Raw genomic sequence first — 70,909 nt, forward strand, 5'->3', positions numbered from 1 at the left:
GCTTCTGATGCAATATTACAGCGGAGGAATCAAACCTACGCGAACAGGACGGCGGAGCTTCGCCTTGTTGCCTGGATACGAACGCGGAGGGTGGCGCATACGGTCGTCCTTTCTCCGAGTGAAACTGGCCCTTCGTCAGTGGCCATTGTGGCGCTCTGTGTTATGGCTCGTCGAGGAACAGCGGCTCTCCCGTTTGAGCCCGAATGTCGCCGGTTGTCTTGACGTTGTTGAAGAAGCAGCGAATGTGAAAACAGCGCCATTTCTGTCGGCGTCCATGATACGCGATGCTACCGCAGCGGATTCCAGAGCTTGAGCTCGGAACGGCAGCGGGAGAGAACTAGCCGCTCCCCTTTCGCTGCTCCTCTCTACTTCAGACCACGGCAGGTAAGTCGGCCAGTGAGCCTACGGGCACTTTTAGTTCCATACTGTTTTGTATTCGTCTAATGTCCCGTGTTCGGCCAGTTTACTCTTTCGCTGTATGACGATATGGCGCACATTTTTGAAGGGAAAACGTCTGACAGTCCTCTGATAGTCTTACCGGGGCAGCCGCTCCCCCTCCCCTCTGGTCATAACAACAAGCGTACGTGAAAGCTAGCGTTTGTTCGATGTTGGATTAGTTTTTATTTGCTTTACCGTTTCCTACTTGTGGTCATTTCGTGTGCTTTGTGTCCGAATGAAACTTAAAACTTGGCCTAATGATAGCGCGTCGCTTTCTGCTACACTGGCTAACTCTTTTTAATGGAGAACCGTCGGGTTTTTAATGTCACCTGCCTGACACATAGCAAAGTAACGCAATTCTCAAGACTAGCAACGGGACAGCGGCGGTTAGCCCACCTAAACGGGAATATACGCCGTTTTACCCCGTGTAATGCATGCCAAGTTATGTTTTTAAAAGGAACGAAATGCATACTGAAAAGGGGACGAGGAGCTGTCAGTAGCTAACTTTGCTAACTTAGCTTTATAGTTAAAGGTCGGAGGTTTAGCTAACCTTGTCGTTAAATTGCAAAGAGACGCTAGCTACCGGCAGCTAACACCAACCGCCAACGGTTGACAGTCGACCTGTTCCGATATCACGGATTCTGTGGTGTATTCACCTAAGCGTGACATTAATACTTAATGTTAAATATCGCTTGTAGCTCAGCAGTGTTGCGTTAATGTCCGCTAACACCATCCGTGTCCACTGTGACTGCACACTCGTTGTTAACTTTGCAGTGAATGCACGGCGTTGTTCCTCTTCATAGTGGAGAAATGGTTATTTGTGCAATAGTGTAGTTACGAATAAAGTTGGAACGAGGACGGTGCACCCGGGAGTTGAGTTAGCAGCCGGGGCTAATGCTCGTACAAGAAACAGCTGGGCTGTCAGCCATATTTAGCCAATATCCACGAAGCTCTCTGCCGAGGTCCGCCTGCGTTTATTGGACTGACACAGTGTGATTCTGTGAAATGGTGTTAGATCGAGTCGTTGCACACGGCGAAAGCGTCTTATCTTGTCCTCTCGACAACCTCATGATCTGCCAGTGCAGACTGACGAGCCGCTCGGCCAATCGCATCGGCGCAGCCTCCATTTGCTCTTCGCGTCGCTTCCCTGTAATCCAGCGCTGCCATAAGAAACACACACACACATGCACCTGACGGAGAGCGAATCCCACACAGTTGCACTCAACTGCCTGTGATTGCTGGTCATGGGAACTAATGCAGGACATTTGTGTTGTGTTATTATTATTCGCCATTTTAACCACAGCACTGTGGTGTTTGTTGTTTAGGTAGCGTTAGAGAAAGCTAATAATAGGAAAAATTATCCCAGAATCACCATTGGTACATAATTTAGATGTGATTGTCTTGCATGTCTTGTGCTAAATTGCATTTTCTTATTTATAATAGGGCTGCAACAATTATTAATAATGAATGGATTACTTCATAAATCAGCTATTTTGATAATCGATTGATAATTTGATTTTTCAACTTCTTAAAAGTAAGTTTCTTTCTGGATTCATTAAAACTGAATCATTTTGGGACAAATCAAGACATTTGAGAACCTTATTTCCACATTTGGGAAACACTGATCAGCACCTTTTTTTTCCGACTGAACAAATACTTGATTAATCAAGAAAATAATATTTAATTGCAATTTATAATCGTATTTTTATTTTTGAAATGACAAGATACTCCACAACAAGGTGTCACACGAAAACGCTGCTAATACTAACTCAAAATAAGAGGAATATATTTTTATGAGGCGTGCAACTAGTAATTATTTTCATTATTGATACATCTCTCAAATAAAATGCTGGATTAATTTGTCCGTTACATGCAGAAAATGGTCGTGCAGAATTCAAATAACAGTAGCCTGAAAAATATCCTTTTTTTACTGAGCTTGCAGTATTTTAGGAAAGGTTGCATTGCTGTGAGTGGGGTACTGTTAAATGTCATTAAAGTATCTTATTTACTCATCTTTTTTAAATGTTTGTTTGCTCTGTTTCAGGTTGTGCCGTTGAAGTGAGACGTAACCCCAAAATGGACCCTTCTAACTAAGAAACAAACACATCTTGTGTTTAGCCCAGCAGCTGAGCTCTATCAGCAGCATAAGCCATGCCTGATGAGTAAAATGACCCTTTTTTGCTCAAAGCAATAAAAAAAAAAGCAAGAAAAAAAACAACCTTACTCCATGCCTCCCCATGTAGAACTCCTTCAGTGCACCCTCCTGGAGTGACTGTCCCCTCCACCATATAGATTCTGCCTCATCCTCTCTCCACACCCCTTTCCACCAACCACCCATAATTGCCCATCACAATGCTGCTCTGCCTGAGAATGGCCAACACCTGAGGTCCCATGCGTCCAGTGAGCACCGATTCAGACGGTCCAGCTCCTCCTGAGAACTTCTCTTGCCCCTACTCCTTCGTGGGCCCCCTGCCTTCCTCAGAGATGTCCCTGCTCCAGTCACTGGGTCCAGTACAAAGTTGGCTTGGCCAGGAGCTTGAGAAATGCGGGATCGATGCGATGATCTACACCCGCTATGTCCTCAGCCTCCTCCTGCACGACAGTTACGACTACGACCTGCAGGACCAGGTGGGCTCCCACAACTGTTCAGAAATATAAAATATATCAGTGTTTGTTTTGTAAACTGTCAAATATAAGGGCCGTTTGTGAAGATACCAATTTAACCAGGTGTTTTTGTTGATTACCTTTTCTTGATTTGTGTCTGGCAGGAAAATGACATCTTCTTGGGCTGGGAAAAGGGAACTGGGAAGAAATGGGGCAAGAGTAAGAAGAAAGGAGTGACGGACCTGAGTCTTGAGGAAATGAAGAAACAAGCCGCTGTGCAATGCCTCCGCTCCGCATCTGACGAAGTAAGTGTTGTTCTCGCAGATTTTTTGCAATCCTGTGATTCTCATTACATTACGTTTGAGGGGTGGTGAAATTATGCTTCATTTTCTGTGGTGTAAAAAAAAAAAGTATTTAAACTTTAGCGAAATGTGACACAGCTATTACTACTAAATTGACCTGTTCCGTTATTTTGTGAAACTTCTGAATGGAAAAAAAAACGTCTGAAAAGCTAATACATGTGGGTGTCGTTTGTCTAAATATATCCAGATTCTATTACTGTAGTATTGTTGAGGTGCAGTTCTGTAGATATTAAATGCATGATTCACAATGACTCGATGAATTAAGCCTCGTTTGTGTGGGAGGTTAAAGCATTGAAGAGAAGATCTTGACTGTAAATGCATCGTCAACTTATTTGGCTGGGTGGCCACACCTTCAACCTATCCTCTACTATGATCTCTGGTCAGTGATTGTGAGAATTTTTATCTGTACCTGCTCTAAATAGGCCCGTCTGTGAGGGATATTGGGTTGGTTTCAGTTTGCGGGGTCATCACTCGATGCCACTCTGAACTTGTTAACACGGGTTTGTTGACATAAAACAAACCTGTCCTCATTTAGGAGCAACCTTCAAATAATAGCTCTGGTGTTGAAGTGCCTGTTCCAGTCAGTTCAGACCGTGTTCTCTGCCTTTTTTCCTGTATGAAAAATCCACTGAGACGTTTGCTTACATTTCTGTGCAGCAGTAGTAAGGGAGGTGTGCTTCAGCTGAGAGTGACAGAGCTGGGAGGAGGGGAAGGGCGGGGGGGGTGCACAAGAGGAGTGTTGAGCTCTTTGGGGACTGGACTCTGCAGTCTATTTTTTAACCAGGATTGCAGCAGAGAGCAGCAGACTTGGTCGGCTGTCAGCAGACCGGCATTAGCACAATGATGCAAGAGGAAACAAAGGGCAGGAGAAAATCTTCCTCTACCTTTCATGAGTTGACATGGTGAGGGATTTTGTTTTAATGGAAGAATGATAAGGAAATGAGTGAGCCGAAAAGTGTGGCAGGTCCAGTACTTTGGAGCAGCTAAGTTGTGATTAGTTTAGCTATTTTTGTTGACAGTGCCTGCTTGGTTTACGCTAATACTTTTGTGTTTTTACTATTAGTTTGAGGAGGCACAAAGCCAAATTTGTAGTAAATGTCTTTTTATTTTTTGAAAAGCATTTCTGCACCTAAAAATAGCAAAGTCATCGGCAGACATGCCTTTGCTCTCATAAGTCAGCTGGTTTGACGTGGGTTAACAGAGTCAACAAGCGTCAGACTCTGTGCCTCAATTCTTTCTCTTTCGTCACACATGGGGTCGAAGTTGGACCTTTTAACCTTTTTCGTTGTAATTTGTGTTGTTTTAAAAGGAAATAATTCTGAAGTGTTTGTGTTGGGCTTGTCTTTTTAGGTGTGGTACTTGCTTAAAATAACGTATGCATCATTTTGTGAAGTCAGGTGATCACTACAGTCACCACACACTCACTACAGTGCAATACAAGTACTAGATGTCATTTTCTAAACTTTTAAGTTTTTTGTGAAATTCACAACTATTAACACGAGTTAATGAAATGTGGCTTCATTTGACTCAAAACTGTCTTGTCGTCCTGTGTAGAACTCTGGAATCGAGAGCCTGGTTGAAGAGCTTTGCTCTAAACTTAAGGACATCCAAAACAAACAGAAAGGTTTGTTTATACCTTTTAACTCATGCATCCATAAAGTTGAGTAATAACTGTTCCAAAAATAATGATTTGTTGCTCAATGTCTTTCGCAGAGGAAAAACAGATTCAAAAGAAATCTGATGGCTCTCAGTCTCCGGAACGAGCTGAGTCCCCCTCTTCAAAGGACCAGGTGGAAATGTGAGTTGTATATTTTTGGAAATAGTGCATGTGTTTTAGAAAAGTGGCTGCTGAATTTTTTCCTTTTAGTTTTTATTGACTTGTTCTGTTGCTTTTTATTACCTTTTCCTTTCATGTATTGGCTTGTACTTGCTTTTGTGTCATGTTTTCATCCAGATTTAATTTTGCTTTTGCTTACATTTATATTGGCATTTTGTGATGAGAATTTCTTCACTTTTACCTGTGTTTCTTGCATGTTTAACTTGTATATTAAAGGTGCAGCATAAATTATGATATTTTACAATATTCCCTTTTAATTTGAGCTGTCTTTTTTCTCTGCAGGTATTATGAAGCCTTTCCTCCTTTGTCAGAGAAACCTGTTTGTCTCCAAGAGATCATGACGGTGTGGAACAAGGCTAAAGCCTGCGCTTACTCGAGTTCATCATCCTCTGCTGCCCCACAGACCAGCACGGACACCTCTTCCCCAAAAGATTGCAACAGCGATGGCGAGGCTGCGAAGGAGAGAAATCTAGAGGCATACACTGTCACCAGTGAAAGAGGCCAGCAGCGACGGAGCAAGAAGGAGAAGGAAAACCGTTATCATGGCGGCGCGTCTGCAGAGGAGAAACCTACCATCCACTCCAAGAGACAGACCAGACACAGATCTGAGGGCAAATACAGACCCAGATCCTGGTCTTCGGGCTCCAGTGAGGCAGGCTCCAGTTCAAGTGGGAACCAAGGTGACACCAAGTCATCCAGAAGCAAGGCAGTTAGAATAAGGCACAAATCCAGAGAGGCTGCGAAGAATAAGAGAACACGCAACGGCGGACCAGTAAAGCTGCAGGTGAAGGTAATTGACAAAGAAGAGCGAAGAAATGCAGGAGGGAGCAGTAGCAGCGTCACGGCAGGCGCTGCCAAACAACCACAGCTTTATAAAAAGGGGAAAAGGCCGCTGAAGGAGATTCGTAAAGATCCGAGCTGGGTGGAAGCAAAGGAGTCCAGGGCTGAGGCCAGTAACAAACAGGAATATATGGAGGAGCCACTTTGGTACACTGAGCCCATCACGGAGTATTTTGTACCTTTCAGCAGCAAACAAAGCAAGCTGGAAACAAAATATCGCAGCAACATCGACTCTTCGGACGGCTTTGCCTTGTCAGCAGACATGGAGAGGCTGCCGGAGAGAATCCAGGGAATCTGCATTGCCAACGAGAGCTACCAGAGAGCATACCTCGCAGCGGGCTCGTTTGTGGACGGGCACTTTGTGGAAGGGCCTGGTGAAGCAGAAGATGAAACTGCTGAACTCACTGGGGCCTTAACCTGCCCTCAGCCAGAGGATGGAGATTTAGATGACAAGCATCTGTCTGAATTCACTCACTTCTATGAAGTTGATATTTATCAATCCATATTGGATACTAGTGCCTCAGACTCGATACAAGAGAGTCGGATCCTAAGCATGATCCGACAAAAAAGCAAAGAGCAAAGGGACATTGAGGCAGAATGTTGTTTAGTGTTAGATGGCCTTGAGCAGCAAGGGAAAAGTGCAATACGGGCAGACTCACAGGAAGCTTCGGGACCTGTTGGATTCTTAATGGAGGATCTAGAAAACATGGCTCATGTGTGGGGATGTTATTCACCGTCTACTTCAGAAGATATAGATGGAGAAAGCTTCATAGGAGACTCTCCCATTCGCCTCTCCCCCCTTCTTGATAGTGTTTCATTCACTCTGAGCAAACTATCTGGAAATGTGGAGGAGCCACCTGTTCCTGAAGCCGCCAGTGACCCATCTGGTTTCAACTCATCCTGCTTCTCTCTTTTCGAGCTGCAGTATGACAGTCCCACGTTTCCTTTTCCCTGTGACTCACTCAACGTTGGTCAGGAAAACAACACAGATTCTAGTAGCTGTCTCGACCCACATTCTAATAAACAGTCTCGTTTGCTAATATGGACCAAAAATAGTGCCTTTGATGAAACTGAACACTGTTCTAACCTTTCCACACGAACTTGCAGTCCGTGGTCGCATTCAGAGGAGACTCGTTCTGACAATGAACAAGGAAATGCTGCGACAGAGGATGCCGCTCAAATTGGCAACAAAGAGATTGACTGTATAATCCCTCCTCTCTCCGGTGAAATTTTGGATTTTTTTCAAGATGAGACTGGCGGCAAGTGTGAGGAGGTCAGTGTTAGCACAGCATCGAATCAGACCTTCACCAAAAAATCTAAATTGGAGTCCGTTTGTGGCATCGCACTGGAGGAGGATGAAAGTAAACAGTACAGCACTGGTATGTTTTCGGACAACACAAACCAACAGAGTGAGGATTACAGCTCAGGGATAATAAAGGACATTTGGACTGCAATTGGAGATGGCAAATCTGTAATGAAAAGGCAAGGAGCGGAGAAATCAAGCGAGGGGCTATTCTCAGATGAGTCCAGTGGTTACTGCTGTAGCTGCCTCGAGGTGCAGGCTAAAGGAGGTCCAATTCAGGGACCGCAGAAAAAAGCAGTGCAGCGCTCAGAGTATCACCTTTGGGAAGGCAAGAAAGACGAGCAGGAGTTGGCCAAAAACAAACTCTCAAAGGTAGATGGTGCCGGGGATTACACGACTCCGTCCAAGCCCTGGGAGCTGAGCTCTGACAAGGAGAGTACATCGTTCATTCTTGGAGGGGTGTACGGGGAGCTGAAGACACTAACTGGCGATAAGAATTGGGCCGTCGTGCCACCAAGTGACACCCAAGATAACCTGCTTCAGTGTGCTGCCGCAGCTGCATCCGCTTCTAGCTCAGACATGCTCACCATCACTGGCACAGATGTGTTCATGAACACGAGCAGCTGCTTCGCTCCTGGTCACAGGCCCCTGTGGAGGCCTCTCGTGTCGTTTGGGCAGAGTGACCAGGCCATCAGAGGAAGTGGAGATGGATTGAATAAGGGATTTTCTTTCATCTTCCATGAAGATTTGCTCGGACCGTACGGGGGCTTGCGTAGTGAGGAGCAAGGATTAGATTACCCGTTTGCATCCTTCAACTTAAACAATCCCTTCTCTCAAGTCCTCCACGTGGAGTGTTCTTTCGAGCCAGAGGACATGGCTTCTTTCAGTCCAGGGTTCAAGCCCAAATCGATTCTATGCTCAGACTCTGAGAATGAAGCCTTCCACCCACGATTATATGGCATCAACCGGACGCAGTACAGAGCCATTCGCATTTCCCCCAGGACTCATTTCCGGCCAATTTCGGCCTCAGAGTTGTCTCCTGGTGGAGTAAGCGATTCAGAGGCCGAGACTGACAAAGAGGAGAGTTTTCCCGTCCAGGCGCCGGTGGACGCTTTCGATGATCCTCAGGCAGACCTCAAACCTCTGGAGGAGGATGCAGAATGCGAGGGCCCTTATTACGGGAAGTCAGAACTGGAATCTGGTAAATTTTTACCCAGATTGAAGAAGTCTGGCATGGAGAAGAGTGCACAGACTTCTCTGGATTCACAGGAGGGTTCCAGTGCCCTCCTGCCAATCGCTGAGCAAGAGATTTGCTTGGACTGCAAAACGGCTGCATCAACTGCAGGTGAAGAGATGGACGTTTCTGTCGGCAAGATTCATAAAGAGGAATCTTCAGGGGAGAAACAATCCTGCTTATGTGCGCCAGCAGGTCAGATCCCAAAGTATGGGATCGCTTTTGACTTTGTTGGAGATGTGCCAGAGGTGAGTTTAAAAATAAATAAATATATAAATAAAAATAATAATTGAATGAGATCATCAATGTACAATACAGCTGTTGTTAGGTTCCACCTGTGATAACTTATGCCGTAGTTTTACCGACATACACTTCTCCTTTTTGTCTTATTTAGTTCCCTCTGTTAAATATAAGTGCACAAGGAGGAACTGGCAACCAGCAAGACGAGTGCTGGTGGCAGACCACGCTCTGCTCCTCGCTCTTCCCTGGATCTCATTGTACAGGTAAATTTGTTTGGAATCTTTTTTAAATGTATATCTTTAAACAAATGTTCAAAGAATGGCAAGATAATTTGTTTAAAGTTGTTGATTAGCAGTTACTTGTTGTGCTAACAGATTTAAGTAAATCAGAGGCTGTCCAAGAAATGATATAAGGTCCACATGCTTTGTTATAATGAAAATAGACTGCAATGCCACTGAGAAGTACAAGTTCCAGATTTTGACCCAATTACACAGTAACGTAGACCAGTTTGAGGAACGATTGCAAGATTTCGTTTGAGAAATTTTGACATTTGAAGCAGATGTATTACCGTAAATGTTGAACTTCCCCGTCTTGCGGCAATTTAACAATCACTCGAAAAGAAACTTGTATTCAGATCGCCACCAAAATGGAACAATTATGCTGTTCACAAATAAACGGACAAACATGGATTATCAATTGAGAAAAATAGTGTACACGGACTTTCACATATACACTTGGTAGCAGAGGAAGTGACAAAATATACAGATACATTCTAAGCAGTAAGGATAGTACGATCTAAATAGTATCACGTTTTGATTACAGTCTTAAAATCTTTGTTTTGTATTGGTAATCATCATCAGCAAACCAGCTCATAAACGCTAAGAACAACATCACCGGAGTTTCTCTGCCTTGGATTTGCTTTTATAGATGCTGTTCAACCACATGTGGCATTGATGTTATTTATTTTATCATCCATTTCCTTTTCTAGGGAGCAGCAACATTTGAATACTCCGGTTTTTGCAGAGGACGCCCCGTCTTGGAGAGGAAACCCCTTCCTCTCCTTTTGCGACTGGACCTCTACCAGCAAAGATTCAGGGTCATCTCAGAGCTGGAAAACCTAACGTAGGCTAATTTTCTGAGAACACCCCCTTCAAAAAAAAAACAAAAACAGAAAAAGAAACCCCACACATAACCCTGCTGGTTTTTCATTTACTAACTTAACTCCATGTGTAATCAACAATCCGATCGACGAGATGCGAGTGAAAATAGGAAAAACTCCAAAAAACATATGTTGGGTCTTTGAGTGATGCCAGTGATGTGTGAACATGCATTTTAGGATTTCTTTCAGTTCGTTCTTCTGTAAAATGTTCCTCCATCCAAGTCTCACGTGTAGTTGGTCGAGACGATCTTTAGTTCTATCCTTGTCGGTTTTTTGTTCCCATCGTTTTTTGTTTTTGCTTTTTGAACTAGGTTACTGGTAGTTTTGGTGGTGTCTGAATGGTTGTGCATGTGTGTGTTCGTCCAGCCAGTCTCACTCCTCTCTTTCCGAGTTAAACCTAAAAAAAAACGTTGTGTGAAACAGCTGCCGATCGCGTCCTCTACTTTCCATCCTGTGTTCAGAAAAGACGAGAGAGAGAGAGAGAACAAGCAAAAAAAAAGGATGGTTGAGGTTTTTTGAGTTGTTTAAAAAGAAAAAAAAAAGTTTTGCGAGTTTAACTGCAATAGTTTTGTTTGGAAGACTTTGTGAATGTGAAGTAGAGAATGTGTGCAGTGTTCTTTTTTTCAATAGCTGAAAATTCCCCGTGTGTGAAAAGTTGTCATAAATGAGTCCGATTTTTCTTTTGAATGGTGATAGTCTTTCCAAAGCCTAGTCGTAGACATAGTATGGTTTGTGAGGCTAAAATAATAATAATAAAAACACATAAAAACACATAAAAAACCAGGAAGAATTGGGGGAAAAAAAATGTTTGTTGTGGAGTTAAAAACCCATCATCGAAAAACAACTACAGCCATTTCTGCAGACGCCTGTTTTTGCAATTGAATGAAACTTTAGTTTTATTTTCTTGTGATTTCTACGGTACAGGCTATTGGTGCTATCAATATTTTTTTGGAAAGTTTCAGATCCATCATACGGCTGTGATGAGAGTAGATGCGACAGAGCTAAGTTTTGTTTGTAGTCCAAACAGCTGAGACTCCTCCAGTGAAATATAGTCTTTCTTTTGCAAAAAAAAAAAAATCTGTGAATAGAAGAAAAAGTTTTTGCCTGATCGCAGTTCTCTCTAAACGTGGCTTTCTTTCTTTTTGTTTTAATTTAAATTTAAGGTAAACCTCTGAGCAGGTGAAGCTGAATCAAACTATACAAGTCGTTTAAGTTTGTCGTCGTCGTCCAGACCGCGATGCAACTCGACAAATCTGGCGAGAAAAATGTTCAAACCAAAAAAAAACAACATACATAGCATATTTACACTAACGTACAAATGCTTTTTTTTTTTTGTTCATGTGAAGTGTTTATTTTTTTTTGGTTTACAATATATATCTTGTTGAAATAATGAGTTATGTCTCACAGTGTGTGTCGGCAGACGCACCGATCGCAACCATTGGAAATGAATCCGTGTCCCGTGAATTTGAACCCCCCCTCCCTCCTCCTTTACCCCTTTTTTAAAAAAATTAAACCCTTGGTGTGTGGTTTGCTAACCTTTCACGTGACCTGTGCTTTGAGGAAGACATTTGTTGACAACATCTACAGATACATTTTCTCCTAATTTAAACTAACAGGTTTTGAGGTTAGGTGAGGAAGCACAGGTCAGTATAGTTTCCACTCTTTCATTCATGGCTGATGAAATGACACGGGCGTCGTGAGCAGACTTGCTGTAATGCACTGTCGCAGGCTTGGTTTAAAATGCAAATATTGTCAAAGCCCATGAATTTTTTTTGTGTTCCCCGCTTGACTCGATAAATGCAAGGTACTCAAATCTTTAAAGGTCATACCCCCCCCCCCTCCTCCCCCTACTTTCCTTTGACCGTCATCAGACACTCAGGAATTTTTTATAAGCTTAACCGCGTAATCTACTACACTCAGACCTGTGACAGTGCATTTAACGTAAAAACCCTTTTGTTTGATTCTAGATAAATGACTGACCGTCGTTTCAAAGCAAAACCGCTGAAGTGACCATCGTTGATTTAACAGTAAATAATAATAATAATAAAAAAAATAAGAACTAAGCCATTGTAGGTTGCATAAGCAATGCAGAGGGGGAATTTGAAAAATATCCCTGTGTCCTATGCAATACCTTGGCGCATGTAAACTGTATGAAGAAGAGAAGTCACTGAGTTAATTTTCTTTCTTTTTTTGCATGGTGAATACTTGCGAGTGAGGCAACACATGAGAAAACAAACAAACCGTGGAATGTCTCTTTAAAAAAAAAAGAAGAAAAAAGCAGCATGCAAACGTCACACTCCATCTTTTGTTATGTTGGGTGAACAAAATATTTTAGTTCAAACTATTTTTCGATTGACAGAATGAGATGTGTGTGTGTGTGAGTGTGTGAATGTGTACGAGGTTAAAGCACTTAACGCGGGAGTCGAAAGGAACGCATCACACCTTTCTTCGTTTAGTTCTTCCATTTTTGATGGCTGTGTTTTTGAAGAAGAAAAAAAGAAAAGAGAATTTCAAAAAAAAAAAAAAAAAAAGTATGTTGGAAAAAAATTCAGTGAGCGTAAAAAAAGAAGAAGCATTTGGAGCAGCACTCGCTGACCGGGTGTCTGTGATTCATTTGCTCTGTGGTTTTGAACAACACATATCCAGCACTGAATACGTTTTGAGTTTTCCCCTCATCCTTTCATTCCCCCTCCCTTGATGATGATGATGATGATGATGCTCTTCCAACCTCCATCCTCTTCCTCTGTGTTCCCAAAGTCCATCTGTCCCGAGTAGGTGTGTTGTTCTAATTTCATGTACACCCTGAGTAAATTATTTTGTTTCATTGTGGATTTTCTTAACATCTAATAAAGGAATAAACCAAACTTCACCCCCTGAACCTGTCATTTTTTTTAATGCTTCTTATTGTGTAATTTATGCCTTGGTGGTGTTGGTTTCCTCAACCACATGGTGGCAGTAGAGGGCAGGGTGAACAATTTGACACTTCCTTTAGAAGTCAAACCACAAATTAGCTGTTTTATATTATTGTAGTCCTTAGTAAAAATCATCAAAACATTTCTGTTTAAGTTTGTTACTGAAAACATTAATTAATTTAACACTACTGTAAGTAAATTTTATATTTAATGACACATGCAGTACATGAGTAATATTAGAAATGCATAAACAGAGTCACTAATTAAACGAAAACCTTGACATTAAACGTTTTGCTTAATTAATTTTTAAATATATTTGAGATAATGTATCACTAACTGTATTAATTCGTACCATCACGATTCAAACTGGTGAGCAGGTGCATTAAAAAAATAAACATTATGCAAGTTATTGTAGTTTCTACAGTGTAAATACTCTTTGCGGTGCCTGAAATTATTAAAACAATCTTTATTCTATGGATGTGGAAGTATAAAAATGTATTTGTTTTACAAAAAACGAGTCGTATATCGTTAAAAATTCTTAAATGGACGTTGTAAGAGGTACTGCTTTTTGTGCGGTCGATTATTAATGCCTGAAGGTTCAGACAGGTGAATCCATCGAAGGGAACATTCTTGGCTCGATTACACCGCACTCTCGATACAAGTTTGTTTTAAAATGGCGGCGGAAGCTCTTGAGACAGGTATGAAATATTAACGATAGCGTATAAACTCACGAAATGAGTCGCGCCACTGGGTTCGTTACGCGCTAGGGACGCGTTTCTTCTCCGTGGTCGCGGCGGCGACGGCAAAAACAAAATGTCTGGCGTATTTTTAACTTAATTCGGAGCAGGAAGCGCAGCTCAAACATCGGTGAGTTGGCGTCACAGCGACAAGTGCTCCTGGCGAGCGAGTCCGGCTCGAACGAAACCGCTTTCCACTTCCTCCACCGTGGTTTTGTCCCGGCCGATGACCTGAGCCACTGACACCGGGCGCCGTCAGTGTGTGTCGAGGCAGGGAGAAGGAGGCGGAGGAGGAGGAGGTGATGGTGGTGGTGGTGGTGCAGCAGCTGTAGTCCCAGCATCACCATGGACTGCTCCGGCCGGAGTGGACCTGCCGCCCACCTGTAGCATCAGCCGGCAGCATGGAGAACATGAGCCCCGGCACCCAGGACCAGAGAGACAGCCACTGTGGTAAGTCATTGTGATGCTATCTCCACACACACTAACACACACACACACACACGCTCAGACTCACAAATCAGTCCTGATACTTTGCTAACATGCACATCAGGCCAAACTCCGTTCAAAAAATAAACAAAAGTTACCAAAAACCCTGATTATAGACGCTGTACACTGTTAATATACAGTACTAATTATTCTCTGTGAAAGGTTTAATATCAGGGTTGAATTCGGCATGCTTTAAAATTAACTCATTGCCACAGTTGTTGTTTTTTTAAACCTTAATCAATGAATGAGTTCTTTGAAAACCAGAAGTCAATCTAAATATTTGAAAAAGGATTTTCTGAGATAATATTGAAGTTTAACCGGTTTGTTAAAGCATGTATTTAACATACCAGCTTGTCACTTGTTGAGTGAAAATCTGAAGTTCTGTCTTCAAGGATTTTCCCATTACCTACTTATATCTTAAACATGTGATTAAAATGGCAATTATTAATTGAATCAACTCTTATCGCTAATCTGATTTTAAGTTGTCCTTTTGTTCATTTGAATTGCATAGAGCCACTATAAGCATTTGTGATGTTATCCAACCTGAAGGTGACATTTACCTTGTTGACTCCATGGATAACATTACTGTAACTCACAGGAGACCTGTGTGTGTGTGTGTGTGGACGTCCATTAAAGTTGACAATAACAGCAACTTTTTTTTTTTTTTTACTGCTTAACATTCAGTAATGAATGTGTTAATTTAACTCATAATGAGTGATGCTGGGTCTGTGTGAAAACATTACACGTCATGATCCTTTATGAATGAGGATGTGGGTTGTACAGCGCTGCCTAATAATGAGCGTATAAACAGCAGCCTAACAATTATTGATGAGCTTTGAGTTGTGCATTATTTCCACAGGGAAGAAACTGTCGCTGTGTTTTGGTGTAAAGTCTGCCAGCAGGCTCACATGACCACCTGTAGGTCAGGGTTTAGAGCGTGGCTAAGAGTCTGGCTTTGTGTGAGCTTTGCGAGCCTCTGTGTTTTTAGCCTTTCCACCAAGCTATTATTATTAGTGTTATTATTTTTGCTTTTGTGTACAAATAAACTGAAGTTCTGAACAAAGAGTGTGTGTGTGTGTGTGCTCAAAGCATCCACATTCTCTGCTGTTAAACAAAACACCTCCACGTAAACACACTCAGTTATTCATAAGCGAGATGAGAATGTATCTGTCGCTGAAAGTAAAGGAGGAGTTAATTTAATGCAGCTACAGTCAGAGAGAGCTTATAGACGCAGTAGCTTAAGCTTAACTCCCCCAGCTGGTGTTAAAAGCATGATGTCGCTCTGCTGGAGCCCTGTTCACATTACACAGCAGACTCCAGTTACGGCCTGATTGCTGTGGGATAGGTTTTCACCTCTGAAGCTTCACCACCACGTGCTTGTATCTAGTGACCTGACAACATAAATGTTTCATTTAGTACGATTGCTATTGATGGTAAAGTCAAGGAAATTGCAAATAAATCCTGACCAGGGCAGATTTAGTTTGTTACGGGGGCAGCAATTTGCTTTTTGACCACTGTTACCCCTGCTTACCTCTCCTGTGTTCTACCTTCTAAAAATCAACACAGTTGCCTTTGATCTGCTCTCCAGAGATATTTATTAGAAATATGTAAATATTTCCCAAAGTATAAAAAGCACAAACAAAATGTAACTGTCACTGGGAATTTCTCGGAACAAGTAGAACGGTTTTCTGATGTACAGATGTTTGAAATTGTCTCAAAAATGTTAGTAGAGATATTGATCCTCAAAGGTATGGTAAAATATAAAATATTGCAACTCAGGAATCTCTACTTCCTCTACATAATAATAACAAACAACAACAAACTTGAGCTGTGAAAAGGAGGCGTTGACGAGATGCATTCAATGACGCTCAATAAATTAACCCTTTAATTGCCATGCTTTTGTCATGATGCACCTTCATTTTATGGTTTATTAATTATTTGGAATATACTTCATGCAAAGTGCAGCCTTGTATATGTGAAAGATTAGCAAAAACAATTTTTTTTGCAGTGTCGTAATTTATAAAATACTCCCATTAACACACTTAGAGCACCAAAATGTGCTCATAACAAATGAATTTTAAAGTTTTTAACCCTTAAACTGCCATGTTTTTGTCTTGATTCAGCTTTATTTTATGGTCTAAAAAAACACAATAAATTAATTATTTTAATTATCTTATAGTATTGTAGCCTTGTATATGTGAAATATTAGCAGAAACACGTTTACATGCATTATTATTTTTTTGCAATGTTGAAATTTATAAAATGAACACACCTATAGCCCCGAAATGTGCTCATAAAAAATAAATGTGTAAGTTTTTCACCCTTAAATTGCTATGGTTTAGTCATGATGCATCAAAAATAGTGATTTGAACAGGTTTCAATGGGCACATTTTGGTGTGTAGGAGTGTTAGTGTGAGTATTTTAGTGAATGTTGTTTACAATAGACTAAAAATAAAAAAATTACAGGAAAAAAATGAAGAAAATTCAAAAATGCACAACCTGGTGTATAATTTTAACAATATGCATGAAAAATATGATAAAATATTCTAGAAAATGAAATGCCAAAAACACAAAAATGTGTTAAAGGGTTCAATTGAACTGGCTTGTTTTCTTTTTTTTGCAGGTTTGTCTGGCGGAACCCTCGTGGAGAACGGCTCCACAGTCAAAGATGTGACTGTGTCTGATCTTGACAATCATACCAACCACCACTGCCATGAAGCCAGCACAACAACCCCACACAGCGAAACCATCCTGCCCACGTACAAGCCATCCTGCTCCTCTACTCCCACCTACTACAGCAGCCCACGTAAGAGCTACTCAGACCCGGACCAGGACACCCACAGCCTGACGTCCCAGGACTCCGGTATCCCCACTCTGGAGATTAATCCTCCGGAGCCCATCGTCCACAGCCACCAACTCCCAGGCACCAGCCATGACACTCCCGCCACTTTACCCTTGGACAATGATACCTCAAACGAGAACATGGTCCACAAATCGTCCACCTTCCCCCGCAGCGGCTACGACTCCATTCGCCTCTTCAGCCCCGGCCTCAGATTGACCGCCGCCCCGGGGATGATGAGTGCCGCCGGCGGCGGGGGTTTGAACCGCAGCGACGACATCTCGGTGTGCAGCGTGTCCAGCATGAGCACCGAGCTGTCCGTCTCCAACGAAGACATCTTGGACTTCACCGTCACGTCCGACTCCAGCGCCATCGTCACCCTGGAGACGGACGACAGCGGCAACGCTCACTTCTCGGACGTGACGCTGTCGTCGTCTCCCGTACGCTCGTATCTGGACTCGGAGTTCCCGCAGCAGAATGAAGACGTCCGGCAGAAGAAACCTGGACCTCTAGCAAGCTTATTCAGCAGGTACGTTCATGTGACTCAGAATGTGTTTGTAACAGACATATATATAAGTATAAGTGTCTAGTTTGGTCAGTAGGGGGCCGATCAAGTGGGAAAAAAGTCCAAGTTTTTAAAGAAAAAGACATTGAAATAACAGTATTTATCATAACATTTCACATAATTTTCAAATAAAAGTGTTAGTTTTGGTATGGAACAATAAGTAGTTTAAAATATTAACATATTTATGATGCAAAATTAATCTTGAGTCATAAAAAAACCAAAAAACATACAGAAATAACTGATAACGTCATAAATATTAAGTGGCAGGCCATGTGAAATTGATTGATATAGACCTCCGCTCTATTGTCATATTAGCACACACACAAATGTATGTATTTAATGCATCTAAGTAGCAATGGCACTTGATTTAAACCCCAATTTCTTCTCTTATAAACTGTATATATAATTGTTTAATGTATGTTTATAACAAATAATAGCAAATTTAAGTTGAAATTGCCATTTTTGTTAGCATTGGGATGCTAAAACCCATTGCACAGGCTTTAGTCTTGTGTATTTTGGTCTCTTAAATTGTTGTTTTGACTGTTTTATATATTTTTGCCCTCCAGGACAGGGTTTTTGTGGAAAAAAAGACAAAAAGAATACACACACATTCAATATTTCAGTTTCATGAGACACAACAGCACGGAAAGCACCCGTGTCCTCATGGATGTTTTGCTGCTGCTGCTTTGACTCAATGACACTCACCGATCAGGAACCACCAGGGACAAAAGGCAAAACAATGATAGTACAATAACAGTAATGATAATAAAACATTTAATTGAGAGGCTCCTTTCAGAGCTCAAAGTTAAAGTTAATTAAAAACAGAGGAAAACAGATGGGTAATTTATAAACAACAAAATATGAGTGTGTTTTAAATGAACAGCCTTTCTTTTTTGCATGCCCAACAGCCGGAAAATTTAATAGAGTTTGCACTAAATGCAAATACAGTACTGAAAGTCTTCAGAATGATGTGAAAGTGTCACGTGACTTGGTTCCATTGTGGTGCTCCAGAGGGCTGATTAGGTTAGTCAGCCTCAGCGACAGTCTAATTATCGACGTACTCTCTGCTCCGTTTGTTGTCGTAGTCTTTACAGAAGCAGGTGTTGCTCTTACTCAACGTTGTTTCGCATGCTGACTGATTAGCCAAGACATCATCCTGTCTCTTCCCACCCACCGCCTCTCTCTTAAACTAAGTACAGCTTGCCCAGAAGGAGACCTTTGTGTCCTCAGCTCACCGTGACGCGTCGTTTAAGTTGGTTTAAAAACAGCCGCAGTAACAGCTCAGGTCTTCCTAACTACATAAGAAATACTAGAATTGAAAGAATTAGAAGGAAAACGCATAATTCCAAACATTAAAAGCACTTTTCTTCATTATTTATAAATATGTTTTGATATATATTTGGTTACCATACATGCTAGTAGGCTTAAGCCCAATGTATACTCCTGAGTAAAGTGCTCTACGTCGGTTACGAAGACCCCCCTACGTTGCTGGAGAGCCTGTCGGAGAGCTTCTCCGTTCTCCCCGGCTGCACGAAATATTTTCTAAGTGTCCGTCACTCCATCAAGGGACAACGGAGACGGCAAGAGCTGCAATTTGTCCTCAGAACAGGCCGAGACGACGCTGCTCTGTGCCGGCCACTGAGCGCACCGAGCGTCCACAGTGGCGGAGCTGATCACCGCCGACAACATCGCTGCCAAACTATAAATACGTCATATCTTAATACACACAGCACGTTTAGACTAAATGGCCAATTTCTCGCCTCGAATGATCTTAAAACTGCATTACGGTCTTTCTCTCGGACACCATTGCGTAGCGACCCCTACTGATTGGGTGGAAAATTGCAGTGCGTATCCGGCACCACGACGGAGAACTATGAAGGCTCGAGGGGTCTCCGTGGTTACGCAGTTGGATAATCGCATTACGCAGTTGTAGAAGTACACTGTGGCCTTTAGGTTGGAAACAAATTGGGCTCAAATCATGTTGAAAGTCTTACTTCCCTCTTCTCTGTTTGTCTGACTGAGGTGCGGTTACAGTCCTTCACAACTCGACAGGTCAGCCTATTGATCTTCTTGAACAAACAAAGGAGCGAAACGATCTGACGGTCCTTCATCGTCACTTTCTGTTCCTTTAGCAGTGATGTGAGGAATTAATTAACCGTTATTATTTGTGAATTGGTCCCGAACGAGGTTCCGTATTTCCCTCAAATGAGTAATGAGGATTTGAAAGCTCAGACAGACTCACTCCTGCTGTGTTGTTTAATGACATTTTGGGCTGCGTGTGATTTAGAAAATGTTTTTTTTTCCTGAAGGTTTAAAGAAAGACACCACAGTGCCAGTTAAAACCTGTAATTAAACATGTGGAATGTAGCTTTCACAGACCTCTGCAAAAGAAAGAAAATCAATAAAAACACAATTTGGAACAGTGATTTTATTATAAAATTCATTCATGTCGAGTGAAACGAGCAGGTCTAAGCTTGACCTACCTTCCTTAGTAGCTTGTTTCTCCAGCTTTGACAAACAAAACCGTCTTACAGAGTCATTGGCATCTTCCAATGAGGTCCACATGCCACTAAATCCTACTCTATACTGTATAAATCTATCTATAGGAGGTGCAAAATATGCTTTGTTTCTCACAGATCTGCATAAATATCACACCTTAATCATTTTAAATGTGTTTTATCAAATGAAAATGAGAATAATAATATTGTTATATAGATATTTATTCAAAACAGGAGCAGAGAAGGCTTTTTATTTTTCTAACGAAGCACTTTTGGTTTTCAACAATTGATTCCGCTGTGATTCTCCATCTCAATGTGTGTGACAGGTCATGTGTGTCGTCGCAGTGCTTTGTGCGTGACCTCCCCCTTTCTTCTTCTTCTTCTCCTCCTCCTCCTCCCCCTCTGCAGTTATCTCCCTCTCACACTCCTCTGTTTTCATGCCTCCCTTCCTCCCTCCTCCTCCCTCCTCCTCCTCCTCACATGGAGAAGTTAGTTACTCATTCCCTCAGTGCTCTCCAGATTCTCTCGCTCTCAGCTGGGTGTGTGCACCGGGAGCAGCAGTTTCTTCACGTCTCACGCTGGTTGTGATTTTGTCGAGTGAACTTTAACTTCATCGGGAGTTTTATTTATTTATTTATTTATTTATTTAAATGTCACTTCTTTAAAAGTGCACCGCTCTATTTTGTGTTGGATCTCTGTGGGTTTGGTGGAGACGACGCAGCGGGATGGCAACACCATCGCTTCTGTTGTACATTGACAGGTAGGACAACAGAAACAGGATTTGTGTACACGTGTATATACACATATATATATATGTTATTTGTCAGCACGTTCATTTGCATAGTTTTGTTTTCTTGTGGTTGAACACTGTGGCGTTTGTGCCTTGTTGGCCGACAGTTAGAAATAGAATCCCGCACACATTTTAATGACGAAGAAGAAGAAGAAAAATCTGTTTTCCTCTACTAGCTTATACAGGCTTTCTTTCTTTCTGCCGGGTGAAGCGTCTAATCACCTTAATTACACGCTAGAGTACAGTGAAGTCCTACAGATCCTTTGGTGACTCGACCGCTATAACCAGTGCGGTGTAAAGCTTTCACGTGAAACTTTACCAAGAAGCATCTCCGACAGTCATATTTCTGACAATAAACGCTTCTAAATGTGTGTTATTCTGCTGTTTAAAGGTGGCAGTCACCTGGCCTCTGCACTTCAAACTGTGCTGCATAGTTTTATGGTAGGAGTTATTCGAGTTCAACCCTCCCTGCAGCTCTAAGCTCACTCACAGTTGACTTATTCCACCCTGAGTTTGTGTGATGATATGAGGCGTGAGTCAATATTTGATCCATCACTGTTGCAGGATACAAATGAGCACCTTTTTTTAGTTGAATTGAGTTCATGTAGTTGAATGAATGAATGAATGAATGAATGAATACTTCCTGAGCTGAGTGTGGAAGTTGTTTTTTATTGCCAGTGGAAATGGTACTTTGACTTTTTTTTACCCCAACTGTGTCTCGTGGTCGACGCAGATGGAATTTGCCCAGTTGCAGTAAAGAACGCTCAGTGCGGTCACAACAGATTATGCTTAGAATTATCATTTTATAGACAACTGTGAGTTGGGATTATTAATGGTAACGTTTTTCCTCACAAGAGGGAAATAGTTTGGCACATTTTTTAAATGTGGGTGTGGTTGCCCGGCTAAAAAAGATGCCCTGTGCCTGAATCATGAATGTACTAGGAAAAGACAAAAGAACCAACAAAGGCCTCAGTGTTATTGTTTTACGGTGGCTTAGCATCTTTGACGCAATCGTTCACATGACCAGAATTGATTAAATTAACTATATTAGGATCAGGGTCATGTTTTAAAAATGAAGGATCAAGTTTATTCCCGATTCTTAAGCCCGAATCACACTGGACGCCCGTCATGTTTTTAATTTTGATGCCCGTAATAACAGATTAGAGCGGTGATTCCCCAACTTGCCCGTTTACTACCATTCAAAAGTTTGGGCTCACTTAGAAATGTCCTTATTTTTGATTATGAATGAATGTCTGGTTTTTAATGGAATTTGTACATAGGTGTATAGAGGCCCATTTCCAGTGTTCTAATGGTACATTGTATTTGCTAATGGCGTTTGAAGGCTATTGGATGATTAGAAAACCCTTGAAAACCCTTGTGCAATGATGTTAGCACAGCTGAAAACTGTTTTTCTGGTTAAAAATCATTAATTCTAATCTTGTAAATGTCTTGACTATATTTTCTATTCATTTTGCAACTCTTTTGATGAATAAAAGTGTGACTTTTAATTTAAAACACAACAAAATGTGTATAGGTGACCCCAAACTTTTGAACGCTGGTGTACGTCCAAGACAAACCAAGGTCCTTAAACCAGAAATCCCTGTCCACACACTCACTTAAGATGTTTATATGAGACATTTATATGCCAAAAAAGCCCAGCAATTTTAAGTTTTTTATCCTATTCTCTCAGTGTATATGGACAAAAACTGTCCTCTGCACTCTTAGTAATAAGGGTTCCAAAAGTGTCCTTCTACAAGGGCTGAGGTTCTACCTGGAACCATTTGCTTCTGAAAAACTCATTCCAGAAGAAAGGGTTTTTCAAGGGTTCTTGGTAAAACTAATGGTTCCAGTAAGAACCATTTTTATCCAGAGAACCCTTTAAAACCCCTTTCCTGAATAAAGGGTTTTAAAAGAGTTCTTGGTGGAACCTTTATAAAAAGGTTCTACCTGGAGCCAAAAAGGGTTCTCCTATGAGGACAAGCCGAAGAACCTTATATGGTTCTACTTAGCACTTTAATTAATAAGAGTGTGCTTCCATAAAGTCAAAAATCCAAGTAAATAAATGGATTTAATGTGATTGGGATTTACTAAATTGAATATGCACAAAAATAACTTTCACAACCTCAGAGCAGACAACGTTCTGCACGGCCTCCCCATGAGATCTCTGGTACCATGGGATTAGAGTATTCACACTTTTTTTGAGAGTTTCACACGTGTCATGTCGGGTTCCTGGCAGATATGGTGCAGAGAAAAGATCAGTTGATAAGTTATTTTGACATTGTACCAACAACACGGAGTATAAGACACACAGCGAGTGTGAAAACACAAACACATGAGTGAGACGCCACAGTAGTAGTCACTATAGTGTGAACCGGGCCTGTGAGTGTAGCCTCCAGCGTGTGCAGCTGTATCTACTCGGCGTCCTGTCATCACAGGTCATGGTGTGCAGCTGTCGGCAGGTTAAAGGTTAAACTGATCAAACAGAAACAACTGTTTTCACTGGGTTTTTGTTGACGTGTGAGCTCAGAAAAATCAGAATATTGTGACGGATATTATTTATTCATCACATGAGTGGCTCGCTCCCCCTCAGATCAGAACTGTATCCAAAGACGAGAAGCAGGACGTGGCCTCTTTGATGAATCTGCCTGCTGTTACTTTAGCTTTGCTTTGCTTGATCTGGTCTGCTCTGCTCTGCTCACAGCGAGGCTCTTTTCAGGCTTTTAATTAAAGCTCCCCCGCTGACGGCTCTGTGATACCGCCGCACTGACGGAGTAATGAAAAAGGAGTCGCTGGCTGACATCAGCGGTGGTTGCCCTGCTGAAAAGCCTCCATTTGCATGTGGTATTTAAACACCGGGGGCAGGTGGATGGAAGACAAACACGGCATTTGTGTGTGTCGCTGTCTTCCAGGAAAGCTGATTTATTTTGTGCAGAACTGATCGTGTAATGATTTCTCTCATCCTTCAAGCATCTATGACGGCTGATTATAGTTGTTTAGACTGTTTTAATGACCTGGCGTCTCTCTCTGTCTCTCAGGAGCCTGTTTGCCAGGAGGGTGAAGGACAGTTGGCCGGTGGAGCAGAGGGACCCGGGCTGGAAGCTGTTCGGGAAAGTTCCTCCACGGGAAGTTCCCATCAAGGACCCGAAGAAGATACAGAAGGTACGACTTTGAAAATGGAAATTGTTCACGTTATTCTTGCTGAGTTTTGTTTTAGTTTTGTATAAGAAGAAAATCATACCATACTGTGCTTTTGCTTTGAAAATGGAATCGGATATCTTGTTTTACATTTTCATATTCGTACACACAAAACCCTTGGACGTGATATGTGACCCTTTATTCTTTTACGATTAGACATTCGTTATCACCTGTAATCAGTTGGTGCTCTGCTCTGTCTCTACCTCAATCACACCTTTCACCACAACCGGTCGAGGCAGATGGCTATACAAATAGAATAGCATTGAATTGAATTATATCAAACTGGGATGAAAGAAAAACAAAGAAATTTACAGACATTGAAGTAAAAAATGGATAAAACAAGAAAATAATAATATTGTATAACATGAAACAGGAAAAAGTATGATCTAATCTACTAAGCGAGCTTAGCTGTATGACTGACGGTTAAATTTCTGTACTAAAATTGCATAGGAAATGGAATATTGTAATCCCTGTGATGCCTAAAACACAAACTTGATTGATCAAACATTTGTTTTACTCATTCCTTACTTTACAAACAACACCCAATTTAAATCTCTCACACAAGTGGGCGTCAATTAGCCTGCGATTGGACAAATCACTGGGTCAAATAACACCACAAAACAACAGGGATGAAGTAAGGAATAGAGCATTCGTTTGTCAGTTTACTAAAAAATCAGCTACGGTTCACTTTGAAGCCTTTTATCCTATAAAATCATATAATGTGTGTGAAATGAATGAAAGAGCAGCTAAAAACATGCTGTTGCTTTCATAGCACCACCTGAGGCTCTGCTCTGTGCTATTCTGTCTTCTACTGTGGATATTTGTCACGTGGGCCAACAATAGCTTGGTTTGTTTTACCGTGTTTGCTCACTTTTATGTGTATTTTGTTGGGGAAGGGGGGGGGGGCACGGCCTTTCCTGTCTGTGAGCTGAAGAGTGTTGTTTCCTGCAAACAGCTGATCCAACTATCGACTTATCGTGTGTCCTTTATTTCTACAAAGTCAAATATAGGAGATGTACAACAGCAACATAATTCTTATTTTGACTTAATTACGTATTCATAGACTCGTTACTCCTTGATTCATGTTGACAGTTTTCACCGGATTCTTCCTCGTTGGCTCGGAAACACAGTCTGTGTCAAACCTCGTCGTCCTTGAAACGGATCTCCCACACGGGGCCTATGAAATATGTTTATGTGGTTCTGGAAGAGCCTGTGTCAGCCGTGGTTTATGTTTCCGCTGAATTGTACAGCTACACATTACGAGTGCGTCCTAAAAACAGCTGTGAGAGCTCTGTGACTCATTTTTTAGGTAATAACCGTCTTCTATTTAAGACACAATTGACTTTTTTAAGTGTTTTCTTTTTGCATTACAGCAACAAACTTTATATCTTAAGTCTTAAGTCTCATATTTGATGTAACATGTAGAGCTTAAACATCAACATGATTAACACAAGATTTCTGATTGTTTTAGCTTCTGAAATGTGAATTTTTGCTTTGTTTATTTGCTCCGTAAAACAAAGAAATCATTAAAAACTGAATGATTTTGGTTTGTGGACAAAACGAGACATTGGAGAACATTTTCTGACATTTTATGGACCAAATGATTAATCGATTAATCATGAAAATAGTCTTCAGATTAATCGATTATGGAAATAATTGTTAGTTGCAGCTCTAGTAACATCTAGAAACTAATATTCATGAGTAGAGCTGCAATTCACGATTATTTCCGACATCGCTTAATCTGTCGATTATTTTCTCGATCAATCGATTAATCGATTAATCGTTTGGTTCATTAAATGTTAAAATACGTCGATCAGACTTGTCTTGTTTCTTGACTTGTCTTGTCTTGTTTTTCTCCACAAACCAAAATGATTCAGTTTTAATGAATTCTTTATGTGGAGCAAAGAAACAAAGAAAATATTCCCATTTAAGAAACTAAAACGATCATAAATCTTGTTTTAATCATGAAAAAAGCTTCACACCGATTAATCGATTATCAAAATAGTTGACGATTAATTTAGCAATCGATTATTAAACGATTGATTGCTTCAGCTCTCGTCAGAGGCCTTTAAAAAACAATATTAAACCTGGAAAAGTTACATTATGTATCTATTATTAGTAGCATGTTATGCTTTAAGCTATATTATGTGTGATTTCTGTGCTAAAATATCTCATATGTATATTTTTTGGTTTAGTTTACTTGTATAAACCAATATGTTTTCAACATTGTTTAAAAATTGGCACAAATAACACACTTTTAAATGCTTTAAATGGACACAACGACTTTAAAAAAATAGTCTGTTGTAACTGCATACAATCAGTTGTGTACTTGCGCACCTGAAACACAATGCGCCACGTATGTGACATTAAGAACCTACGGCTATTTTTAGACGCGCAAACAGTCAAACAATGTGTTTTAATAATGTTGACCCGGCTAATGATTGATGTGAGGAATGATTGTTACACAGATGCAGACCACAAAAAAGTGGTTGTATTCTAATCACACCTGCCTAACTCAGCTACTTGATAATAAACTGCCTTTCTGCCCATTTTCTCAATAGAATTCTGCGAACTAAGTGCTCCACCGTTTTTATTTCTCTTGAATAATAGAAACCTGATGACAACTGTGAACCTTGCACTTGAATTCCACTCAGAAACATGTGTTCGTATCAACCAGCAAACCCGGAAAAAATCAAAACGTCAAGGTCGTCTGGAGCACTTTGTCAGCAGGCCGGACAGCCAGCTGGTGACTGACCGTGTAATTTCACAGTCCCATTCTGACGGCAAAGTATAAAGTGACTCCTGTGCAATTAAAAAAAAAAAGAAAAAAAAGAAGCACCGCTGTTCCCTACTGGCAAAATAAACCAAAAGAACAAGAGGACAGCGTGTAATTAGAGCTCGGGCAAAGCCTGTAATTGTTCTTCCTTTTACCCCCTTTGCTGACGTGAAGGAAGTGGCCCTTTGTTCGCTGCACTCTGTGCTGCTGAATGTCCTCGTTTTAGACCATTAACGCGTCACGTGTTTGGTGTAAATTGCTGGGACGGAATGAAACGGGGGCTGAGTTTGATGCACAGATCAACAGGAGGAGCGCTAAGATCCAGAATCATTTGCGACAAAAAACTATTTCGACTCGTTCTGTTCTGGTTTGAAAGTGGATCCTCAGTGTCTGAATTTGCCGTCTCTGTCGCTGACAGGTGCACACAATAACACACATAAACTGCAGTGCAGTACGCTCATGTCATTATACACACCCACGTAAGTTTAATATCCTCCTTCGGTCTCATTTGTGGTTGTAACCTCATCCCGGACCTCGGGACTCTCAGGTTATCAAGGATTGGCTTTCAAGCTTTTGTTACTTAACTCTTGTGTGTTTGTGTAATGCTTTATTATTAACTGAGGTTATTGTTCAGCTGCTGCTGCTGCTGCTGCTGCTGCTATGGAATATACCTCTTCCTCTTGGTTTTAAATGAAAAGTGGCTTCCTTGAATTGTTTCCTGCTGAAGACGCTTGCTACTATTGTGATTTGTTTCACTCGCTGAATTTAGAATTCAACAATATTCCCATTGGGAGTTGGCCAGACGCCTACCTACACATGCAAACCATATGCACACGTGTGCACAGGTGACCTGGAACTACTCAACACCTGCTCCATTTTAGTTCCTGCACTGGAAACTGCAGTTAAATATAACCTTACAAATAAGATTTAGCTTTCTTATGACCTTTTTTTTGACTAGCTCCTCTTCATTGGCCATGATTGAGAGACTTTATCTTGGTCCTTGGGTAATTATGTAATGGAGGACATTGTTAAGTGTATGAAAATTGCACAACCAGTGCCTCAAACTACACATAAATGTATTTACAAATCTCTCCGGGACTGTGCCAGCAGCTGCAGATCATCGTTAAGTCCTGACTGGATTAAGGAGAGCCGAGTGGCTGAAACCCCCAATCCATTGTTCTGCTGTTGATTAGAAAGCCTGGCAGGACACTGACGGAGCACAGAGATCCTTCAGCACAGTGCTGACACGCACACACACACACACACACTCTCAGGAGCAGTATTGACAGAAGTGATGCAGAGCCGCTCAGTGTAGCATCACCGCTAAGAGACAGAGAGAGAGAGAGAGAGAGAGAGTGGAGGAGGGGTGAAGGAGTATCATGCTGCTACAGCATCCTTTCCAATGCGGGGTGTGTCCCTCTATCGGCAGCTCGACTGTCCCTCTGGCCTCCTTTTAACACTTCCTGGGTGTCTGGTTGCCAGGAGTGAGCCCTTGGGGGGGCGCAGGAGCAGCAGCGGTGATGCTAGGTTAGGGTTTTGGAATCAAAAACCCCCACCGGAGGACTGAGCCGTGTGTAAGGAACCGCAGCGTTCATGGTGAGTGAGCGGTGGTGGTGGTGACCCACTGTTTCTCTCTCTCTCTCTCTCCCTGTTTCTCCTTGTCTGGCTGGAATCAGAGGGCATCTGTAGTCAGAGCGTGAAAGGAGAAGGCAGCAGAGGGATGAGGACGGCTCGGGTTTCACACAATAGCCTCTTTCAGCTCGTGCTCTCACGGCGGTCGTAGATGGGGAGCCGGGGTCTGGATTGTCTAAGTCGCTGTGAAATGTCCGGTTCTGTCTGTGTGTCAGTTGGACTGACGATGCATCTTCGCCGCATGTAACTCGACCTATAATCCTGCAAGTTGGTACAAGGAAAAGCGCGTGCGGCGGTTAAAGACGACCCTGGCTCTCTGCTAGTTTGACTTAGACTGCGATTTCTGGGAAGAGACGCAAAGCTCATTTGACAGCTGAATTGGCAGAACTTGGTGTTTACCTCTGCTTTCCAGGACAAACTAAGAGCTCTGGATTATAGCTGTGTGCTTTTACTATGTACTTGTGATGGTTGCTGTTGTGTGTGTGGGAGGAAAAATCTGTGTTAGAAACATATATAATCATATCATCAATATAATATTAGATCTGCCGTTACTGGTTTCTATTAATAAACCGAAAAGATAACAGTTTTGACTGATTTATGCTCGGTGGATTTGATTGACGGTGAAGTAAATCAAAGTAAGGGTCAGTAAAAATGCAACCGATGCATCCTGCACCTGCCCTCTCGACCAAGCTCTGCCTCCGAAACGCAGAAACACCGAATTTTAGCTCATTTTTCTCTGCCGTTGTCACACGACTTCGATGCTAATTTGGTGTAATCGTCTCAGCGTCGTATAAAGACTCCAGTCATCCAGTGGTTTCATTGCCACAACCGATTTATTGTTTGTAATTCTTGATATTTGTGACAAATCAAAAAAGAGAAAAGACAATAAGTAGCTGGAAGACGTGTATCTTTGGTAAAAGTTGACGACTGTGATGAAAACATAGTGGAATTTGGAGCTGGAATTAACAAATAATGAAGCTGTCTGCAACGTCGTTTGTAAAACACAAAACTAAACTAATGCTACTACTATTAAATGGTTTTACATCACACTCTCTCATCACAATCTCTTTCCTTTGGCACTTTGCTTTTAATGCGCCTTTTTGCATTTATGTCACGCATCTATGATGTACCAGGCAAACTTGTTAATGGTAATTAAAGCTATATGTTGGCTGTAACATCTTATTTAGCTAAAGGAAATTCGACTTTTTTACTCGTGCAAATCCTGCTTGTCGAGATTACTTTTCTTTTTAGGCAAGAAAATAAGAATAATTTACCAATCAAAAAGCTTTTTTTAATTCTTTTATTGGACCAATTGTCTTTTGAAATTGTGCAGGGACAGCATCCCACTGCGACCTTTTATCACACTGCTTAAATTATAAGGAACGCCAACGGCGCTCTACTGAGGGTATAATGTGACGTCAACTATCTAAAGAAAGCATCAATGGGGCAGATTTATTGTCACCTTCCTACGGTCTACTTACAACCTTTTCCTTCGTTGTAAATCATCACATGAGGTGAGGTTAGGGCCACATTAGCTTTGATTCTGCACCAGGAAAACGGCTCGACATTCTTGTGTGATGAGTTTGAACCCAGAGAGCTCTTACGGCACTACCAGGAAATCTGAGAACTTTACAGAAAGCCCAGTGTGACAAAGCAGGGTTGCTGTGGCAGCAGGTTATCACGGCACGTTATGGACGTAGCTGCTATTACTGCTTAAAGCTACTAGAATAGGTTAGAAGAACAGGAGTGGTTCCATACCATTGTTGAATCTCAGCGAAACAAATGACACGCAGCCAATACGTGCAGTTTTTTTTTGTTGACATTCAATTGTCTCTGCTGTCGGATAACCAGATTTTCCAGTTTGTGCTTTCCCTGAAGTGTAACCTTATTATGGACATGAAGCACGGAGGAGCCAGCAGGTCAGTTACAGGGATACAGCGCAGAGTCCTGTGATACGATCAGTCGTACAGTTGTACGAGGGGAGGTTCGTTTCCAGCAAACACAGTCTCACATATCAGGTTTGATTAAAAACGGTATCAAAACGGGATTCTATTGTGGTGAGATGCTCCAAATGTTACGACGGTGAACATTTCATTATCACTGAATATGATATATGATATGAATATCATATACGTTTGATGGCGAATGAACGACATTTGAGGAAACTGGACTTAAGCCACAGGAGATTTAATTTAAGGCAGATATTATATCGTATATATAGCATATTGCAGTAATTAGTATTGTTTTATCACCATATACACTGTATATATGTCTTAAATATTTAATTAACAGGGTGTAAAAGTGGGGGAAAAACAAGATGAACTCTGCTGCAGACGTAATAAGGAAAAGTCACAGAGCCAAAAACAGATTTTCACATTGTTACCTAACTGTCTACTCAGTGCTGATTCACCAGTTGTACGAGTTGTTGAGTGGCAGAGGAATGTCCACTTCTTTTCTCAGACCTATACTGGATTATATCGTCGGTGTCGTCTCACTGGGTTTTGCAGTCATTTCTTAATCCTCACATTCTTTTTGATACTCAATTCCTCTCACATCCCTGCCTTACAGACGCACACAAATTGTGTCAAAATACAAAGTCGCACACATCTCGTCTTGTGTTTCCCGAGCCGACACGAAAGTGCTTCCAGTCTGTCGACCTCATTCTCCTCTGTCCTCTGCAGTGACAGTCATGCATCAGTTCCCAGGATACGAAACTGTGGCTTCCTTTTCTTCATCGTTACTGCCACTGTCACTGTTTAGGGAACACATATTCACCATTAACTAGGTGTTTAATAACATCAATACAATACAATCCAATATCTATGACCACAGGGAGGCAGCAGTAGCAAGAATTCAGTTATCCGACCGTCTGAAGTGACGAGGTTCCTTGAATGCATCTCGTTCACTGCTCCTCTAAACTCAACACGCAGAAGACCGTTCATTACTTTTAGTGGCTCTCATGCACTAGAGTTTGACGTTTGTATTCGTTGGATTGGAGAGAATTTCAAAGTCTGTCTCAAAGATTTGATTTGAGCACAAACAAATATGGTAGTATTTTCCAGATAATCCCATCGAATACTGTAAAAGCAGTTTCGCTTGAAAAGGCGGATTCTACATAACCTTATCCTACTTCTATTACGACATGAATTAAGATTTTTCGGACATAAAGTGTTAATACGTGCTTAATGATTACTAATAAAGGGCTAGTATGCTACTTATGTGCATGTTAAGGCCACATTATACTTCTCCGACTGCGTATGCGTTATCCGTCTGCGTCACCACGGAGACGCCTTGAGCATTTATACTTCTGCGTCGTGGTGACGGACACTCGCTGCAATTGCCCGCCCGATCAGTAGGGGTCGCTGCGCAAGGTTGTTGTGCTTCTGGCTACAGTGAGCAATGGCGTCCGAGAAAGAAAGAGAGAGAAAGACTGTTGTTGTTGAAACAGTGGCCGTTTCTCACTTTTCTGTGTCACGGAACGCAGTTTTAAGATAATTTGAGGCGAGAAATTGGCCATTTAGAGTCTAAACATGTGCTGTGTGTGTTAAGATATGACGTATTTATAGTTCGGCAGCGGCGTTATCGGCGGGGATCAGCTCCGCCTCTGTCAGGACGCCCGGAGCGCACTGAGAGCCGGCACAGAGCAGCTTAGCTCGGCCTGTCCTGAGGACCAATCGCAGCTCTTGCCGTCTCCGTAGTCCCTTGACGGAGTGACGGACACTTAAAAAATATTCCGTGCACCCGGAGACGACGCAGAGGCTCTTCGACAGGTTCTGCGTCGACGCAGAGGACTCTGCGTAGCTACGCAGAGCACTTTACGCAGGAGTATAAATTGGGCTTTAGTAATCACCTAGTTAATGGTCTAATTTAAACTGTTATCACCTAGCACAGAAGCATGTTGAGAAACCATATTTTTGCTTTATATTTATCAACCTAACTTGCCTTTATTTAGTTTAAGAATCAGATAAACATGGAGATAAGTAATTAAGACTAAGATTTATTCCAGCTGAGCACTTGTTTTTTATCATTGTTGTCGTCTTAATCCTTGAACTTTTCACCTCTTCAGCATTCAGTTTCAGTCCTGACAACAACACATGTGCAATAAAAGAGAGCTCTGGAAAAGCACCGGAAACTTAGATCAGTGCATCTCTTGTTTATCAGTGTGAATGAAAGGGTTAAGTTGTGGGCTGTAAAAAACCAAAACAAAACAGTGATTTAACTTGAAAGGTCTGAGCAGTTGGGTTCAAATTCTCGCTATGAGTAATTCCTTTAAGGTTGTACGTGTCTAAAAATATTTAGCTCAAGTGACTTCTCTGCTGCTTTTGTACTCGCCGATGATTTCTTCTTCAAAGTCTTGGGTCGGGGACAGGAAATGTTGCAGGAGCAGACCATAAACTCAATGTAAACACTGTATGTTCTGCACTGCAAACACTGCACTATTTGACAACCCCTCTTTGAAGCCGAGTTAAAAAAAAGGCCTTGTCATTAGTCTCATGAATATGTAGTCAATAATGTGGACGTTAAGGAAGAAGCTTGAGTGTTGTAAACCAAAGAAAACCAAGACGGGGGGGAATGTAAAAGTCAGAAAATGAAAGATAAAATAGGGATTAGAGCTCACGAGAGTGGTGACTCACTCTTTGTGTAGCACTCCCACAGCTCGGTGCACTCGTACCTATGAATCACCTCCATTCTCCAGCGCCTGGAAAAAACAATTTATCAAGCACTGAAACATCCAGCAGCTCCACATCGTCTCATCTTTTCCTTCCACGAACCACTGCGCTCATTTTTTCCTCCTCTGTCTTCTGAGTGAACTGCCTGTCCTTAAACGTGGCCGTCGTGACTGTGACTTTGCGTCCAGGAAGCCATTAATATGCCTGTATTTACATAGTTGATTTAAGTAGCAACCGATGGTGTCATCACCCCTAAGAATTTACCGTTTTGAATGTTTTGGGCCATACTTTATCGTCTGTTTTCCTCTAAATAGAACATAATTTACAAAATTGACATGGCGTGCTATAGAACAGGACTTGAAGTAAGTGTTTGCGCTCATTAGAGCTGAAACAATTAATCGATTGACTAAATTAATTGTCAACTATTTTGATAATCAGTTTGAAGCTTTATGATTTCTGATCGTTTTAGCTTCTTAAATGTGAATAATTTCTGTGTTTCTTTGCTCCACATAACTAAGAAATCATTAAAACTGAATCATTTTTGTTTGTGGACAAAACAGGACGTTCGAGAACATCGTCATTTCCAGGTTTGACGAACGCTGATCAACGTTTTTGAACATTTTATGGACCAAACGATTATCGAGAAAATCATCTACAGATTGATACGAAAATAATCGTCAGTTGCAGCTCTAGAGATGATTAAAACCCATAGGAAAATGTTTATTGATGTTGTAAATCAAGTGATTTTCCCATAGACTTCCATCCGATTTTTCTGCAACCAGCAGTCGCCCCCTGGTGGTTATTCCAAAAGACGACGTATATGTGGTCTACGTTTCTTTTTTCCCCTCTGCTTTATCTCGTGACATTTTTAATCCTCTTGTAAAGCAACTCAGTTAATGTCGCTTGCTTTTTTAAATAAAAGTCACCGCCGTCGCACGTCGTAATTTACGCTAGCTGTTATGCCTCGGACTTTCTTCCCTTTCCTTCCTGCCGTTGGACTGTAATGTCTTTTCCCCTCATCAAGCACAAAAAAAGTCAGTGCAATTCAATTATCTTTGTTTGTCCCTCGGGGGCTCGCTGGAGACCAGACAGCATCACAAAGACACATAAATAACATGTGCTGCATCACTCACAGACAGTAACACACACACACAGAGGAATAGATTTTCCTGGCTGTATTGTCGTCCTGTGCTGATCAATGTGAACGTCCCTATGGCAGCGCAGTGTTAAGCTGATTGCTTGCAGGCCTCAGCGTGCATTATTAACTAGCTCGACGCACGCTGGAGGACATTTTGGACACGCGGCGAGGCGTGTGTGCGTACGCGGGAGTGTGAGCGATCGTGTTGCACTTGCTCCATTTACACTCGCCGTCTAATGAACCTTCTAAGACCGTGCGGCGTCTTCTTCCTTCGACTATTACACACACGTAACCTTAAAGAGAGACATTTATATTTCAGTTTGTTAAATTAGGTCAGCACATACACTACCGTCCAACAGAAATGTCCTTATTTTTGAAGGAAAAGCACTTTTTTTTCAATGAATATTACATCAAATTAATCAGAATACACTCTGCAAACGTCTGGTTTTTAAGGGAATATGTACATAGGTGTATAGAGGCCCATTTCCAGTGTTCTCATGGTACATTGTGTTTCTAATCGCGTTAGAAGGCTATTGGATGATTAGAAAACCCTTGTGCAACAGCTGAAAACAATTTTCCTGATTTTCTGACGAAAGCGCAAAATTATTATTTTGAATAAAAATCATTATTTCTAATCTTGTTCTTTTCATTTTGATGGATAAACGTGTGACTTTTAATGGGAAAAATTGTATAGGTGACCCCAAACTTTTGAACGGTAGTGTATTAATAGAAACGCATCAGTGCACGGTAAATATGCTGCAGTTAGCGCCTGTGGCAGGTAGGCGCTAACTGCAGGTAGCCATAAACCAAATGATTACACGGGACGTCATGAACGTGTGCAGACACACACTCAAATAGCAGAGCTTCCTACAATACACACAGTAAACATGCATAATAAGCTCAAAGATCGTGGGCAGGCAGTCATCAAATTATGATAATATGAGTACATCTATTTATCGATTAGTTTTTATATCAAAGTTTTTATAAGTTGTGTGTTTTTGTTCGAATTTCTCTCTCTTTTTTTGACTCCCCCCTTGAGGAAAACATAGCTGTTTTTTAACCCTATGGAGCTCAGTCAGCTGATAGTCAGCCTTGTGCACTGTGGCCTTTGCTGTAACACATTTACTGTCACATGACCTCCCTCCCCTCTCTCTTAAGGCCAGTGTCGCACACACACACTCATTAGACACCAGCTGATAAATGCTCAGGTGCCATAAGAACATTGTCACAAGGTTGTCAAGCACCCTCCCTCCTCCTCCTTCTTACTTCTTCTCATATTCTCCACCTCATGTGTTATTTCCACTTAACAGTCTACACTTGATGTCGTGAGTGCGTCGTCTGAGTCACAAAACGTATTCTAAAACATATCCAACCCTGTGGTTTGTGGTCATTTTGACCGTCTCTTTTTGCTTTAAAACCACAGTTTCAATGTCTATATCTGTCAAATATGACACTCTTTGTGTGCCTGTTTCAAAGTAAAAGCCCCCTGCTCATGTTCTGGTTCCCTGAATCCATTCATTTGAAGGCTTTTATTGGCAAATTTTAAAGGCAAACCACGTGTTAAGAGGTTTCCTTGTAGCATTGTTTAAAACGTTTATTTGTGTTATTTTTTTTGCTCTCAGGAATATGAAACAAAGAGTGGAAGAGCTGGACCTGGCAACCCGACGTCTCCCAGGCAGAGTGTGAGGAAAAACCTGGACTTTGAGCCTCTCTCCACCACCGCACTTATACTGGAGGACAGGCCTGCGTATGTAAACACACGCACACATGCATATACTCTCTTGGTGCCAGTGTAGTTTACGCATTAGAAAATAAAACAATGAGTCTATGTCACTCCTTCCTTATCGTTCCCTCTTCACCAGCTTCTACACTGGTGTCCTCTGTTTGTCTCGCACAGTAACGGAGACACGCTGCTGAAAGTTTAATGTCTCTTCCCTCTCAGCCAGGGCTCCATTACCTTGTCTTTTGTGGGTTATGCATTTTTACAAAAACATAAAAACGTCTCCTCTTTCATTCAGCAGCAGTTCTGCTCTGTCACTTCTGGAGGGAAAGACTGTGGATAAAAAAAACAACAGTGGTGTCATTTAGCCAGACTTCCTGTGTTTGTAGGAAGTTGAATTTAACACCATGATAAGTAAAAACTGTGAGCCTCAGCTGCTGCATGCCACATAATACTGTATTTTCCCTTTGTTAGTGTCTCCCCCTACTGGTAACTGTCATTTTTAGAAGTGCATGTGCTGAATGTTATCGGTTTAGTTATGGTTTTTGTATAAGCTGATTCAGCATGTTAAAGCAGAAAACCAGCACAATAATAGTATAGAATGTGAAATATGAGCTTATAAAGGACATCATTTACAGACTAAAAATAACACTAATTAAAACATAAAATAAAACACATTAAAAAAGTAAAGAATACATAAAATTCTACATTTTGCCTGTAGAAGGTCAAGAGAATAAAATAGTGAAAGCAAAACTTATAAGACTTATGCAGTCGTCATTAAACTGAGCAATCGGTTTTAACAACATAATGACGAGTTTAAACCAAAAATGGTGTCTGGAGTTTCCTCCACCTTTTCAAGCAAAACTGCTTTTTCAATTTTCAATGGAATTGTCCAGCAAATATTTCCATATTTGTTTGTGCTCAAATAACTGTTAGTGCTCCAATCAAATCTTTCAATTATGTTTCTACATCAGAGGAAAATTCTCTGAAATTCAAAGAATACAAACGACAGCGTGTTGAGTTTAGAGGAGCAGCGAACGAGATGCGTTCAAGGAACATCGTCACGTCTACAAACGCACATATTCGGATAACTGAATGCTTGCTACTGCTGCCTCCCTGTTGTCATAGATACAATGCAAATTAGGTAGTTGGAAAGTACTATACCGTACTGTAATGGACAAATAATCAAATATTCATGTGCATCATCCCTCCCACAAATACAAGCAAGTCACTAGAACAAAATGAGGGAAAGCTCCTGTCATTTTCATGTATATCTTTACCTCTTAACATGCATAATGCAATTGTATGTTACAGTAATCTGCCTGCCAAGCCAGCTGAGGAGGCACAGAAGCACAGACAGCAGTATGAAGAGATGGTGGCCCAGGCCAAGAAGAGAGGTGAGGTCACGACAGAAGCAGAATCAGGAACCCGAATAGATGAAACCCTGGAATCTATTCTCCTCTACTTGGTCCCCTCTGTGTTGTTATATCTGACCACTTGTCTTCATCCTTCCTCTCTACAGAGCTGAAGGAGGCTCAGAAGAGGAGGAAGCAGCTGGAGGATCGGTGTAAGCTCGAGGAGAGCATCGGCTCGGCCGCGCAGACCTGGAACCAGGAGATCCTCCCCAACTGGAGCACATTGTGAGCACAAGACACTACATTTTTACTCTATAAACTCCATGAAGAAACCCCTCATCATGTGATGTCACATCGACACCACCTAGTGGACGAAATTGGTACTATTTGCCAAGTTTTGAAATTACTTCTATGCTCGATGACAGCTCTAACTCGAACATAATACAGTGATAAACCCATAAGTAGCTTCAGAAAAGGTTTTTAAACATCTATAACCTTATAACATGTTGATAAAACATTGTTTTTTTATATATCTGCACCACATTAAAGCAGCACACTGTGCTAATATATAATAGAAATCATAACATAGTCACTTTAAATCTCATCCATGACATGACTGTCACTGACACCGTATCGTGACGTGACATTATAATAATTTACGAGATTATAATAGACGACAAAACGTGTTGTACAAGTGTAACAGCCTCATGCTCATACCAACATGTTGGTTTAAGATCAATCACACGCTGACTTTTGGTGTCGTCACAGTTTAAAATAGTTAGACTTTGTTATTAAAATATTACCACTCCTACCGTGGGGGTGTGAGACCTTGAACTAAGATTAGAACTTGCTTTACAAACAAAAACAGGTCTCTGTTGAATAAAGCTTGACTCACGAATGATAGTGTGTGCTACACAACAGCTGCTTGAATCAATACAGCCCTGCCCTGGTTGTTTTATTTTAATCTGGTAATTGTTAAAGCCACAACAAAATAAAATGGGAGTATAACTTGGTATAAAAGTAAACATGAATATATTTCTCCGCACACTCCGCAGGTGCACGTCCCGACGAGTGCGAGACCTGTGGTGGCAGGGCATCCCTCCCAGTGTCCGAGGCAAAGTGTGGAGCCTGGCTGTGGGGAACGACCTCAACATCACTCATGGTACGAGTGCGGCGGTGAAAATGTGCACGAGAACAGAGAGAGAGAGAGAGAGAGAATGAGAATATATGGTGCTTGATGTGGTGGCTGCTGGGTACTGATTTGGCACCAGTTTGTCTCTGATTGGGCGACATCGACTTCAGCACTGTTGGATTTGTTGTTTTAGCACTGCGATAATTGCCATTCGGTACATTTTTTTCTCAATTACATAAAAAAATATGTGAAACACGTATTAAGTAACAATAGCTCGACCCTGGCTCTGTCAAACCTGGAGTTAAACCCTAATTAATATTACTGGTAAAACCTGTTTGCTCTCAAATATCCGCTATAAAAAAGGTCTATTACAACAGATTTATTCAAGACAAACAGCACTTGAGCATCACATGCACATGTCAAATCCTTCCAATCTAAACAGAAGAAGGAAAAGCGGTGATCCAGTGATTCTTAAATAATAATAAAAAAAACAGCGCGCAAGCTGTGTGTGTGTGACAGTGTGCTCTTCAGCATACGCTGGCCTATTTGCAGATTTAACTTGCTGAGGTGGCCCACTGTGGGTTTTTTTTTTGCCACTCAGCCTTTCAAATGGGAGCATATTTCTAATCATTATCACCCTTCACACACACACACACTCTCTTCATACGACGTCAGCTGTTCTCTTGTGAACGCTAGGTGCTAATTCTGGGGGCTTCATTCACGTCAATAGCTGCCAAATGAAAAGAAGTAGGATGTACTGTATATGTGCGTATATATGTGTGTGAGTGTATATTTTTAAATGATATATGTGTGTGTGTGTGTATATGTATAAATTATATATATATGTGTGTGTATATGTGTGTGTGTGTGTGTGTGTATATATGTATATATATTTGTCTGTGTAAAAATATACATATACTATATATACACGTATATATGTATATGTTTGTATATGCGTATATATATATATATGTATATATATATATACACACACACAAACCTATATATATATATATTTGCATACATATAGAGAGAGAATGACAGGCAAAAAGTTCACAGGAAATGGTAAATTTGAATACCAGGAGCACAATTCATGAGAAACAGGCTTTGTGAGATACTTGAGATATTGCGTGACAACACAAATAGCTGTGCTTTCTTCTGCATTTTTTACTCGCAGAATGTAACCGATTGGATAATAACAGCTGTCAATCACACTGGTGTCCACTCTAAATGGGAGCATCGTTTACTAAATCAACATCATGCTCCTATGGTAAAGACCTTAAATGATTGTTGACCATTGTTGTTTTTTGCCAGCATTATTGCCCCCCCCTGGTGGCTTTTTAGAAGACTATGTCCACTTTTATTACACATTCTACATCTGGAAAACAGCATAAGCCACTGTGCAGGTGTTCCTAATAAAGCAGCTCAGTAGCTGCTGTGTTGCATCTCCACAGCATCTTAATCAGCCAGTGAAGGCCACACCAGTGCAGAGCTCATTATTTCCACTGAGCGTCTCATGGCTGAAGGGCAGCCACAGGTCGCAGCCCACGCCGGGACATTCAGTCGACTTCAGCAAAAAAACAAAAACAAATAGCGTTTACTGCAGCAGAATAAGTAGACGCTGAGTCCTTCACCTGAAGTGGTTCCTCCGCTCGGCCTCTTTAGCCTCTGTCTTCTCTCAATGATCGTACTGTGGTGCTGTTAACGTCTCCCTGCAGAGCTCTACAACATCTGTCTGGCTCGGGCGAAAGAGAAGTGGAGGAACACGGCGGCTCCGTCCACGGAGGTCGAACCTGAAGGTAGAGATCTCTTCTTTTTTTCTCTCTCTCTCTCTCTCTCACTCATTTTGGGGTCTTTTACTTTAGTCGCACATTTTTTGTTCGGGGTGTTTATCAACGGTGCTGCCACGTCTTACTGTCAGACGCTGCTTCTGCAGATAGAGAGTCGAGCCTGGAGCTGATCAAGCTGGACATCTCCAGGACCTTCCCCCAGCTGTGCATCTTCCAGAAGGTCAGTGAGAAGACACACGTTTTGTCTTGGTTGATAATAATGATGATTTCTTATGCTGACTTCCTGTCCCTTGCCGTACAGCCTCCACTACACTAGGTGGCAATATGCGGCTATTTGAGCTTGTTAGCATTCAATTTTCTTCTTCTGAGTTCTTTTATTTCTGGGTTAAAAACAGACATTACACAACATTAGGCCAACAAATTAGATTTAGTACAATCCCAGACTACTTATAGTCATACTAACACAATAATCTAACATCATGTAAACATCCTGATAACCCAAAACTTCCCTCTAAACTTAAAACTCAAGTAAGATACAGCAAAGATCAGGATGATATTACTTTTTAGCCCCCCGTTTGTTCCTTTGTCTTCACTTTGTCTATGTTCATCTTCAGGGCGGGCCCTATCACGACGTGCTGCACAGCATTCTGGGAGCGTACACTTGTTACCGGCCGGACGTCGGTTACGTAAGTCTCAGCCGCACACAAACGCAAACAATACATCCTGTTACACTTAGTACTCGTATTTAATGGTCTATAATTTGTCATTTGGTAATTTCTTGGTTCTGGGTAAATAATCCGTACAGTTCAGTGTGAAGTAGTCGTATCATTTAAATGACATAATATCAACCTGACATCTCCCCACGCATCGCCCATGATTCTTCTGCTCTTAAATAACTAAAGTGTGATTGTGGTGGAGATGAGTGAGAGTCTACCAGATCAGAGAGGGGGGGCTCTGTTGCGTGGGAGGTGTGAAAAGACAATGTTATGGTCCACAGTTAGTGGGACTCTATGAGGACATTTGACAGCAGAACCTTCCTGTTTAGATCCATGCAGCTTAAACTCTGAATTTTCACTTTAAGCTGCACCTTCTAAAAACTAGAAATTTTAAAAAAGTCCATGACGGTGTTTTTCCTTTGCATTTTAGAGTGTGCTTGTGTTTGTGTAGATGCCGTGGTTTGACTTTCTGCTCCTCACCGCAGGCCCACATCTCTCTATACTCGTTTTTAAAAATGACTGTGACTTCCTGCGCTGACCCCAACTCATGAGCTGCTGCTAACCCATGTGCACATGCTGCTTTTACATTTTTGCACCCGTCTATCTTTGTCAGCGTTTCAGCTCCATCTGACATATCCACACGTATAAATGTACAATTTAAATTAAATCACGCAGAGTAGCTGCTTTAATGATGTTAATTTAAAGGAACAAAACAGGTTTTCAAGACATAGAAACAGTGTAATTACACATTAAATGTGTTATATGTAACATGTCTGCATTAAAATATCTAAAAATTGCTTGACTATAGTATATATTTTGTTAAATGGTCTTTAAATCTATAGAATCAATCAATATTTCTTCTATGAAACATCACACTAAGGAAGCCAGTTGGCTAGTTAGCCAGTTTGTTGTCATATCACATCTGATAAAAGGCATTGAAAATGTAATTAACAACACAGGAATTGTCAGAATTTAGCTGTTCACGTATGTATAAGGTCACAGTTTGACCTTTTGTGACGCTGTGTTTTGTGTGTTTTGTGTGTTTTGTGTGTGTAGGTGCAGGGGATGTCGTTCATCGCAGCCGTGCTGATCCTGAACCTGGACACGGCGGACGCCTTCATAGCTTTTGCGAACCTGCTCAACAAACCGTGTCAGATGGCCTTCTTCAGAGTGGACCACAGCCTTGTCAGTACACACACACACACACACACACACACACACACACACACACACACACACACACACACACACGAGACAAATACCCATTTGCTGACCTACTATCTTATTTATGACATAGGACACTTGAGAGGAGAGTGAATATTCTCTCACTGCATCACAGCGCTCTGAAAACCGTAGTAGATTGAACAAAAACTTGCTGTATAATATGATTTAATGCATGATTCAATGTTCAATTACGGAAGGTATGGAAGTCACAATAGTAACATCTGTCAAAACAATGAAAAATCTGCTCCTCATAAATATGAAATTGTATTTTAATACAACATAATTATATTTTAATGCAATACTTGTTGGAAAAGTTGGTTGTTTTATCATTAATATTGATGTTTATATGACAAAACGGACGTAAATATCTAAAATATCACCTCTCGCCATTGTTACTGATTAATTTGTATTATTATTAGCTTATTATACAGCTGTAATGCTGTATGTCCGAATACACACAAGTGCTTGTACACTCTAATATTTGTCGGTCAGTGCTGTGTGGGTTTGTGTTTCTGTGGTTGTGTGAGAGGTGACACCCCCCCTCTCTCTTGTTTCTTCTCTGCAGATGTTGACATACTTTGCGACGTTTGAAGTTTTCTTCGAAGAAAATCTACCAAAGCTCTTTGCACATTTCAAGAAAAACAACTTGAGCCCTGATATTTATTTGATCGACTGGTGAGTCTCACTGAAAAGTACACAATTGTGTTTCCAATATCGCATTACATTACAATCTAATATCACACCTTTTGAATTTTACTTTCCGTGACTTAATTTCACACCTGTAACAGAGTCTATATGTAGCCATAATATACGAGTTGCATGCAGACTCGTGCCCTTTTGTTCCTACAGCCTGGTGGAAACTTGTTACGTGTTGTCATCTAGAAACACGACAACCTTTTGTCACATCGACTTTAAGTGTTCACTGTGTTTCTCAGAAAACTCTGGCTGATTGTGTGGGTGTCTGTTTCACTAATACCACTCACACCACAGTTGTCTTACTAAGGGAGAGGCCCGAGTAATATTTGGTTTTGTCATCTTTTCTCCTCAGTCAATAATTAAAGCTATGGTGTGTAATTTCTGAAACACTTTTACCTCGTTTTTAAAAGCCTTCTTTTAGTCTTCCAATGTGAAATTTGAAGGCTACATGCTCACGTAGCCTCTCCACAACACACTTTGGTTTGTTTCCATTACAATATAGTACCTCCTCAATGTGGGCGGAGTCAACACAGCTGCATGAAACTGCCGTCACTTTCTGTGTGTGTGACACACACACACACACAAACAAGTGACTTTTGAATTGTTAAGCAGTCATTTTCAGTGTAACTGAATCATTATAATCAATTAATTAATAAAGATTAGTTCAGTACTTCCTCCATAACCGGAGCACTGAATTAGCATAGAGCTACTATTGCTAATTGAAACACAAAATAACTGTTTGCGAGGCGTGCTGCGCTAGTGGAAAACAGGGTTTACAGACCTTAGCTTTAACACATTTTCTGGGGCTTATTCAACCAGGTTTTGATTTGCACATCTAAACCCTAAAAAGAGACTCACAAATTTCCAAAAAGTCTTGAAATATGGGATTGAAGTTTGGACGAGGGCGATGGAAAAGTGTCTGTATTGATAAAAAGTAGTGCTGGGCACGTTAACGGCGCGTGACGTCATGTTTACGCGACTCCCGACTCTCTAAAGTAACGCTAAACTTTGAAAAACAGAGGCACACATAATTGTTGCGCTACTCTTTTCTTTTACGCTAAAGGAGCTAGCGCAGCTAACGGAGCTAACTGGTAAACGGTGCCTTTACGTGACTCCCGACTCTCTAAAGTAACGCTAAACTTTTAACATGCACACATATGCTGGTTATTTTTAGCGATACTCTTTTCTTTTAATTAACAGCGCTAACGGCGCTAAAAGAGCTAGCGCAGCTAACGGAACTAACTGGTAAACGGTGCCTGGACTCTGGCTGCGGCACGTAAACATGACACCACGCGCTTATTTCCGGTCGGTCGTCATGGAAACGTGTCATGCGGTAATGTGCGTTAACGTTGACGCTGTTAGCGCGCTAACGTGCCAAGCACTAATAAAAAGGAACAGTTGATGGAAACTCATAAATTTGCATTTTTTGAGACAAATCTTTTTAAAAAGTTGTTTAAATTTCAATCTACATGTTGTTAAATGAATGTATGAAGTGTTTCTGTTTTGATCCAAACATGAACTTCAGTGACTGAACTGAAAGTCCCTGAACAACACAATTTCCCCCCATGCCCCCTACCCCAGGATCTTCACTCTGTACAGCAAGTCGCTGCCGTTGGACCTGGCGTGCCGGGTGTGGGACGTGTTCTGCCGAGACGGCGAGGAGTTCCTGTTCCGCACGGGGCTGGGCCTGCTCCGCCTCTACCAGGACGTGCTCACCAACATGGACTTCATTCACATGGCCCAGTTCCTCACGCGCCTGCCGGACCTCATCCCCCCCGAGCAGCTGTTCCAGCACATCGCCGCCGTTCACATGAACAGTCGCAACAGGAAGTGGGCACAGGTGGGGATGTTAAATTAAAAGCTGCGTGTTGTTCATCTTGATTAAAAGCCTTGTTTTTATTTTAACTTGACCTCCGTTCCTCTTAGGTTCTGCAAACATTACAGAAAGACCCAGAGCGAGGCAGCCCGGTGCTGAAGCGCTGAGCTGAGATCACCTCCTCCAGTTCCCCTCAGGAAACACTGACCAGGCCAGGTGGACTTGAAATGGTCCTGGGTTCAGGTTTGGGGGGGGGACTTATCTGGTCCTAGTGGTAAAAACCTCTTTGTCCAGTTCTATGTTACAGCTCTGGCTATAGAACCAGGATCTTGGAGAACTGGACTGTCAGTGAGGAGGCAGGGGTGTGAGTAGGATTTACGAGGCCTTATCTAAAACTCCCCCTCTGCTCCAGAAGAGATGCAGCAGTGGACTGGAAAACTGTAGCTGCCCAGAGGCCTGAAGAATGTACCACACACACACTCCCACATCCATGAACCCAGCAGACTGACGCAGGTCTCCACAGATCAGGGGGGAAATCAGTAGTTTTTAATTCTCTACTTGTCTTCTTTTTTTTTTGTTTGATAAATGTTTCATAACAAAACAAATATTCCTAATGTCTTAAAAAAAACAGTATAGGGCAGCGAAAAGTACTCGACCGACATCTCCAGAGTCTACTGAGGCTACATCCACACTACTACGTTTTTAGTTCAAAAACTAATGCCAACGTGGCTAAATGTTAGCGTGCTAACGCATGACGCGTTTCCATGACGACTGACCGGAAAAATGTCACGACACCGTTTACCAGTTAGCGTCGTTAGCTGCGTTATCTCCTTTAGCGCCGTTAGCGCGCGTTCAGTCGAACTGGAGCGGTCTGTTCATTAAACGAGAAAGCTCAACGCTTACAAATAACCAGCGTACCTGTGTACTGCGTACGTGTGCCTCTGTTTTCAAAGGTTAGCGTTACTTTAGAGACTCATTTTAACAATCGGGAGTCACGTAAACATGACGTCACGCCCGTCTTTTACCTGTTCAGTCGTCATGGAAATGTTCCATGCGTTAACGTTGCTGCCCCCGCACTATCAAAAACTTGTACATTCTACCCTGGATATACCTGTCGTCCGATAATCTGCCGTATATAAAAACCAAGCTAGCAAAACTGCGAAAAAAAAGGTCTGCCTAATACTGTATAATATGAACTGTTTTTACATGATTCGGAGAAATCACTCAGGTCGTGTGCTGCCTTGAATAACACAACTTAACACAAAAGGAGACCTTTGAAAAGGGAAGACGCGTCGACTCATGTTGTTTGGTTAGCATCTGTGAACATAAATCTTCATAAAACGTTCTTACGATATCATTTTCAACTCGTCAAATCCACACTGTCTATTGTACTTTGTCATTATCGTACCCGAGTGGTCACATGTTATACATATGGTTCAATTCAGAGCTGGATACGGATGCGTTTTAGTTTGGAAAACGACGTTTTCAAATGAAAATGTGCTAGTGTGGATGTAGCTCGTTTCCCGGGAAACCAGTTTCCACTAAGTCAACCACTTGTTTGAAGACGAGGCCGGCGTCTGTCGTCGTGCGATGAAATGATCGAAGCCTCTGAAAGAGGCGATAACCTGCCTTCTGTTTATGAATTAATGCGGTAACTTGGTTACTGTTGGACATGTGGACGTCCCCCCCGTCCTGTTCATATGTTTGAGGTACATTTCAGCTCATTAGTGTTTTTTTTGATTTTCTTGTGTGTCGATGTCTTTGTGTGCATTTATTTAACGTTACCCGAGGGACATAAACAGAGCGTGTTCCGGTTAAATGAAGAGTCGTTGCTGAGCCTCCTCCCTCGCCTAATATTGTACTATGAAAATGTCCACTAGGGGGCAGAGGAAAAAGAGAAAATCTCTTTAAATTTAACTTATTGCGACGACTTGAATACTCGAGTTACTCTTTAAGATTTTTTGTTGTTTTGTTTTTGTTTGACGTCACACCACGCACTATGCTGCCCCCTATTGTCCGTGCGCTTAATTGCATGTCGCGTTCATATCATATATATATCGTCACAGTCGTGACGTTTTTAAATTGCCCATGAAATCACACACATATCCACTTTGACAACGTGGCACTTTGTAAAAAAGACGCCAAAGCAGCTATTTCATGGATGATTTTTGATGCTAAGGAAAACTTGCGATAAAAATCAAAGGTATCTTCAGGAAGTGCAGGTCAAGTTTCATCGGAAAATGATACGTGTGCTGTGTCGGTTTGTTCTGCTATGGCTGAGATAAGAAAAACGGAATTACGGTAAAATAATCAACGCTTTATCAACGCTTAACACAGATTGCAAAAACAATGAAGAATCAAAACTGTAACTGTTACGTTGGAACATACTGTTTTTAAAATGGCGGGTATGGCTACATGCTAAGCTAAAATAGCTTAACAGTAATTTCCTGAAGAAGCTTAAGTTACTAAAAAGACCATATCGGACTTAATATCGGTATCGGGACATTCTAGAGAGTGCGAAAAGCAACTGTTCCACACAGACTGAGTTTAAAAATTAAATATCTTCCGCTCGCTAACCAAATTCCCGTTTTTTGACAGATTTGACTCGTTTTTCAAACCAAAAGTCTTCGCAAACCTGGCATATAATGTTCCGTGCCTTATCCTTCTTTATCACGAACGGGGAACGTAACTTACTAATTTAACATCGTGTTTTGTTGAAAAACTAGAGATCGTTTAACTCCTCAGGAAAAGTGTTTACAGATGGTATAAATCAAGTGAGAGGAGTCGCCCCCTGGTGGCTAACATTTTTCTTCCTGGGCTATGTCTAATACTTAAATACAGTCTATTTGTTTTGGCACATCATTGCATTGAAATACTGCACTTCCTGTTGTGTGTAACATGTTTGGCCGTGGGCTGCGTCGTAAGCTTTTGTGGCTGTTAGCGCTTGCTGCTGCGTCGACTTCACACCACGGTCACCACCTGTTAAATCCACCCTGACCACTGGGGGGGCGTGGCCACTCGTCAAAGCCGACAAAAACCTAGCGCTGTTTGATCATGAGATTCGTGTGCGTTTCTTTTTAAAGCCCAGTTTGCACAGGTTCATTGAAGTGTCCCAGGCGTGTGAGGAAATGGGTTCTCGGCGTCGTGAAGCTGCTCTTTCTCGTGTGCGTTCGTGATTTCGTGTGCGATGTGGAGTTCACGTCCTTTCTTGCGCGTTCGTTCTCCATTAGGCCTTAAAAGGAACAGGAAGCACCTTGCATTCGTACATCACTATCTCTGCTCGTCTGTGTATCTGAGTGTGTTCTTCACCTTTGTACCGTGCAGCAGGACTTCCTTGATGCCCCCCCCCCCCCATCAACCCTCCCCCAGTGTGGTGGTGTGACTCACCAAACCACACGGCAGGACTGCAATAAAGCTTTTTGCACATACAGGTTAAGCCTTTGAGTTGTGCCTCGCATCGTCATGTTTGTGTCGTCGACTCGTCACTTTTGTCTTGTTTATATTCCAGCTTCCCCTAAAACAAAAACAGAACACACACGGTGTGTGATCCACAGTGGGCAGAGACCAAATCCCATCAAAGTACACACGACTTTTACTCATCCCCACTGAACCGTACTGATGTGTTCATTTTTGTTTGGTTCCCTTTAAAGTCTTTGAATGTGTTGGTTTGTTTTCTTTCTCCTGGTTAGACGTGTGTAGAGGAGTGACACACACACACATGGAGACAACCATGCTACTGTATCTCACTTGAAATGTATATAAACAATGGTTTTATTAAAATAAAGACCTGTACATATTCAACCAGCAACTGTTTATGATTGTGTTCAATGAGGAAAAGAAACATTTAACATACCGGCGGCGGCCATTTTGTTTCGTAGCATCTGCCTGCTTTCACATGTTTACATTTCCCACCTTTCATGATTTTGAAGTTTTGATCTTCACTTACAGAATCAACAGTTCATGTTCAGAGGTTGATGAGGTTACCTTGCTACCTGCCTTCTTCCCTACCTACCCACTTACCTAGCTACCTCCCTATCTACTTTCGTATCTTACCTACTTACCTGCCTACTTTCCTACCTACCCTCTTAGCTCACCTAGCTACTTGTCTACTTCACTACCTACCCACTTGCCTCCTTACTTCCCCTCTTATCTTACCTATCTACCCACCTTCTTATCTGACCTAGCTCCCTGCCTACTTCCTACCGACCCACTTACCTAGCTACCTCTCTACCTACCCTCTTAGCTTACCTAGCTACTTCTCTACCTACCCTCTTAGCTTACCTAGCTACTTGCCTACTTCACTACCTACCCACTTACCTCCTTACTTATCCCCTTATCTTACCTATCTACCTTCCTTCTTATCTGACCTAGCTACCTGCCTAGTTCCTACCTACCAACTTACCTAGCTTCCTCTCTACTTACTCTCGTATCTTACCTACTGACCTACTTTCCTGCCTACCCCCTTATCTAACCTAGCCATCTTCCTACCTACCCTCGTAGCTTACCTAGCTACTTGCCTACTTCACTACCTACCCACTTACCTAGCTACCTCCCTACTTACTCTTGTATCTTACCTACCTACCTACCTACCTACCTACCCTCATATCTTACCTAGCTACCAACTTCCTTACCTACTTTCTACTTATTGTGAATATGTCTTTATTCATACTAATGCATACTGTACATTACATGATGTGTATGCATGTGGACATATGCACTGTATTATTTATGGAGATCCATGTATATGTATATGTATACTGCATATATATGTACATACATATGTATATATGTGATCTTTCATCATCTCTGGACTCTTCCACCACACATCTGCAATCTGCACTGAGTGGAAAGTTTGTCGCAGAAATCTATAGAAACCACATCCTCCCTCCCTCTTCCCCACCACTGACATTTTTTTTTTTTTTTTTTTTAAATAATAAGTATGACCCCAGCACCATATTTTTGCTCACACACCCTTCACTGCTGTCGCGTGATCATCGATAACCGTCTCCAGAGATCATCATGAGGAGCCTCCACATCCTTCTGCTGTGCGTCCTGGGAGCTGCTCTGCTCTCCTCTGTGCTCTGCAGCAGTGAGTCGGCCTCACACTTCTACTCTTTAAACATCACGTCCGTCTGTGGAGAATAATAATGTGACTGTTTTTTTGTTCTCTTCAGATTCACTGGGTCCTGACGACTGCTGCTTCAGTCTGTACCCGAGAAAAATGAACAAGAACAAGGTGACTACATATTACCTGACTGATTTCCGCTGTCCAAAGACTGGAGTCATGTAAGTTCTGCACGTTCACCTCATTATCAATATGTTAAATGCAATATATGACTTCTATTATTATAATAATATTATTTTAAAAATGTTTATATATTAGATAAAGAAGAAACATAGCACATTTCTTGTATACTAAATATTCTAAATGTCTTTTATATTCAGTTCGAATCATGAATTATACTCATTTGTTTATACTTTGCAGTGGTTATTTGCTTACTTACGCTTAGGTAGTTTAAAAAAAATCACTTTTAAACATATATAATATAGATATAAAATGCAAATAATCATTTTTATCCTTTTTTTCCCCCTTCATCCAGTCTTGTGACTCTGAATAAACGGAGCGTCTGCGTGGATCCAAACCTGCCGTGGGTTCAGGGCATCATGAAGACTTTGGATGAAAAATCCTTTTAAAGTGCTTTCCTGTCCGGAAGATAAGAAATACGATAAAAAATAAAATGTACTGAGGTACTGTTGGTCGCTTCATCAAATCATTATGCTGTGAAACGTTTTGACATTTATTGTTAAAATGTACAATTTCCCTTTTGAATGTGCAAACCCGCCCATAGATAATCACAATGCCGTGCGTCAGATCCTCTGTCTTTTAGATGCTTTGTGTTATTCACAATTATAATAAAAGAATAAACATCATACACTGTGTCCGTGTGTCTTTTCTCTGTTTAATTAATAAAAAAATGGGCTAAAAATCACAAATAAATGCAGAAATGTTAATGAAAAGTTATTTTTTAGATATTTTTTTCGAGCAGCGAGTGTAAAATTAACAGAGTTTTTTGTAAAATTTGAAATTTTATATGAAAACAAAAGCAGAAAATATGTTATTTTCTTCCTCTGAAATTCAGACTATGGACAAGTGACAAAATCTACATAATATAGTATAATTATAATCTATCAAATAATCTTCCTCTTCTGTTATACCAACTGTCCTCATGTGTAAAAATAAAGTTAAATAAAGTATTGTTACGTAATCATTTAAAATTCACTTTAGAAATATATATATATATATATATATATAGAAAACCAGCATGTGTAGCGTAGTAAGTGAAAGTTATAAGTTTATGCCAAAATAACATCAGTCTTTTGCTGTGGTGATTTTAATCTATACTTTTGTCGCCTTTGTGGTTTCTTTCTCTTTTTTTCCCTCCTCTGTTGTGACCGTGTTATTTTCAGTTTGACTGTGGTTAAAACTGGGACAGTTTATTAGTGAGAGTTGATGCACTTTGACAGTGAACTGACTTTAGTCTCAAAAACAAAAAGTATCTCAGAATGACTTGAAATTTACCATCATAATAGTCGGCATCGCCCTGAACAAGGATCCGTTGAAAATATTTGCAAACCTCTTAAGGAATATTTTTAATGAATTTTTGAAATTCAGGAAATGATCCATTTGCTCTGATGCACTTAGACAGTGAGCTGACTTTCTTCAAAAAAACAAAAAGTATCTTGGAATGACTTGAAATTCACCATCATAATAGTCGGCATCACCCTGAACAAGGATCAGTTGAAAATATTTGCAAACCTCTTAAGGAATATTTTTAATGAATTTTTGAAATTCAGGAAATGATCCATTTGCTCTGATGCACTTAGACAGTGAGCTGACTTTCTTCAAAAAAACAAAAAGTATCTTGGAATGACTTGAAATTCACCATCATAATAGTCGGCATCGCCCTGAACAAGGATCTGTTAAAAATATTTGCAAACCTCTTAAGGAATATTTTAAATGAATTTTTGAAAATCAGGAAATTATCCATTTGCCCTGATGCACTTTGACAGTGAACTGACTTTCTTCACAAAAACAAAAAGTATCTTGGAATGACTTGAAATTCACCATCATAATAGTCGGCATCACCCTGAACAAGGATCTGTTAAAAATATTTGCAAACCTCTTACGTAATATTTTTAATGAATTTTTGAAATTCAGGAAATGATCCATTTGCCCTGATGCACTTTGACAGTGAGCTGACTTTCTTCTCAAAAACAAAAAGTATCTCGGAATGACTTGAAATTTACCAGTTCTTTACTGTTTTTTTACAGGAAATGTTCTAACAGTGTGTGTATATTGAGGTGGGTAAACATGAAACACAGCAGAGCAGACCCACTCACCCAGTTGCGGCTCTGTGGACGAGCATTTCCTGTTTTTTTTTTTTTTTTAATCATGAGATGCTGCTTCATCAGTGTCTCTCTCACCTGCACCTCGTGTTCTTTGACTGAAGACACTTTTCTGTTTTCTGCACAGGACAAAAAACGATTAATATGCTGCATTCTACTCTTTCCTTAAGATGGTGGTGTTTTTCATCTTTGTTTTTCTTATTCTATTCTAATCTTAGATGTAATGTTGCATCACTGCCTCCCACATCTTCAAATAAAATCTGGACACATGCATACATCAAAGGTTGATCTTCTTCATGACATCATCTAGAGTTTACTTTGAACCCAGCCCTACAACTCTCAGTAATCCTGAATCAACTGCAGTTTCTTATCAAGCACTGAGCTGTTGAACCACTCAGTATGAACAAGAGAAACGCTCAAGGCTTGCTTGAAGAAAATGCCGACCTCAGGTTGCAGCTCCACCAGCAGAGGGAGGAAATTAACCACCTCCAGAACCGCCTCCAGATAGAGATCAGGACCAACAACGTCCTCAACGCGCTAAAGGTGCCGCATCACATCAAGAGCGCGCTTTACACCGGTGACCACCAGGTGATCCACGGTGAGAGGCAGCATCAGCATCAGCATCAGCATCAACAACTCCTGCAGCTGGAGGCTAAGTTCAGGAGCGAACTCCAGGACGCCAAAGTCAGGGTGATGGACCTGCTGAGCATGCTGCAGCAGAAGGACAAAGAGATGTCCAGAATGAAGACGGACGTGGAGGCTGTGATACGGCGGCACAAGGTGAAATGCCACTGTGGAGTTCAATTGAAAGACGCGTTCCCCCTTAGAAAGAACAGGCTGTTTACATGAAGAGGTATCTGACCGGTCCAGTTTGTCGATATGATGCATCTCCAGGAACTTGTAGCTACCACCATTTTCACTCCCTCGCCATAAAGACAACAAGTGTGTCCTTCTGCATTTCAAGTCCACCCTAAGCTGGTGACTGCTGAGAAGTCCTCATGTTCTCGCAGTAAAGCTCACGAAACATTGCCCAACATTTGTACCGACCATTCAACTTCTACGGCTTTATCCTCCACATGAGGGTCTTGGGGGGAGCTATTTCTTCTGGGATTAACTTTTATTTCTGCTTTTCCTTTTCTTGGGGTCACCACAACTGATGATCCTGCATATATGACCTGGACTTTTACGCCGAATGCCCTTACAGATGGATACCCTTCTTTTAAATATTTGACTTTTGACCGCGAACCATAAACCCTTCGTTCGTCCATCCATCTTCTTCCGCTTTATCCTCCACATGAGGGGCATTAGGTGGGGGATATACCCTGGACAACAGTCCATCACAGGGCGACAACCCATAAAAATAGTTCATAAATATGTTCAGTCTGATCGGGGAAGGGCGTTTTAGGCTTTTCTAAACCACCTGCAGGTAATTTCCGGTCATCCTGGTTGAGATCTTTGAAGGATCTAAACCATCTGTCCCCATGAATGGAGGAGTTTCCCATTAACCTTTTGATATGTTTTTCCTGAGAGGGTGGACAGAAATGGTGATGGTACAATTCCTTGGGCTTGGTGTTCCTCAAACCATAGACATTTCAAGTTGGGAAGCGTCCCGAGAGATCCCTATATCAAACTGGACCGAATCCCATAGGCACCCCCAAAACTGAAAGCAATGTCCATGAAATTTGCTGCTCACTTTTTTTATTAGTTACGACCGACAAAGGGGTCGTACCTATATTCCCCCAGGTCCTATGTTCCCCGGGTCCTATGTTTCCCGATCGGGAACATGGGACCCTTTTTTTAAAGGGTAAGGGTAAGGGTTAGGGTTAGGGGTAGGGGTAGGGTAAGGGTAAAAAGGGTCCTATGTTCCCCGGTCACATACAAAGCGGGGAACATAGGACCCGGGGAACATAGATACGGTCCCCCGACAAACTAGCCATTGTAAGCATTTAGCCTCCCAGAGTGATGGAATGCTGTCGTGGGCATGGGATACATGGAAGAATTCGGCCTTGGCGAGCGATCGAAGAGATACCAGGACGTCCTGTCAAATGCTTTACTTTAAACGTGTTGTTTTCAGTGATCCGGAAAGGCCGTGGCGCCTTAGCTCGCAGTTAGCATATGGAGCTCTACGCGATCGTCAGCTCAGATTTATTTTTTAAGCATGCTGCTCTCCCCTGGTTTTCACACGAGGTTTCTCTGTCTCCACAGGCGATCGTGAAAGAGCTGCAGCAGAAGGAGAACGAGTGGCAGAGGAAATACGCCGCCGCCGCCGCGCTGGACTTCAGCGTCAGAGCCGAGCCGAGCAGGAAGTGCATGAGGGATAAAGCGTACGCCGAGTTTTACCACGAGGTTTCCTCAACAGGAGAGGAGGAGGATGAAGAGGATGAAGAGATTATTAACGTGGAAGGGGAGGATTACCAAGTAGTCGGACTGAGCCGCACGATTGAAAGTTGTCTTTCATTGCAGCCGCCGATATATCTCTCCTGACTTTCCTCATCTATCCTTCACAAGTCGCCTCCTCTTCTAGAACACTCTAGAAGAACACGACTGGGCAGTATTGGGACCTTTTTCCAAATCCAGAAGACGGCGTAGACGTAGAACAGATCTAGAACACACCCCCTCGAGAGCTCAGCTTTCTAAAGGCTTGGCCTTGTAGTTTCACAGTAGCGTCCGCTTACGTCCACATCGTGTACGGACGTAAACGCGGTCACAAAGGATTAGCTACGCTCGTGACAAAGATGGCCTTGAAAGGCTTTTAACGTATCGGGGCGGCTGCGTTCATCTCGGGGGCTTGAAGGCACCACACTCCTCTCAAGGCTTCGCTCATTTGCTGAAATAAAACCTGACAGAAAGACAACACGTTTGCCTCTTTGTTTTATTCCAACAGGACCAAGATTTGAGGGTCTTTATTGAAGGTCATATCATGATTACAGTGTGGTATAGGTAAGGTAAGAAAGACATCATCTGTAATACTTCTTTGATCAAGGGGGATGCTGTGTTCAGATGTCTGAACACACACGACTGAGCAACAGCACCATCTACTGCCTGAACAGGAGTATAACAGGAGATCATGCAACCGCCTGTGAACCATTAATTCCAATTTTATGGGTTTTAAACCCAACAATATCATGTTTTCTAACCTTTTTACTATGCAGAGTATTGTCCTCTATGATGAAACTAGCCCTAAATGTTACCCTCAGTCCCTTTGCTAGATCCTGTCACTGATTTGTCTCCAGCTTCTTCCATCGAGCACAGCCGAGGACAATTTCCGTTTGGCGGCTCTTCAGCTTCTCCAGCCGCTCCGTCAGGACGTCGGCGGCGTCCGCCGCGTCCTCAAAGTCCCGCAGCAGGACCTTGTTCCCCAGAAGCCCTCGCCTCTCCTTCAGCGTCTGGTTGTCTCTCTGCAGCCTGCTGCGCGCCTGCTTCATCCCGGTCAGGACCTCTCTCTTCCTGGCCACCGTGGCCTCCACCTCTGCCAGCTGCTCGCGCTTGACTTGGACGTCCCTCTGCGTCCAGAACAGCTTCTCCTTCACGTTTGTCAGGACCTGACACAAACACAGGAAAATGCATGTGTGATTATCTCATGGAGGAAGCATTGTGAGCGTCCTTCGACTCTCACCTCTAAGCTGCTGCTGATCTTCGCCTGCAGCTTCGTGGACTCCTCGCTCTGCTTCTCGGCCTGTTTCCTCTGCTCCAGCCTGGCGGCCTGCAGCTGCTCGTACTGCAGCTGCAGGGGGTCGCGGCCGTGCTCCTCCACGTCTCGGAGCTCCGCCTCCAGCCTGCGGATCCTCGTCTTCAGCTTGATGTTCCTCAGGCGCAGCGCGATCAGCTCGTCCTGACGGAGCCGTTCTGCCGCCAGCGTCGCCTCCACCTTGGCTTGAGCTTCCTGTTTGCCCAGGCGCCGGCTCAGCGTCGCCACGGTTACCTGCTGCTTCAGTGTCATGAACGCCTGCCACTCACGTTCTGCCTGAGGATGGAAAAAGAGACACTTTTTGTGACTTGAAAATGTGGACTAGCTCACCAACATACAGTCCTAGTGACTTATTTTGTGCTGCCTTTTTTGCTAACATTGTTACTTATTTGTGACATTGTAACATGTTTTTGTACAATGTCTAAAACTAAAAAAAGTTTTAGTATTACACTCGTAATACTCGTAAAACTTTTGATCGACTATTCTTTGATTAATTGAGCACTTGTTTGGTCCATAAAATGACAAAATTTGGGAAAATATTTAAATGTCCTGTTTTGTCCATAAACCAAACATTATTCTGTTTTAGAGATTTCTTTCTTATATGGAGCAAAAAAAAACACCCCGAAAATATTCACATTTAAGAAGCTGAAAGTGAAGCAAACTTGTTTTCATAATGGGAAAAATTAAAGGTGCCATATGTAAGAATGTGGCCAAAAACGGTTACTACACTCAAATTCAAAATACCGAGGTCTTTTAGGTTTGGTTTTCTGACGTAACTGGCAACCCGTGGTTGCTCGGCAGCTGAGACTCTACTGTCTGCAATGATTGGTAGACGGCGGTAGGTGGCGCCACATGCCAAAACATGATTTCAAAACATAAACATGATTTGCAGTCTGCAAAAAAAAATGTTTAAATGCAAATATTTTGTCTGTACTGTTGTTGTTGGTGAGTTCAGTTTGTTATATGAACATTATTTCTGAGTCTCTGTGACATATTAGGAGGATTTTATGGTCAGTTGCTTTAGATTTATTACATAATGCACCTTTAAGTATCAATATAGTTACTTGTTTAAGCCCTATTTATACATTTTATATCAGTCTACCTCTAATGTAACTACTGTACATGAACGGTATGTTATCATCACACATTATATGAATAATCTGGTCAGGGTCAGAGTTCTTCATGTGGACAATGTCACCGACCTCGTCCAGCTTCTCCTTGGACAGTGACCTCAGCTCCTCCGTCTTCTGCCGGATCTCCTCAGCGTCCGCCGCGAGCTGCTGCTTCACCTCTCTGAGGACCTTCGCCTGTCGCTCGTACTCCGACGCAGGCGTCTCCCTCTCCGTCTGGGCCTCGTCGTCCCGGGCCTTCCTGCGCAGATAGTCTGCCAGCTTCGCCTGCAGCTGGCTGTTGTGTTGGCTGGACTTGTCCTTCTCCTTGCACAGCTCCTGGTGGAGCTTCACGTTCTCCTCATAGGTGATGTCTTCAGCAGAGGACGACTGGTCTTCTTCAGCCTCCTCCTGTGCAGGACTTGTACTCTCGGGATGTTCTCCGTCCTCCTCATCCAACTGTTGACTTGTGGTGATGTCGTCCACACCAGGAGCATCATCTCTGCTGCTTTCTTCTCCTCCTCGCTCAGAAGTAGGAGCCGCGTCAGGAACGTTGACACTTTCAGAGTTTTCAGACGTTTCAAGATGATGCGACGCACCTACTTCGGCTGTGACGGCTTCTTCTTCAGGATTCAGAGAACTGTCCTTCAAGTTGGTGTCACTGTCCGCCTCGTTTTCCTCGTCTTTTTCGCGCCCTTTGTCAAGAAGCAGAGAAGTGTCCTTCATGTTGGATGGATCTTCTGATGACTCCTTCTTCTCGGTGTCATTCTTGACCTCATTCTCGTTGTTTTTTTCCATTCCAATGTGAGGAACCAGAGAAGTGTCCTTCATGGTTGGATCTTCTGATGTCTCCTTCTTCTCTGTGTCCTTCACGTCTCCAATGTCAAGAACCAGAGAAGTGTCCTTCATGGATGGATCTTCTGATGACTCCTTCTTCTCTGTGTCATTCTTCACCTCATTCTTTTCATTTCCAACATCAGGAATCAGAGAAGTGTCCTTCATGGATGGATCTTCTGATGTCTCCTTCTTCTCTGTGTCATTCTTGACCTCGTTCTCTTCGTCTTTTTCATTCCCAATGTCAGGAATCAGAGAAGTTTCCTTCATATCCGTGGAATCTTCTGATATCGTCTCCCTCTCTGTGTCCTTCTCACTCTCTCCTTCCATTTTCAAACAAGGACGCAAACTTCTTCACTTCCCTCTTCAGCTGTGTGCGGCTCCTGCGTTTTCTGTCGTCCCGTTTTGTTTCGGTTGTCCTGGAAACTGCTCCTCGGCTCAGCCAATCGCGGCCGACGCCACACAGGATGTGAGGCGCTCGCGCTGGCCGCGAGGAGCGCACCGCGCATGCGCGCAATTCTGCCTCCAACAACAAGAAGCAGGAGCCAGGCAACATGGCCGACCTGGGCAAGAAGTACTGCGTGAACTGCCTCGCAGATGTCACCAACCTCCGGCTCCGGTGCACCGACTGCCCCGATATCGAGCTGTGTCCGGAGTGCTTCTCGGCGGGGGCAGAGATCGGGAACCACCGGAGATGGCACGGCTACCAGCAGGTCGACGGCGGTCGCTTCTCGCTCTGGGGTCCCGAGGCAGAGGGAGGATGGACCAGCAGGGAAGAGCAGTCGCTACTCGATGCTATCGAGCAATATGGATTTGGCAACTGGGTACATCACTGTTTTAACTTCTTTTTGCCCGTAAAACACACATTCACGTACACGTGTGTTGTTCCAACAGACCGTAGAAACAGCTAGGAGTAAACATTGCAGCGTCAATGACCTTCTGAGAGGGGGAAAAAACACAGACATTTTCGCTCCATACTGATGAAAAAAAGTTGTACGAGTGTTCTCGTCTTATCTCTGTGACTGTGTGTGGACTGTTTACACACAGCAACTGTGTCAGAATGGAGCTAAAAGGTGTTAAATGACACGTTTAAAGTGCGAAACACGGGCGTTAATAACATGTTAGAACAGCAGCTGACGAGTAGCGAAATAATGCACCACATTTGACAAATGAGAGAAAAATGGCACTGCACTTCAGGAATTAGATGTACAAAGTCCAAAATGTACCCAGAAACTTCAATTTAATCAATTTATGTTCTCAGAAAATATAATAATGGATATTAATTTGTTTTACTGTACTATATTGACTGTGTCCAAACCAAAATACATGTAAAACACATTGCTATAGCATAGAAACACATTGCTATAGCATAAAAACACATTGCTATAGCATAGAAACACATTACTATAGCATAAAAACACAATGCTATAGCATAAAAACACATTGCTATAGCATATACACATCGCTATAGCATAGAAACACATTGCTCTAGCAAATAAACAAATAGCTATAGGATAAAAACACAATGCTATAGCATAGAAACACATTTCTATAGCATAAAAACATCGCTATAGCATAGAAACACATTGCTATAGCATAAAAACATATTGCTTTAGCATAAAAACACATTGCTATAGCATAGAAACGCATAGCTATAGCATAGAAACACATTGCTATTGCATTAGAATCACCAATGCGTCCAAACACATGTAATATTTTTGTATTAAAAGTACACAAAAGTCAAAGTTTGCTTGGAGCAATAACATTAATGACCTTCTAGAAAGGTTACATACATTTTCTTTTCCTACTGAACAGCAGCTGACGACAAAGTAGTTAAATCATGTACGAGACTTGACGTTTATGAGGAAAAAACACACCGCCAGCAATTCACTTCAGGAATTAGCGGTACAAAGTCCAAAATGTGTGTAGAAAATTCAGTTCAGCTAAAGCATGCGCTCAGTTAATATGATAATGGATAGTAGAAGATGTATCTGGATCAATTGACTGTGTCCAGAACAAAAATACCTGTTAAAACACATTCCTATAGCATGAGAATCATCATTGCATCCAAACACCTGCAGTACAATTGAGCTGTTTCCTAGTTTATCCAAGTCCAGTTGCCAATATCTAAACTCCTGAAGATGGAATCACCTCCACAGGTGATCCCATCTTGTCTCTGTTTCATATTCTAAGCTGTGTAATTAAAAGCTCGCTTTTCTCTCTTGATCGTTCAGGAGGACATGGCGGCTCACGTCGGAGCATCTCGAACTCCTCAGGAAGTCATGGAACACTACGTCACAATGTACGTCCATGGAAACCTGGGTAAGGCCTGCATCCCCGACAATATTCCGAACCGGGTCACTGACCACACATGCCCAAGCGGGGGCCCGTTGTCGCCGAGCCTCACCACTCCTCTTCCGCCGCTGGATATTAGCCTGCCGGAGCAGCAGCAGCTGGGCTACATGCCGCTGCGCGACGACTACGAGATGGAGTACGACCAGGATGCGGAGAAGCTCATTAGCGGGCTCTCTGTGAACTACGACGACGAGGATGTGGAAATTGAAATGAAACGCGCGCATGTGGACATGTACGTGCGGAAGCTCCGGGAACGCCAGAGGCGTAAGAACATTGCCCGGGACTATAATCTGGTGCCTGTGTTCCTGGGAAAAGACAAGAAAGACAAGGAGAAGGAGAAACCGGGAGCGCCGGGAGTCGCAGGCTCTGCCGGCGCTACTGGCGGGGCGGGAGCTGGCGGTGGGACGGTGGGATCGGGCTCCACGGCAGCTGCAGGGTCGAGTTCTGTTCCGAATACGCCCAAAAGAAAGATCACCAAGGAAGAGAAGGACCAGCGGGTCAGGCTGCGCGGCCTCTGCCAGTTCATGGCCCATCGGGAGTTTGAAGACTTCTTCGAGAACATGCATAAAGAGCGTCTGCTGAGAGCCAAGGTGCGCGAGCTGCAGCGATACCGCCGCAACGGCATCGTCCGCCTGGAAGAGTCCGCCGAGTACGAGGCCGCGCGCCACAAGCGAGAAAAACGCAAAGAGAACAAAAGCGTTGTCACGTCCAAGCGAGGGAGCGGAGGAGGGGGAGGACTCGGATCGGGGATCGGACTCGGGGGCACGGCTGGAGTCGGAGGGGGCATCGCCGGAGGTTTAGGAGTAGGCGGCGGGATCAAAGAGGAAGGTAAGGACGGCGAGTTTGCCGCCATCGAGAATCTGACGGGCTTCGAGCTGTTGTCGGACAGAGAGAAGGTGCTGTGCAACTCTCTCAACCTCAGCCCGGCGCGTTACCTGACTGTCAAAACCATCATCATCAAAGACCACCTGCAGAAGCGGCAAGGAATCCCAGCCAAGAGCCGACTGCCCAGCTACCTGGACAAGGTCCTCAAGAAGCGCATTCTCACCTTCCTCACGGAAAGTGGCTGGATTTCCCGAGACGCCTCTTAGCGTTCTGTCAGCGGCGGATAGTTGCTGCTTTGCGATAAACTTTGGCGACGTCGCAACAAATACTGGATTTCACCCTTTTTTTTTTGTCAAAGGTGACATTGTGAATATGTACAGAAGAGGATGCTGGGGGACAGAAAAAATCGTATTTTCATACCAAGGCAAGGAACAAATAAAGCCTTTATTTTTCCATTTGGAAAAGGGACGGGTTTCGGAATGCGACGACGTGCGCACGCGGTACATTTGTTGCTTCGCGATGTTAATTACACTGCTATAAGTATTCGGTAATTGCAGCGATGACGTTTCGCTTCGAGAGGAGTATTTTAAATACGTGGCATTCGCCGGACGTCAAAGGTTTTTGCAGCTACGATCAAAATGATCACTGATGGGGGGGTTTGTGAATTTGGTAATTTTTCCATCGGAAGTGACCATTTGAATTTTTGTACATTTTTTTTTAAAGGTGTAGTTCAGGTTTTTTGAATTGAGAGGGCGTATGAGTCATTGAGGGTCACCACTGCCATCACTCGGTATGTTTACATGCACAGGTTAATCAAACTAAGGGCGTAGTCCGACTAAGACAAGCAATCGGACAACTCGCCGAGTTGAAAATACACAATTTATTGGCCTTGTACATCTGACTCCGCCTGCGTAGGTGGCGCTGTATCTCTCTATAAGCTTGTGCGTATTGAATCGGTTTCCTGTTGACCTTTTACGTCACAGCAAACGGTGAAATGGGCGGAGAGTTGGCTCGTGCTGTGGTTCTATATGTTTGCACCTGCTGTACGTGTTAATCAGTCCAAAAGTGGGTCTTTTACGAAGCTTTTGCCCTCGCCTGTTTATTCTTTCTCCGGCAACGGTATTGCGCAGTTTATACGCCGTCTCCTTTACTTCCGGGGTCAAAGACCGTGGGAGGACATTTTGGTGCGTGCGTAGAACGCAAAGTCTAGGAGTAATCGGACTATTATCCAGGTATGTTAGTCCGATTAAGACGAGCTCGATTTTAGTCCGACTAATGTGTTTACATGACACTGAATTATTGTCTTAGTCCGACTAAAGATCGGTCTTTTAATATGCACGCAAACACTCTCGCTAAAAACATGGCTGCCAGCGGTGGACACAAGGAAAACAGCTTAAGCTTAAAAGCCTAATCTACACTATATTTAGTAGATTTGTCTGCCTTTTATGGCTGGAAACTGTGTTGTTTGTAAAATGCTCACTCTCCTGCACCAAAATACCATAGCGAAAACAGGTGTTTTTAGCTAGCAAAAGCCCAGAAGCAGCTGGTCGTCTGCTACCTTGAAAAGAAAGAGCAGCTTTCTTGTGACTGAGCTCAACAAATACGTCAGCATTGTTTTGGTTAGCTTAGCTTATTATCGGTAAAGCAGGTGTCAGTATGGAGGTCAAACTTTGGCCGATAAGTAACAAAACCATGCCAAAGATACTGTAATGCAGAAACTGTGTTGCTGTTACACGGTCTGTAGGGTCCAATAGGGAGCGAATACAAGTACATTTTCATTAAATTAAGATAGCTAGGTATTATTTATTAGGACTGTATTAATAATTATTCTACTGTAGTTTGATCTGACAGATCCGTCAAATGTTCACAATAAACCGAAATAGCGTCGAAAACAAACTATTGTTTTCATTAATTGAGAAAATACACAATTGGGGCCCTTTTTAGCCTCCACATCCACATAGTAAAACTGTAGCGCTATATAAATACGGATCATTTTCATCCTCAGTTCCCATTTAAACCTTTTTATTTGTTGTGAATTTAGCGTCTTTACCATCTCGTCCAGATTTTCACAAAAAAGAAAGCACAATTCTGATATTTTCACTATGAATCTTTTATTATATTAGACCAACAATAGTCATGTATCCACCTGAGTTCCTACAGTCTTCACACACACACATTTAACAAGATAATTCAGGTTCTTTGAGGCCACATTTATGAGGTATAATGGGAACACACACAGTCTTTACTCCTGCTGACACAGACTCGCCAAATAAGGCAGCAACTTCCTGTGTTCCTGCACGTTTAAAAACGCTGATTTTCTCTATGGAGTTTGGTGCAGCAGAGTGGAAATATAAAAGTCTATTAAACAGTGAGAGGAAGTCACAAATGTACTTAAGCAGGTGTAGATTTTATTAGGGTTTTTGACTTGTGTCCCCGCTGTCGGCCATTTTAGATATAATAGTTTTTTAAAGGTGCTCATTTTCAGCACTGACCTTCACCTGAAGCTTATTTCTCCTTCAGTAAGTTAAGACAAATGGTTGCGTCGTTCTGCATGTGCTACCAAATGTTTCCTAATTTTGTCGTAATTGTCGCAAAGGAACATTTTTTTTGTAAAGTCGCAGGTGGGTGTGGTTCCTTAATGTCACCAATTGTAAATAATTTTGTAAGATAAGTTGGGGGGGGGGGAAAAAAGAAAAGAAGAAGATATAATTACAGACCTGTGAAATGTACAGTATTTTGTGACATTTTTATATATTTTTTTGGATTGTTTTTGAAGAATCATCTTGTGAAGCGTTGGGTGGTGTAGTGGTGGCATGTTTCTGAGCTGTCGTTGATCTCGTCGGGACGGTGGCGAGTGCTGTTCCAGCTGTTTTTCGCTGTCCTGTTACTTTGTCATTGCACATGATGAGGTTTGTATGGAGATTTATTAAAAAGTGCAAATACTTTATAATTCCGAATCGTCCTGCTTCCTCTTTTTGAAGCTCGGTAATTCTCTGGAACAGCGTTTGTATATATATGTATATGTATATATGTGTATGTATACGTATATAAATGTATATATGTGTGTGTGTATATATATATACACATATATATGTATGTGTATATATATATATACAAATGTATGTATATATATTTATATATATTTTTTTAATTTAATCTCAGTGAATAATACAGAATAATACACATTTAGTGCTTTTAGAGCCTTAAAAACCTGAAAATCAAGTTTAAAGATATGAAGCATTTTCGGACTTAAAAACTTATAATTCAGTGTCATCTTGCACATGTAATATAACTTAGCTTTGAACTGTTTTTTAAAATCATTTTTGCATAACTTAAGTCACAGTGAAGTAGCATGAGGGTAAAATACTCTACAAATATCATAAATAAATGCAATGACTCATTTACTTTCATACAGCCAAGCACAGTTATGTCAGCTAAGACCGAACTTGTTATAAAATAATTCATATTTTCAGTGTTCAAAGTTTACATGTTAAATAAAATTCAGATTTCAGATTTAAAAATCCCTAATTTAATTAGCGAAACCACTCAACTCTTGTGTTTAACAGTATTACAAATGGAAAGAGGAGATTTGTTTTGTAGCATAATCAAATATTTATGACTTTTATTGACAGACAAAACTCTACAAGCAAGTCTTTCAAACATGATCAGTTTATTGTGATGCTGTGAAATACACTTAATTTAATTTTTTTTTAAGAGCTTCCAGATAAAGATGTCACTTCAGTGTCCAGGGACACAGAGACATTACAGCGACTGAGGTTTTCTGAACAGGCCCCGATATAAATAGAGAGATGCTTTTACTCTGAAAGGCTGTGGGGGGGGGGGAAACTCACACCTTTACAAAGTAAAATCTCTCTTTTCCCCACACAATGACTTCAAAATCCAACAAGACAACTGAGGAGTCAAGTTTGAGATAATTAGGGCTTTTAAGAAAAGTCCGGAATGATAACAACAGTTCAGAATAACTACTTAATTTTGTGGCAGTGGGAGGGGACGTTAAGCCTCTGCCTGTGACCAGTGCATGATTTTTAAACCATCTGTGACGTCTGAAATGACTGATGACAAACTGAAACCTGATGTATTTGGTAAAAATGACTGTTCAGATGCAAACTTCAGCTCCGCTAGATTCCCGTCTCTCTGACGAACCTCAGGATGGAGGAAAAAAGTGTCTTCTGTACCTGAGGTCTTCCATCGCAACAGGCAACAAAATAAATCCCACTTTGTTACAGTCTCATCATCATTTAGCCACGCCCACCAACGCTGGCCTCAGGGTGCGTCCGTGAAGCTTGTAGCCCACTTTGGTCACTAAGGCCACAGTGCCGGGCTCCTTGCCCTCCACGGGAGTGTGGAAAAGGGCCTCGTGCTCGTAGGGATCGAACTTCAGGCCGTCGGGGTTGAGCTTGACCAGGCCGTGCTTGGTGAACACCTTCTGGATCTGGCCCTTGGTCATCACCAGGCCGTCGTACAGGTTCTTCAGGTGAGGGTTCTGGCTCGTCACCTCCTCCTTGGGCACGCTCTCGGTGGCCTTCTCCAGGATGTCCGCCACATCAAGCAGGTCCTTACAGAATCCCTGGATCCCTGGTGATGAGAGAAGAAAGGGTTATCGACTCTAATGTTCTAGAAGACTTTGTTCTGCGGGAAAAAAAAGATCATTATTCAAGTCTTTACCGTATAACTTAGCATCCTCAACCATCTTCTGACTCCGCGTCCTCAGGTTTTCTGTGTCAGCTAAGGCCCGCTTGTACTTTTCCTGGAAAAACAGCAGATGCACAAAACCACAAGTTAAATATTTCTCATGTCTTTTAATTACTTTTACAAAGGTGATAATGACATGTAGCTACATTTTCATGCTGCAAAAGGATGCTAAACTAATGTATTCTAACTGAATTATGCAAATTCTGACATTAAAACCCCCACAAACAATGGAGCATACTACTGTAGGCAAGTTAGCCCAAAGTTATGTACTCGTTCCTCCTGCCAGCAAAACTAATGAGGCTTATTTACGTACCGTCATGTCCTTGAGCTGCTCCTCCACCCGAGACTTCTCCTCCATCAGGACTTTCTCTGCCTCATTGATCGCCGTCTTCTCGGCCTCCTCCTCTGCACCGTGGCCATTCTTCTGCTGGGTGGCTGTACACAAGAGTCGTGGGGACGATCTGGGGGTAGAGGTCACACGATAGGTCGTTTGTCAAGAATGTTCCGCTGCACTGTCAATACATGCGATTTCCCACAGACTACATACAACAGTATAGTGCTAAAACAAATGCAGTGGTTTATACAATAAAATTAAACAAATGAAAGGGTTTACTGTGGTTAACTTCTCCAGAAGTCAATCTTTTTTTGGTTTTAAGTCCAAGTCACGTAACCGATGCTAACAGACAGCTTAATACAACCACTGCCAACCATCTACCTACTTAGTAAGAATGTTATGCAACTGTTATTCAATGGTAAACGCACACTGACAGTTACGTATGTCATCTCTCTAGCAATGTTGCAACATCACGCCAAACTCCACTCACGTGGAGCGCAGTTTAAGATTTAACACTTAAAACGCAAGTTTAAGCGTTCAGTGTCAACGTGGAAAGTGTTAAACCTGCGTATTTAATAACAAAGTTTGAATCGGCATCCTCCGGGAACCAGAAAGGACAAAAAACGCTCTATAAAAACGACTTCAGGGGGTTAAACTCCACAGAGCAGCTTGTACAGACGTTAGCTTAGCATAAGCTGTCAGACATCCATCTCTGCAGTGAGGACATGTCACGAACTGTCATCACACCAAACAACACAAATCCAACACACACTCAAATGTCTTCCATTGTCTTTTTAGATCTCTATTTATCGCATCAAGGTCAACATTAAACACCATGGTATAGCGGTATGAAAGCTAGTGGTAGCTAGCCGGTGCCAGCAGCTTAGCATCGCCTTAGCTAGCACAACAACAGCGTTCCTATAAAAGGAAATATTTCAACAATAAAGTCGTTATACCGTAATAACGCAGGCGAAGATACGAGCGAGTAGCTCTGTCTCACTGCTCGGACACACCAGCTCGCCATGTTCCAAATTACGACTAGTAGCTCGTAGAAGCTCCTGGTGGAAAACACGTTGACGGGACACACAGGCGGAGAAGCAGCAGCAAGCGTGTGATTTGAGCCAATCAGAAGTCAGGACGGAGAACGCCCACTCCTCCCGACCAATCAGATTTGGAGAAGAGTTTGACGACGTGAGGTAGTTTGGTTGAGCTGCAGTTAAAGGTGAAGACGAACCAAGGACAACTTTAAAAACACAAGTATTAGCAGTATCAAGTGTTTTGGAAGTTTTAATTCCTTTTTTAAATGTATTGTCCTGCGATTTAATGTTTAGTTATGCTGTTCTTTTGAGAAATTAAACAAAAGTACATTGTTTGATATGCATATTGACTTTTTAATTGTATGTTTTATTTGTTTTATATTGTATATTTACTATTATATTGCCTTTTTATGTTCACATTGATGCATATCCTGTCTATTTTATGTATCACAGAACTTTGGTCAACTCTGCTGTTTTTTAATGTGCCATTTAAAATACATTTTGATTGGATTGCTCAAAATAATATAATTATTAATACAAATAAATGTTGATTCAGAGTAATTATTTATTTTGATTAAGGATGGCTCAACTTTGTTTTATTAATAAAGAAGAGGGAGGGATAAAGGAAGGAAGCACTGGAGCTCCTTCACTACAGCAGGTGTGTTCAATTAGCCTTGTTGGAGCAAACCAAATGGACTGAGGGGATGGGGGGGTGAGACGACTTTATGCCACTTATAATGGCGCCACCTGTGAGAGAGAACACCCCCTTTTACATAGTTGCACCTGTTGGTGTTACTTCCTATAAAGTTGAGGCCAATGTGGTTCTTCAGATGAAGGTGGTGGTTGGGGTTGGAGGTTGTTGGTGTCTGATGTCTGATGTCTGATGTCTTTCTTCAAAATGTTTGAAATCTCTAAAATCTGTTAAAAACAACTCATCCACCAAATACAAAGCTCTATCATTCTTCTCCTGCTGGTTGTTTATCTCAGTCGCCACTGTTTGTCTTTGTCTTTTCCACCAACAAATCAGGGAATCCCTGTCCCTCCAATGCAAGGATTGAGCCTGAACAAAAATCCTAGTGGAGAACTGAACTGTGTGGAACCACAGGTCACAGAGGAACCACCAAGTTTACTGATGTTGCAGAAATCTCTTCTAGAGGCTCCTAAAAAAGGAGGGAAAATGGTGGAAGGGAGGTGAACCAGGCCCTGAACCAGGCCTTTCCTGGTCTGAGGAGGCCTCTCACTGGCTGCACCACATAATATGTGACTATGGCTGATAAGGAACCTGGATTACAGAACCCTCAAGAGTTCTACCATTGACCCGAAGACCTTTGATGGATCACAGTCCAACATCAGCAAAAGTGGAAGCTAAGATGGCGGAGAACGTCGTTGGTACGGCCCTCAACACACCGGTGAAGCGGGGTGAGTCGCTCTATTGTTATTTTTGCTGGTTAAGTTGGTCATATCAACCCAAATATCAAACTGGCATTATAATTCATACCATTTGAGGTGTTTGTTGAGTGATTGTGGTATTGTCCCGATAGTGTGTGTTTTCTAGTACGGTGGTTGCAGATTTATTCCCAATAATAATAAGATAATATACTCTCTCATCATCCTCCTCTTCTTCTACTCCAGACACTACTATAGGGAAATTAGAGGGCCACTTTCTTTTGTAAGCAGTTGATTATTGGGCCAAAACATGGCATCTTCATCAGGTAAAGTGCCTTAAAACGTCTTCAGTCAGAAACAAAAACCCACATTTATTGCCTTAAACTAACAATAATGTAATAATATGAAGACAAATGCCTGTGAGAGACGTACTGTAAATTATTTATGGACATTTCCTCCCCAAAGCAGTGTTTAACTAAATACTTAAAGTGCCATTTCACCCAAAATAACAATATTTTTTAAACTAATTTCCAGAAATAAAATGTGTTATTCGATGATCAGACGCTGGATCTGATTCCCACAACAACAGAGGATGTTGGAATTGGAAAAAATGTATATAAAATTGACAAAAAGTCGACGTCAAAGTCACTTCCTGCTAAGAAAATAAAAGCCCTATACTGACCTATGCCGACTTACTGTGTTTCAGTCAAGTTTTTTGAGTAAAAGATCTGAAAAAATCAATATAGCAGCATCAAGTTTGGTGGAAAAATGGGTGAAACAGCCCTTTAGAAGTACTTTTATTACCTGTCAGCGCGTGATTTATTAAACCCAAAACCTCTTATAATCAAAACAAGAAAAATAAATTTATCTCCAGACAAAATATAACTCAATAGTTTAAGTTTTGTTTAGATTTCGAAAGAGGAAGATTGTTTTTGTTGTTGTCGTTGTTGACATTTCATTCTCTCTGACTCTCTGTGGCTGTGAGCACGTTGCGTGTTATTAATTTTTTATTCTAAACATAAATTTAGAAAGTGCACAGGGTCCACTAAGTCGTGAAATTTTAATGCGCGTAGGTTGATTGTTTCATTATAAGTAGAATAGGTGATAATTCTTTTATAGTTTGCTATACATTTTGTTTATGGATAATTGTGCATTTGTCTCCCTGTGACACGTCTTATTCCCATTTCCCTCCCTGTCACCATCATCCTCCTCCTTCTCCCGTCGTCTTCTTCTTCTGCTGCAAAGTTGAAGTTTTTAAGTTGCGAGATGGTGACGACTGTGTTTGTCAGTTGTCTGTCTGGGTTAAAGGTTTTAAAGTTTTAGTCCTTATACATAGTCATTAGGAGGCGCTCAGCCTCGGGGGATGGAGCAGCATACAGAGACAAGCGTTTACCCCCAAGATGCTTCAAAACTCAATGTCACATGAAGGCGAGGAGGAGGAGGAGGAGGAGGAGGAGGAGGAGGTCAGGAGGGGAAAGAGAGACACACTCTGGAATATATCGTTGCGTTGCAGTTGTCGCTCCTCCATGGAATAATCCTAACGTGGTCATTGACGGTGCTTTTAAAACTAATGAGCAGATCAATAATCAGCATTTTTTAAATTATTATTTTTTTTTTTTACAAATGAGGCTTCGAGGGAAGGTTAAACCTTATTTGCCACAAAAGGAATTTAAAAAGGTAATTATTATGCATAGCACTGATATGTATAGACACAAATATGTACATGTAAATATGGCTGCATAGATATGAGGTTATATGACGATACATATGGCAGTATAAATGTGGTGGGATTGAAAAACAATAATAATATGTAAAGTAGGTTATACATAGTAACAGTTGGTATGCAAAAGTGAATGTGCAATGGCTTCTAAACACCTATTTTTATTTTTTTATTATCAATCTTATTGTTTCTTCTCTATTTTTATTTAATTTTGTGTTCTTACTCATTTTATTTAGTGACTTTTAATGCTTCCTTTAACTTTTTTTAAGCATTTAAAGCACTTGGAGACAACCTTGACCTTTGACTTTATGGCGGTCGTGCAGCTAGTAGCTAGTGAGCTTCTTCTTTTTTATTATAAGTGGACTTTGCTACGCTGTTTGTGTACTAGATAATGTCTGAGATGATGTTTTTTTCCCCCCTGATTTCCGGAGGTGACGTCACTCCCAGTTCCAACTTCCAGTGTAAATGGAATGCGCTATGCATTACCATCGGGAATCCCCAGCCATTGTTTCCCCGTTTCCGCCATTTCTTCCACATTTCATGTTAAAAGCAGAATAAGATGGCACGACAAAAAGCAGAAACATGAATAGCAGCAGGTATATAACATATGCATTTCTCAATTCGGGTGGAAAATGTATGAGGAGATCGCAATCCTCCGAATTCCCAATTAATTGTAAAGGGTGAAATGCTGGTTGATGAAATGCAGATACTTTGAAAGTTCTTCTTCTTCTTCTTCTTTACATTTTTTTGTACTAGAAGACAACATGTTCAAGGTTGTTAAATTATTCATGTTCGGG

General features: G+C 41.9%; 5 protein-coding genes across 8 annotated transcripts; 4 read left to right on the forward strand and 1 right to left on the reverse strand.

The window, feature by feature from the left end:
• Positions 1-275: 275 nt before the first annotated feature.
• Positions 276-9,977, forward strand: kiaa0232 (KIAA0232). Of its 2 annotated transcripts, XM_083910591.1 has the most exons (8): positions 276-384; positions 2,483-3,066; positions 3,207-3,347; positions 4,959-5,028; positions 5,118-5,202; positions 5,524-8,866; positions 9,013-9,121; positions 9,847-9,977. In XM_083910591.1, the coding sequence occupies exons 2-8, from the start codon at positions 2,830-2,832 to the stop codon at positions 9,861-9,863; spliced, it is 4,002 nt and encodes a 1,333-aa protein (XP_083766717.1). In that variant the 5' UTR covers positions 276-384; positions 2,483-2,829; the 3' UTR covers positions 9,864-9,977. The 2 variants fall into 2 exon arrangements, with proteins under 2 accessions (XP_083766717.1, XP_083766718.1); XM_083910592.1 differs by lacking the exons at positions 276-384; positions 2,483-3,066; positions 3,207-3,347 and adding an exon at positions 4,187-4,306.
• Positions 9,978-17,146: 7,169 nt separating this feature from the next.
• Positions 17,147-44,905, forward strand: tbc1d14 (TBC1 domain family, member 14). 3 transcript variants are annotated; one of them, XM_083903454.1, is made up of 13 exons: positions 17,147-17,520; positions 23,880-24,003; positions 35,878-36,002; positions 37,290-37,372; positions 37,498-37,615; positions 38,386-38,492; positions 40,181-40,261; positions 40,384-40,472; positions 40,867-40,938; positions 42,025-42,153; positions 42,758-42,867; positions 44,470-44,728; positions 44,815-44,905. In XM_083903454.1, the coding sequence occupies exons 1-13, from the start codon at positions 17,225-17,227 to the stop codon at positions 44,869-44,871; spliced, it is 1,650 nt and encodes a 549-aa protein (XP_083759580.1). In that variant the 5' UTR covers positions 17,147-17,224; the 3' UTR covers positions 44,872-44,905. The 3 variants fall into 3 exon arrangements, with proteins under 3 accessions (XP_083759580.1, XP_083759579.1, XP_083759581.1); XM_083903453.1 differs by having other exon boundaries at positions 40,399-40,472; XM_083903455.1 differs by lacking the exons at positions 17,147-17,520; positions 23,880-24,003 and adding an exon at positions 28,330-28,411 and having other exon boundaries at positions 40,399-40,472.
• A 4,776-nt stretch (positions 44,906-49,681) lies between these two features.
• ccl36.1 (chemokine (C-C motif) ligand 36, duplicate 1) lies at positions 49,682-50,543 on the forward strand. Its single transcript, XM_083885913.1, has 3 exons — positions 49,682-49,793; positions 49,879-49,990; positions 50,305-50,543. The coding sequence occupies exons 1-3, from the start codon at positions 49,724-49,726 to the stop codon at positions 50,396-50,398; spliced, it is 276 nt and encodes a 91-aa protein (XP_083742039.1). The 5' UTR covers positions 49,682-49,723; the 3' UTR covers positions 50,399-50,543.
• A 7,735-nt stretch (positions 50,544-58,278) lies between these two features.
• tada2b (transcriptional adaptor 2B) lies at positions 58,279-61,188 on the forward strand (the record flags this gene model as incomplete). The annotated part of the gene is made up of 2 exons (XM_083885900.1): positions 58,279-58,566; positions 59,977-61,188. The coding sequence occupies exons 1-2, from the start codon at positions 58,297-58,299 to the stop codon at positions 61,186-61,188; spliced, it is 1,482 nt and encodes a 493-aa protein (XP_083742026.1). The 5' UTR covers positions 58,279-58,296.
• Positions 61,189-64,582: 3,394 nt separating this feature from the next.
• Positions 64,583-67,052, reverse strand: grpel1 (GrpE-like 1, mitochondrial). The gene is made up of 4 exons (XM_083910523.1): positions 66,926-67,052; positions 65,949-66,096; positions 65,609-65,690; positions 64,583-65,518 (listed from the first exon to the last, which is right to left on the reverse strand). Exons 1-4 carry the CDS (start codon positions 66,991-66,993, stop codon positions 65,178-65,180), a joined length of 639 nt encoding a protein of 212 aa, XP_083766649.1. The 5' UTR covers positions 66,994-67,052; the 3' UTR covers positions 64,583-65,177.
• Between the last annotated feature and the right edge of the window lie 3,857 nt (positions 67,053-70,909).

Source organism: Microchirus variegatus (assembly GCF_963457635.1).
Source record: "Microchirus variegatus genome assembly, chromosome: 2".
Taxonomy (NCBI): domain Eukaryota; kingdom Metazoa; phylum Chordata; class Actinopteri; order Pleuronectiformes; family Soleidae; genus Microchirus; species Microchirus variegatus.

Bases quoted from the DNA above. Each gene is read 5' to 3' on its own strand.
- kiaa0232 (XM_083910591.1), top strand. From the start codon at position 2,830: ATGCGTCCAGTGAGCACCGATTCAGACGGTCCAGCTCCTCCTGAGAAC. The intron at 3,348-4,958 runs GTAAGTGTTGTT...CGTCCTGTGTAG, and splicing joins TCCGCTCCGCATCTGACGAA to AACTCTGGAATCGAGAGCCT. The intron at 5,029-5,117 runs GTTTGTTTATAC...TGTCTTTCGCAG, and splicing joins CATCCAAAACAAACAGAAAG to AGGAAAAACAGATTCAAAAG.
- tbc1d14 (XM_083903454.1), top strand. From the start codon at position 17,225: ATGATGAGTGCCGCCGGCGGCGGGGGTTTGAACCGCAGCGACGACATC. The intron at 40,939-42,024 runs GTAAGTCTCAGC...TTGTGTGTGTAG, and splicing joins ACCGGCCGGACGTCGGTTAC to GTGCAGGGGATGTCGTTCAT. The intron at 42,868-44,469 runs GTGAGTCTCACT...CCCCTACCCCAG, and splicing joins GATATTTATTTGATCGACTG to GATCTTCACTCTGTACAGCA.
- ccl36.1 (XM_083885913.1), top strand. From the start codon at position 49,724: ATGAGGAGCCTCCACATCCTTCTGCTGTGCGTCCTGGGAGCTGCTCTG. The intron at 49,794-49,878 runs GTGAGTCGGCCT...TGTTCTCTTCAG, and splicing joins CTCCTCTGTGCTCTGCAGCA to ATTCACTGGGTCCTGACGAC. The intron at 49,991-50,304 runs GTAAGTTCTGCA...CCCTTCATCCAG, and splicing joins TGTCCAAAGACTGGAGTCAT to TCTTGTGACTCTGAATAAAC.
- grpel1 (XM_083910523.1), bottom strand. From the start codon at position 66,993: ATGGCGAGCTGGTGTGTCCGAGCAGTGAGACAGAGCTACTCGCTCGTA. The intron at 66,097-66,925 runs GTATAACGACTT...CTCTACCCCCAG, and splicing joins TCTTCGCCTGCGTTATTACG to ATCGTCCCCACGACTCTTGT. The intron at 65,691-65,948 runs GTACGTAAATAA...CTGTTTTTCCAG, and splicing joins AGCAGCTCAAGGACATGACG to GAAAAGTACAAGCGGGCCTT.